The sequence below is a fragment of the Biomphalaria glabrata genome, chromosome 16 (genome assembly GCF_947242115.1).
Source record: "Biomphalaria glabrata chromosome 16, xgBioGlab47.1, whole genome shotgun sequence".
In the NCBI taxonomy this organism is placed as follows: domain Eukaryota; kingdom Metazoa; phylum Mollusca; class Gastropoda; family Planorbidae; genus Biomphalaria; species Biomphalaria glabrata.
The window spans coordinates 30,287,994-30,341,679 of NC_074726.1; the positions used below are offsets into that span (position 1 = coordinate 30,287,994).

At 38.2% G+C, this 53,686-nt stretch overlaps 3 protein-coding genes and 1 pseudogene across 3 annotated transcripts in view; 2 read left to right on the forward strand and 2 right to left on the reverse strand.

Annotated features, from left to right (window-relative positions):
- The window catches only part of LOC106067161 (angio-associated migratory cell protein-like), a 17,996-nt gene extending 17,874 nt beyond the window's left edge, over positions 1–122 (reverse strand). The window contains exon 1 of the mRNA XM_056014104.1: positions 1–122. This exon is cut by the window's left edge and continues 67 nt beyond it. Coding sequence (XP_055870079.1) covers positions 1–51 — 51 coding nt within the window. The 5' untranslated portion in view covers positions 52–122.
- Positions 123–3,136: 3,014 nt separating this feature from the next.
- LOC106067160 (uncharacterized) lies at positions 3,137–21,319 on the forward strand. Its single transcript, XM_056014102.1, has 4 exons — positions 3,137–3,269; positions 12,708–12,799; positions 13,610–13,652; positions 19,451–21,319. The coding sequence occupies exons 2-4, from the start codon at positions 12,716–12,718 to the stop codon at positions 20,950–20,952; spliced, it is 1,629 nt and encodes a 542-aa protein (XP_055870077.1). The 5' UTR covers positions 3,137–3,269; positions 12,708–12,715; the 3' UTR covers positions 20,953–21,319.
- A 3,190-nt stretch (positions 21,320–24,509) lies between these two features.
- Positions 24,510–28,589, reverse strand: LOC106067162 (complement C1q-like protein 3). Its single transcript, XM_013226304.2, has 4 exons — positions 28,494–28,589; positions 27,088–27,280; positions 26,355–26,470; positions 24,510–24,676 (listed from the first exon to the last, which is right to left on the reverse strand). The coding sequence occupies exons 1-4, from the start codon at positions 28,567–28,569 to the stop codon at positions 24,540–24,542; spliced, it is 522 nt and encodes a 173-aa protein (XP_013081758.2). The 5' UTR covers positions 28,570–28,589; the 3' UTR covers positions 24,510–24,539.
- Positions 28,590–30,704: 2,115 nt separating this feature from the next.
- LOC106075590 (uncharacterized) lies at positions 30,705–48,330 on the forward strand (annotated as a pseudogene).
- The last annotated feature ends 5,356 nt before the right edge of the window (positions 48,331–53,686 follow it).

Below are 53,686 nucleotides of genomic sequence, written 5' to 3' on the forward strand. Positions count from 1 at the left end.
ATCATTGGGATCAATGGTAAAGTCGTCATCTTCATCTGGTATATCAGACATTTTACGCAGTTGTACGTCTATCTAAAAAAAAAAGTCTAAATTAGATCAACAATGTGGGACTATGAACAAGGTTTAAAAGGAAATGAGAAAATGAAAGTACTTTTTTGTTTTCCTTTTCGCCAACACAAATTACCGAAAACTACCTGTTAACATAGAGCTCTACAATCACTGACCTATAAATATTTGTACGCTTAAAAATATTGAAGTTTTTTTTTTTTAAAGAGTATCTTTAAGACTTCGATCAAATCTTATAAGCTGCTAGATCTATAAAAAGCAGTTGTTGTTTTTTTTAGTTTGTATCTAGATCTAGCTTCAATTTCTAGTCTTAGTGTTTCTTATTAGTTTGTTTGTTGTTTTTTCTTTACTAACATTCTAGGCCCCAATAAGCTATAGATCTAAAAATCTAGATTCTAAACTGTAGCGTCTGCTGTAAAAGTTGACTCAGAGAACATCTGCAAACCTTATACACTTATAGATCTACGACGTTTAGTGGTCGAGTGCCCGTTCGGTAAAAGATTTCCATCTCTGTGACTTATTCCATCCATCTTAGCCATTATTGCTGAGCCTCCTTTTGATCTTAGCAGACGACTCGCAATCATTTGTTGCGTTGGTATGACGATTGTGTTAAATGGGTGTATCTTTGGCCCAACGCCAATAGCTTGGCTAGTACTGACATGCATAATCTTTTAAAAATGGCCTGTCTTTCTAGTGTAAATGTACATTTTTTTTTTATAGTTACTGTGTTTTGTTTGGTGTAATGCACAAATTGTAAGACACATTTCCTTACGGACAATAAAGATTACTAATCGACCGGCGGCGTAGCATACGCCGCTAATTTGCAGGGCCGGCCTTAGGCCACTGCAACCTATGCGACCGCAGTGGGCCCCGCACTTTCATAGGACCCGCGCTAATTCAAGGTGTATACATTATTAAATTATACCATTTTATAACTTAAAACAGATTGTCATTTTGGGGTGTCATTCAATATGAAAACGCCAATCTTACGCACGGCATTATGCATCAGCCGTAATTGTGTAATCTGGTGAAAGAAGCTTCTCGCGCATCAAACTAATGAAGAATTACTTCCAGTCAAACATTCTCAAAGATAAATTGAAACATTTGGTAATTTTTGCTATTGAGCGTGATCTATGTAGGAAATAGAATTTTTATGATGTACTGTATGACTTCGCTACACGCAAGGCTCGTAAAGTAATTCTGAATAAAATGCATAGAACAGTGATGCCCAAAATACGGCCCGCGGGCCAGATTCGGCCCGCGACCTGGTTCCATCCGGCCCGCCGAAGAGTCGACGTAAAGTGCAGAAATGTCTCTTGACCTACACTATGGCCCTCACTTTTTATCTGATTGGTTGCTATCATGTCAATTGTTCTTTTATGAAATGGGACTCTGTATGTAAGATCTACCAGAAAAGGTGAACTTCCCTTTTTTTTTTTTTCGGAACATGATAATACGCTTACATATTTGTTTTATACAAAAAGTTTAGCTATTTAAACTAACACCATAAAGTCGGCATTATGAAACAAATATTCCGGCATTCTTGTTAAAAAAAAAAAAGGGATAAACTTCAAATGTGCTATAGATGAATGTAAGTACTAGATATACTGGTTTCTAATCAAATAGTTTCAGGTCAATTTCATTTCTTTTTTTACTTTTTTTTTGTGGCCCGCGACGCGAGTGTCGGAAATAAAATGGCCCGCAGGTCCAATTAGGTTGGGCATCACTGGCATAGATGAATTTATTTTCTAATACAAACTCTTAAGTTTCATTTATTATCCGCTTCCTTACCCAAACTTGGCCCCGCTAAATCCGTTTCGCTTAGGGCCCCACAATGGTTAAGTCCGGCGCTGCAATTTAGTGTTTGTAAAATGTTTGTTTGACAGTCCAGCGCGCAGCCATCCGTAGCGAGCTGTGAAAACGTGTTCTCCCCCCCCCCCCTTTTTTTTCTTGTTTGTTTTCGTGGGATGACTATCCGCAGAAATAAGAGAGTGATCTTTCCTTTAATTCTCGTTTAAACTGTTAAGGGAAGAAGAGAATTATATATATATATGGATTATTATTATTATTATTTTGCGTACTACGTCACGATAGACATCCCCATAACTTGCAATGATGCTGTCTTGGCGTGCATCGATTTTATCTTTTCAAATTCTATCTGACGATTAGGTGACGTTCGGACGCAGCCGTTTTTGTGTGGGCCGTTTTAACGCGAACCTTTTTGGCGCGGGTCATTTTCGCGCGACAAGTTCTGATAAAACACAAAACTTTTTATAATAAATTTGTACAAACGCTCCTTCTTCCCTAGTGCTATTAGAGCATGGAATGGGTTGCCTGAGCTAGCCAGGAAAACCAGAGACTTTGCAGAATTTAAGTCATTGTTAAGTAGGCTACGCATGACTAGATTGACCTAGGATCGCGCGTAGGACGTAATTATCTTCTTTTTTTTTTATAACGTCTGTATTTTATAATCTAAGATAAGATAAACATCCATCTAAACACCGCTCTTCACAAAGGGAGCACAGATTAAGTTCTTGACACCTAAGAGAAGGAAAATTCTGAATTCAAACACCCGTTGCTGTCAAAAACATGGGAAAGGCTTCGGGAGCCTGCAGCTTTCAGAATGCAGTGCTACAACCTGGCAGAGTCTGCGACACTAATGATCCCAAACAGTATCGACACTTGCCGTACTTTTGGACACATCAGCATACGTAAATGGAGCGACTACATTCCGACTATAGCTAATTCCAGACTTAGATCTCATTTTTTTTAGATAATCAACATTCGTTTAGCGACTAGAAAAAAAAAATCCCGAAGTTCAAAATCCTAGTCTTCACAGAGATTGGAACCATAGACCCCTCGGCTCGTTAGCCAAAAACTATAACACTTGGCCACCCGCCCATAAATAACAGTCATGATAGCATGAAATGTACCCCCACCCCTTGCCGTTTATAAAGATATATTAAGTTAAACAAGGGATATAACTGTGTCAGTTTGTTTATCAGATAACAGCACAGAACTTTCTCACTTTATCTGTTGGAGTGTGTCGTTTGATGTTACGATACTACACTTGCAAAACAATGCGCATCTTCCCATACTACAGTGACAACAATTATGAAACGGCTATAGCGGCTTTACAGTAATATTTACTGATTGGCGTGTTCTGTTGTGAATCCATAACTATATTTTTATTAGTGGCCACGGTAAGATCAATGAAAATAATTTTAAATAATATATTCTTCCGTCTAATATTTAATACTCGCTTCACCTTGGTCGATATAAATTATATATTGTAGCCCTTCAACGCGACGAGAAATGATATTTATAAATAACATTTTTCATGCTACCTGACACAAAATGAGAATGGACGCATCTGGACAATAGTTTCTGAAACATAATTTGCTCCTATTTTAAAAGAAAATTTGACACTCCTTTCGGTTTGGTCAGTGGCGTAGCTAGGGCTTTGGGAACCCGGGGGGGGGGGGGCGGGGCTTGATCTTTCTAAGGGCCCCTGCATTTTGACATTCGACATCATGACATGAGATAATGTGATTAATAAATATAGGCCGATAAGTCTATATTCCAATTGTTGATGTGTGTTGATAAAGATTATAAATAAAGTTTAAAAAATCATTAAGACTATTCTAATGATTAATACCGTTGTTTATTGGCGAGATAAAGCACAAGTGACAAATCTCAATTCATATCGCCTCACGTCATACAGCAAAGGCATCTATAGCATCATCTATAACATCATTTATAACATCATCTATAACATCATCTATAACATCATCTATAACATCATCTATAACATCATCTATAACATCATCTATAACATCGTCTATAACATCATCTATAACATCATTTATAACATCATTTATAACATTATCTATAACATCGTCTATAACATCATCTATAAGATCATCTATAACATCATTTATAACATCATCTATAACATCGTCTATAACATCATCTATAACATCATCTATAACATCATTTATAACATCATCTATAACATCGTCTATAACATCGTCTATAACATCATCTATAACATCATTTATAACATCATCTATAACATCATCTATAACATCGTCTATAACATCATCTATAACATCATCTATAACATCATCTATAACATCATCTATAACATCATCTATATCATCATCTATAACATCGTCTATAACATCATCTATAACTTCATTCATAGCATCATCTATAACATCATCTATAACATCATCTATAACATCATCTATAGCATCATCTATAACATCATCTATAACATCATCTATATCATCATCTATAACATCATCTATAACATCATCTATAACATCATCTATAACATCATCTATAGCATCATCTATAACATCATCTATAACATCATCTATATCATCATCTATAACATCATCTATAACATCATCTATAACATCATCTATAGCATCATCTATATCATCATCTATAACATCATCTATATCATCATCTATAACATCATCTATAACATCATCTATATCATCATCTATAACATCATCTATAGCATCATCTATAGCATCATCTATAACATCATCTATAACATTATCTATAACATCATCTATATCATCATCTATAACATCGTCTATAACATCATCTATAACATCATCTATAACATCATCTATAACATCATCTATAACATCATCTATAGCATCATCTATAACATCATCTATAACATCATCTATATCATCATCTATAACATCATCTATAACATCATCTATAACAGTGGTTCCCAAACTTTCTTGTCTCATAGACCCCTTGCCAAGTTTTCTGGCTTTCGGTAGACCCCCTAATTAACTTGTATTGAATTTTTGCAAATAAAGTACATCAAAACATTTTTAAAACAAATAACTAACTGTAGTGAGTTAAAGAGTGAAAAACTAATTTACAGCTACACATAGGTTATAGAGATCTATTTTTTTAATTGATAAAATTCAAATTTAAACTAATTAAAATAAACATTTATATTTATTACTGGAATCACCAAACACATTGGAAATGTTAAGGTTTTTTTTTTTTGTTTTTTTTTTGCACATCTATTATCCGTTGCTACGGATATTATATTTCATGTAGCAATTTGTTGTTCTATGAAGTAGTCCTCAAACATTAAATAGTAATCAATCAATTAATTAATTAGCCATATGTATCATTGTAAAAGTTTTTCGCAAGTTTGTCATGTATTCTTTTATCTTTCACGTCTTGCACAAATATTGGGTGCGCAGAGCTGTTTTCAATAACAGGACAAGGGGTGAAGGTGACTACCTAGTAAGTACCCAAACCAGTAAGCTTTTGGCAGGAAGGGCTCATTAGACATGGCTTGCAGCCCACCAAGCAGAAGGAAAAGTAAATTCAAACTGTGCTGTCTTGCAGCTATACCCGAACATGGGAAAGGTTTCGTGGGTCAACCCTGTTAAAAATAAGGAGCCGGCGACCTTTAGGCAGTTTGCATCACACAGCGCTACACCCTGTCAGAGACTGTGACGCCGATGATCCGTGACAGTATATATGTCGTTTGGAAAGAATTACAAAAAAAAAAGCTTTTAATTTATAACTTATGCTACAGATGTGACCTTGACCTGTATTGTTGATAAAAGAAATTCGTTTAAAAATATCAGATGTAGGTTTGTGTAAAACAGTTATTTAAAACTACAACGGCGGGTAAAATCAATGTTTTACCTATAGTGTTTTCCGTATTTTGCTATATGTAAAGAGATTTTGTAAGACGCTCACAAAGTATTATCTTCTCTATATGATGTAGAAGAGAGATTGTGTGGGTCTATTCTGATCTTTGAGTGTTTAAACGTTTTTCAAATCTTTATCTATTTTGTCAGGGTGCAGGCATTGTCTCAAATGATCCTCCAACATAATTGATTTCATATCGGTATATAAAGGCACTTAGGCAACCGCTAGTATGACAAGGAAGGAATAAATACCAATTTAAAATAATCAACGCTGTACAGTCTCTATACTTTTTGTTAAACATTGATTGCATGTAGACAAAATGAAGCTATTTAAATAAGTATTTAAATAAGATATAACAATTTTTCGCTTGAATAGCAAGATAAATATTTAAAGGATTAACTCGGGTACAAATTATATATCAGTGTATGAAAGAATTACATTAATTTGATGTTAAAATTATTAAAGTCACGACCTGTTTAAATGAAATCTATTATCGTAGACCCCGTGGACATCTCATAGACCCCCAATTTATGTTTTCCCTTTCGTAGACCCCCTGAAAGTCTTCATAGACCCCTGGGGGTCTATATGGACCACTTTGGGAATCACTGATCTATAACATCATCTATAGCATCATCTATAACATCATCTATAACATCATCTATATCATCATCTATAACATCATCTATAACATCATCTATAACATCATCTATAGCATCATCTATATCATCATCTATAACATCATCTATAGCATCATCTATAACATCATCTATAACATAATCTATAACATCATGTATAACATCATCTATAGCATAATCTATAGCATAATCTATAACATCATATAACATCATCTATAACATCATCTATAACATCATCTATATCATAATCTATAACATCATCTATAACATCATTTATAACATCATCTATAGCATAATCTATAACATCATCTATAGCATAATCTATAACATCATCTATAGCATAATCTGTAACATCATCTATAGCATAATCTATAACATCATCTATAGCATAATCTATATCATCATCTATAACATCATCTATAACATCATTTATAGCATCATCTATAACATCATCTATAACATCATCTATAGCATAATCTATAACATCATCTATAGCATAATCTATAACATCATCTATAGCATAATCTATAACATCATCTATAGCATAATCTATAACATCATCTATAGCATAATCTATAACATCATCTATAACATCATCTATAACATCATCTATAACATCATCTATAACATCATCTAGCTCAATGCTATCTAGCATTTTCGACTCCATTAGAATAGCTAGACTACATGTCAGTGGCGTATTATTTAATATTTAATGTGAAAAAAAAAATAGGACATTCATTTGGGCGCTCCCCTCAAGTGGGGGCCCGGGGCGGGGAGGATTTTGAATTTGAACACACCCTCCCCACCCTAGCTAAGCCACTGGGTTTTGTGGATCTTAATTTAACATATCGATTTTCTATTTCGAATGTTAAAGATTGTTTACGCCTGATTTGAATAAACTACCTTGAATGGCAGACGCTACTTAATTTGGTTTATGGGGAGGGGGGGCTGTATTAGAATAGATTTACACCTTGTTATGGCACTGTAAGGTTAAATTCTGCAGGTTGTGACACATGGGATTGCATGTATTCTCTGTGCTAAATTTGAGATTTTGGATTTATCCTTAGGCAACCATAAGCCATAACTTAGCCCCACAGTACGTGAATAGTTTTTAGGAAGTAAAACTTAAGGGTATGTTTGTTATTGTAATGGTAGGGCTGAATGGATAGCCTCCTAACCTGTACCATGGCTTGCAAGAGATGATGAGATTGTGGTCAACAGGTCCACGTGAATGCCTGTAAGGGGAGATGAGGTGTGTGATTTTTTAGAGAGCTATGTACTGGAGTGTACGAGACTCTGAGTGTCTCTGAGTGAGTGAGAGAGAGAGAGAGAGAGTGAGAGAGAGTGAGAGAGAGAGAGAGTGAGAGAGAGAGAGAGTGAGAGAGAGTGAGAGAGAGAGTGTGAGAGAGAGAGAGAGAGAGAGAGAGAGTGAGAGAGAGAGAGAGAGAGTGAGAGAGAGAGAGTGAGAGAGAGAGAGTGAGAGAGAGAGAGAGAGAGTGAGAGAGAGAGAGAGTTGGTAACTGGAGATCCTAGGTTGAGTTAATCAAGATTTGTTTAGTAAGGGCCTGTAGTTAGTCCATGTTTAATATTTTATTTTCCTTTAATTTATTAGACGATCTACTAAGTACTCCATGTGTAAATAAATTATAGTTTAATAAAGTATTTGAATACAGTAATACATAGGCCCCTATGTGTCGAGTCTCTTTTGAGACCTTGCGATCTATGGGGCAGATGATGTAAAGGTCATCTGTTTCTGTGGCCCATGGTTAACGAGGGTGTCATGTGGCCAGCACAACGACCAACCGCATTTACTTTTACCCGACTAATGTCAGACGCCCATTAAAACTGGATGCGCTCAGAGGTGCCCAAGGATCTCAAAATTAAAAATCCCAGTCCTCACCAGGATTCGAACCCAAACGCTTTACCGCTCAGCCACTGCGCCTCCCAGAAGACGATATTGCTCTATTGGTAAGGTTAAGATGCCCTTTCGTCAAAAGCTTGAACTGGACCTTGGAGTCGCTTACCAGTTATCCAACCCCCTAGACATCGACCATCACCACTCCCATATATAGGCGGTTTGTGACAAAGCAATATATAAATTGCCATTTGTTGATTACAAGGGGTCCGATAACTCAAAAAGCTAAAGGCTTTATCAAGAGGATGAAATGAGTAACATGAGTCAGTCAGGAAAACCAACAACTTAACAGAATTTAAGTATTTGATTTAAATTTCATGACTAGATTGACCCATGAAATGCACAGGCCTTTTTTTTTGCTTTTTTTTTAAGTAACGTCTGAAGTCTATAAGAAAAAGATAAGTCTAAATCTGTTTCTCAAAAGTTGCGCTAAACTCGTAATTCTGAAACTAATGCAAGAAATTAAATTGAAAACCAAATTTTCGAATAAAATATAGACTCAAATCTAATGTATTCTTTTTATAAAGCTGATATCAACTCTGTCTGTCTGTCTGTCTGTCTGTCTCTCTGGTAAAAAAGTTTGTACACGTTGTTTATCCGACATCCAATCTTAGATAAGCGGAAATTTTGCATAATTATTTCTTTTACCTGACAACACAAGAATCAATAAAAACAAAAAATAACAAATTAGCTAATAACTAATTAACTATTGGTAAATAATTATTTTGTTTGGTATCTCAAACAAGGGAAAGAAATCGTACTTGACTGATGTGGTGGTATAAGCAGAATTTTATAGGTCGACGCTTTTTAAAGCTAACAAAAGATCACTATAAAACCATCCACTTTAACAAGCACTTCGCTAACACATTTTTATTTTTACAAATGCATTTAAAAAGTGATTACCCAGATACCCCCCCCCCCTCACTTTCTACCCCACCTCTTCAGCAACTAGTTCAGGCCAGTTAGGATTATGGCGTATTCAGAAAGTTAAAAACATGAAATAGCGCTACACAAAAACGTTTTGGTAAAAATATTTCTTTTCGCACTGATCTATTATTATTAGTCTAAATCAGCGGCGTAGCATCCATGGCGCGAAGGGGTTCAATGAACCCGGGCCCACGACCATTTAGGGGCCCACACCCGATGGTGTAAAATAAATGAGACCAGGGCCGGAATTACCTCTATGCAACATAAGCTCTAGCTTAGGGCCTCCAAGAAGTATTTAGTATTTGTATACAATATCTGGACTTATATGGGGCCCAAATCTCAAATAGCTTCAGGCTTTTTAAACTCTAAATACGGCACTGCAGGGCACGTAGGGGTTTCATATCGCCTAGTCTCATGACTAATGACCAATTGTGCCCTGCCCTACATTGCAATTTTGTAACAAATAGTTAAAAATGATAAAGTTCCCTTAAAATATCCTAAGCGCCATATAAGATAAAATAAGATAAGATAACTTTTATTGATCCAATCAAATGGAAATTCGGTTTGACTACAGTTGACAACCTCAGCGTAACTACTATACAATAGCAATATAGATGCACGATATAGATGCACATACGAACAACATTCACACACGAAATACACAGAGACTCATAACCAGCGCTTTATAAATAGACTTCTATAAATTCTCGATGACGACAGAATGTTAATTTTTAATGTTGGTCATCAGGGTTTATTATTACTGAATGTTTTAATTTTCTTCTTTGGTACAATCATGTTTTCACAAAACTGGATGTACAAATTAACAGTTGCTGTAAGTTCATCTGTCTGGGCAGTTGTTTACAAACATATCCCAATCTGTTTGCTCCAGACAACTTTGTGGTTGTAAAACGGCGTCGTCAGACCATGACTGGATGGACTGTACTTCGGGTTTTGTTGTTTTTAAAACCAGACTTGTACGTGGGTGTAAGATGGATCATTGTGTGGTCCGGCTCTCCGAGGGGAAATAACGATCGAGATGTGTAGGCCATTTTTATGTTGCTATAACACATGTCCAAGGTTTTATCGTGCCGTGTGGGACAATTAACATATTGAGTATATGTTGGCAATTGTTGAGCTAACGAAATATGATTGAAATCTCCCATAACTAGTCGGACAGCATCAGAACTTATAGTCCAGGGTATATGTACAATTTCTAGTAAATGTTTTGCTGCTTTCTGTGTTGGCTGTGGGTTTTATATACTCAAGTATGACGTAAAATTGTGTAAACTCTCTCGGCAGGTAGTATAGCCTGAGATTGTTACATAGTAATTCAATATCATTCGTACACACTTTAGTTGAAATATCAAACTTAATGGTAACTTCAAAACATTGACCCGTGTTTTCAGTGTAAGGAACTGCTTTCATCAGGTTTATTGTAATGTGGTGACCGTGCGTTGGTGGTGACGTGTGGGTCCCATTCTTCCTTTTTGTTTTTTTCCCTCTATGTTAATTAAACATTTGATAGTATTAAGCCTACCTTTTTCTTTCTGCCTTTTTTTTTTAAAGTAAGCATTTTGTTTCATTTTTCTTTTACCGGTACCAGAAACCAAGATTTAGACTTAAAATTAGATAATAACACTAGAAAAAGAAACATCCTCCTCTGTTACAAAAGATAATGTCGAAGATGTTGACGTTTTAGCTACTTGTCGTGACTGAATTTGGAAGGAGGTTTAAAACAAAAAAAAATGTAAAGATAGAACAGGGGTTTTCAGCCTATGGGTCGCGACCCATTGGGGGGGGGGGGGTCGATTAACCATTTGCCACCTAAGACCATCGAAACTATGGATTGTTATTATCTATTCTTCCATTGCTGTATGTGTGTGTGGGGGGGGGGGGGTCGCGACAGAGTGTGGGATTGTAAAAAGGGGTCGCCGAACTTAAAAGGTCGAGAACCGCTGAGATAGAACGATGTCTTTCGCTTGAATTGCTGCCTTGTCGTCTGGGATGTGTACTGGAAAGTCGTGCGGATGGTGTCGGAGGTCTCGGGTTTACACCCTGACATAGAACCGCTGTTGTTTGTTTCCAACCATTTTAGATAGGCCTACTAATGACTTAACTTCATCAACAAGCTTGCCAAACATACAGACAACATGAACGACTGTGTACGGTGGATGGTGTAAACGAGGAGCACACTGAAATAGTGGACAATTAGTGGCTGAAACTAATTATCTTATCTTATATAATACAGACGTTACTTCAAAAAATAAGATGATTACGTCCTACGCGTCATGCATTCAGTCATGCATATTAACCAATGACTTAAATTCGGCCAAGTCACTAGTTTTCCTGGCTAGCTCAGGCAACCCATTCCATGCTCTAATAGCACTAGGGAAGAAAGAGTATTTGTACAAATTTGTCCTAGCATATGGGTCGATGGATGTACCTTTATCTTTGTGTCTTTCTGAGTATTTTATTAAATTTTGTTTTTGTATTTGAAGATTATGGTTCAGTGTTTTATGTATAATTACTTTACTTTTGAGTCTTCTGTCCTGAAGGCTTTCTAAATTTAGTGATTTTACTAAAGGTGTTACTCTAGTCAAATGTGAATATTTGCATTGTGAATGTTAGTTTTATCATTTAGTGGTTATCGCGAAGAGTTACGTTTCGGAAAAAAAAAAACGACAATGTCTTAGCAGTACATAAATTCTTGAAAAAAAACAACACAACCCTTTACCTCGACCCAGATTCAAAATGAGATGAAAATTAACTAAAAACACTAAAAGAGATCCAATCCGCGCCAAATTTGTCTCAATTATGGTTGACAGAGCTCAGGAAGTATTAAAAGTTGATTAAATTAGCTTTTTTTTTCTCAAATTGTTTTGTGAGCTCCTATGTCGTGACCAGACGAGATAAACTTAAGAATTGCAATCAGAGAGTTATTTGTAGATTTTTATATTTGCGAGAACCAGGAGTCTTCAGAATTGACTTAAACAAATACTCTTAAGCAATTACTTACTATGCCAAGGCAATGACGGTTTTTCAATATGAGCGGACAGCGCAATAGCCTTTCGGTATTGTTTCAATAAAAGCGGCCGCTTGCGCGTAATGTTCTCTGTGCTAAACAGTACTCAAACACGGTCTTAAATGATTCTGTCAGTTGTGCTCATGAACTTGCATTGAATATCTATGTCTTTTTAGTAAAATACCGACACATAAAAACTACTGGATTTCTTTGTTACACAAAATATTTGTCATATGGGGGGGGGGGGGGGAGGGGCCTATCAACATATTCTTGAACCGGGGCCCACGGGTACCTTGCTACGCCACTGCTAAATCTATTGCAAATTTAATTAGATGACTGATCTAATCTAATTGATGAAACTACGCTTAGTGTAAGCTTTGTTTGTTTGTTTTAAATATTTTTTCAATTCTTGTTCATTTTATTCTTTCCATAAAAGCATACGAAATGAATCGAAAATCCAAGGGCAAAAAAGCCAATGTGGCAACAAGCTCAGAAACAGCTCCTCGGATGGCAGAAGGAGCATGCCAGGTAAGCAATGAGATTGTAATTCTAAATAACATTTGTCTGTAGCTAAACAAAATGTTGATGTCTCGTAAGGTCTGTGTTTAGATATTCTACCCTGGCCATCCCCATATCATATGGAGCATAGAGAATTAACTAAACTACGGGGAGTCGTCCTGTGGTTTAATAGGCACTTATCAGTGCCAATCTATATTAGGCCTACTTGTCTGGAGCAAGGAAAAAGATTAAATAGACTAATTAAAAAAGTATCGTATATCACTCGAACACAGCTACCATCTCTTGAAGACATTTTTCATAAAAGATACCTTTCCAAAACACGCACCATTCTCAAAAACAACTTGCACCCGTTAAACCACTGTTACATCAGATCTGAACGAAGTGGTCGTCTCCTTTCCATTAGGACTAAAACAGAAGGATTTAAAAACTCATTTAGCCCACTTTCGGTCAGAGTGTTACAAGGTCATCTGTCGTCATTGAGAAGTACATAGAAGTCATAAAGCGCTGGTTGTGAGTGTGTGTGTGTTTCGTGTGTGAATGTTGTTCGCATTTGCATCTATATTGTTACAGTACAGTAGTTACGCTGAGGTGGTCAATGGTAGTCAAACTGAATTTCCATTTGATTTGAGCAATAAAAATGATCTTATCTTATCTTATTTTATATTATCTTGACAAATAAGAGTTTACGGAATGCTATCTGATGTATACTAAACTTTACCAGTCTCTGCCTACTCCTCGACTCGAACTGCTTCCCTCTGAACTAACAGTAAACGGTCTGACTTCACTTTGGACTAACAGTTCTTACTTTCTTTATTTCAGGAGAACACATCACAAGCAGAAGGAGCCTTGCTATCAAATCTTGGTAAATATTGCTATATTTAGTATTTCACTTGCAAACTATTGTGGTGACTGCTGAGTTGCTCGACGATCAGAAGATTGTATGTGTCTGTCTGTGCCAGTAGCGGCCCTTGGTGGTGGCAAGTGGGGTAACCGCCCCCAGGCCCCGCGATCGTAGATTTCCTTGTCGCCTTCAGCTTCGCAATCCAGATCAGTTCTCATTAACTAGGACTTGTTACCAGTGGCGTAGCTAGCAATGTGCGGGTGGTGCGGGCCGCACGGGGCATCAAGTGGTGGGGGGGGGGCGTCAATCTGAGGACAAACTTTCTCAGTTAAACTACAAATTTTAATTACATAAATAAAAACAAACACATGTATTTGTTTGGTCATTTGTTATGCCCTCTTTTCTTTCTTATATTTAATGTAAGCTGTAGACCAGCTTGAATCAAATTTTACCAGATTTGTTTAAATCTCTAAAGGCAACGCACTTTAACACTTTTTTTTTAAGCCTTACAAGATATTACTTCATTGTTCAATACAATGGACACGTTTATAATGGAGTTGTTTTTTTTTTTTTTTTTTTTGTAAATTACTAATTAGTAATGGTCCAATCTCTTTTGTGGACCAGTGGAAGAGGTGATATTCAGGAGAAGGTTTCAACCGCTCAGCAAACACAACTCTGCTATTGTCGGGATTCGAACTCAAGCCCCCTTGTAAGGTGGCCAAGCCGTAACCAAGCGGTTTAGCCTCTCAGCCACACATCACTTGTTTGGAGGGAATTTGAAGTTTGTCTGTGACTAGGCAACAATAATGACACCAAGGGTCAAGATTTAAACAAGCAAGAGGGGAAAATGTGGAGAGATCATCTGTAGAGAATCTTGGACATCATGCGTTTTCTCTTAACTTTTCTCTCCGTAATTATTTTTCCACATTTTGAAGGAATTCTTCATTTGCTCATTACTATTTCACTACCCCTGTTATGATTGGGCTTCAACAGCTTTGTTGTTTCTTATCAGAAAATGTTGTATTTGGTCTAGAATTAAAGGGGAATATCATCTCTTTTTTTATAATTCAAAGTCAAGTTTAAAAAAATAAAAAATAATTTAATTTAATGAGGTCAAAATCAACGATGGTATCGTCGATTAGGAGAGAAAGAGTTAAAGCAGAATCTGGTACTCCGTGGGCATCGCGAACGAGTTGAGGAAGAATCTATTGAGCTTTAGAGTTTTGTAAAGAAAAATATGTCAGTCCCCGAGTATTTCCGATTTGATTCGCACATATTTATTTTTACTGTTGTGGTAAGTGTGGCAAGCAAGCGAAGTTTTTCCAAACTTACTTTGATGAAGAAATACTTATGATCAACGGTGACGAATTTACGACTCACTAATTTGGCAATTTCATCTATTGAATAAAACCTAGTGGAAAAAACTGATTACGATAAAATTATCGATTGTTTGCCAGCGAGAAAGCACGTGAGATTCACTTGTATCATCTTTTTATAAAATCAATTCTTTGCGAAATTGCAATGCTTCATGAATACATTTTATTTCAAAATTAGAAACTTTACGATGTTTTAAAACATTTTTTGGAGGGCATCATGAGGAACTGCCGCACAGGGCATCAAATACACTAGCTACGCCACTGCTTGTTACTCACTGTTTTAGAAGCCTTCCCGGAATTTTTATGATACCAATTACCACGCAAACTCTTAACATGACATTTTTGGTTTCAAATAGCGTTCAGTTTCGGTCGATTCATTGTTTAACAGTTCACCTTGACATCAATTAAAACAAGTAGCCGGAAGCGACAAATTAACATCTTTTATTTCGTAAATAAACGGCATCCAATCGGATTTGAATAGGAAAACACGTCACGATTAAGTTTGAACCAGCTGTAAGGCTATAGTAAGTTCTACATGAAAGAGTCATAGGTCATTAATATTAATTAATCCATTAATGGATGGCTGCCCTGTCGTGCGGTTTGCGCGCTGGACTGTCGTTCAGATTTATTGATGGTCCCTGGTTCAAACCCTGTCCGCTCCCATCCCCCGTCGTCCTGCGGGAGGTTTGGACTAGGAAGTAATTATCTTCAACTCTGAAGGAATATCCGAAACATGCAAAACAAACAAACATATTGTTGCAACTTTTGACAAATTGATTTCTTTAATGTGAAATTAATAAAGAAACATAGGCCAGTGTTTTCTTGACTTTCGAGGTATTTTATTTCATACACGTACGCTATTTTTGGATTCGAACAGTATCACAAGACATCCCCTAACACTTTCATCTCCTAAATAACCATTTCACATTGTATTAATAATAATTATAATAATAATAAGGCTTGTCTTCGAGTCCGAAGATTAGTGAGGAATACAGTATTTCCCGTGGATGCGCAGCCCTAGCTGTGACCTACATATTTTGCCACATCCATGGCAAGCATAACCATTGTTCGCAGGTGGTCGATTTAGATTTTCTTTTCGTCGTCTGCGTTTGTCCTCGGCAGCGGATCTTCTTTTGGTCTCAAATGTGTATCCCGCGACCTACAGCTGTCTCGTTCCGACGCCGCATGCCACCAGCTGCTCTCTTCTATGGCAGCCAAGGGAAAGCTGACGCCTAAGCTGGTCTTTGAAGCGTTTCCGTGGGGCACCTCTGTTACGTCGACCACCTTTTAGCTCACCAAAAAAACACTGCCTTTGGCATACTTTCGTGTCTTAATAATATACACGTCAACTGTTAATGACGTCACGACCTGTGACGGCGCAACAAGTTATTGGTCTACACAGGCGTACTATAACGCTCGGCCTCGATTGAACCAGTTAATGTGCTATACGGTTATTTCAGCCAATCAGCATCCAGAAAGTTTGGCGATGACGTATTCATTTTTTTCCCAATAGGCTGCTGTTCATATACATCGTATGGCCGTGTGAAAAACCGTGTTAAAATCAAAACAAAAACAAAAAAAAACGCGGGAGTATTTTTTTCATTCTTTAGTTTGAAAACCAGTGGTATGGCCCTTCCGCGAATGTGGGATCTGCAGACGTCAAGGGAAAACTGTACCTCCTATTGCACACCTTGTTCTAATCTTATCTTATATAATACTGACGTTACTTCAAAAAAGATGATGATTACGTCCTACGCGTCATGCATTTAGGCATGCATATTAACCAATGACCTAAATTCAGCCAAGTCAGGCAACCCATTCCAATTCATTTTCTTAAAGGGAAACTCCCATGGTTTTGACAATTTTTTTAAAATTTAATATGTGTTTCTGATTTACAGATAATGAATGTATTATTCTATATTTTTTTTTAATTTGAAATAACTTAGTAATTGGTGTTTTTCTGGAGTAATTTTCCTGCGCATCCAAAACGATCAGACGTCACACTAACCTATAAATTTAATCAATTAATTAACTTATTGTATAACGGGAGACCATACAGCAAAGTTTACATTCTCGTAAAAGAAATATATCTTCGTCTATGCAGTTAGATCTAGGATCTTGTAAGCAAAAAAAAAAAAAATGCGTATTGAAAGTAGATTTACATGCTTGACTAACCACGACAGTGTGTATTTTCTCGCCTGACCACTCAACACACAACAAACACTATCGCTTGGTTGTCTTGTCATGACCGACTACACGTAGTCTCGACTAGCCTTACACTGACCAGTTTGTTCGAATTAGTCAGACACACGATCTATTTACTTTTTAGGACAGGGATAGGCTTAGATGAAAATGTTACTTGAGTTGGTTATCCTAATGCTTTTAGATCACAATATATATATATAACTGTACCATAGCTCTGGACTAGGCCGTCATTAAGCCTAACAGCCTAACAGCTACTGTAAGAATGAAGCGATACGATTGGTCAAATGTAGTTTCTCTTTTAGTATTGTAACATTAAGTGACGTTTGACTGAGCTAAAAACAAAATCTTAAAGAACCCCCGTTGTATTATTTATTTATTTTTTTTAGATGTCAAGAATTTACTGACTAATTTATTAAATATACATGTTTCTATGCATTTAAATACAAAATAATAAAATGTTTACTACTACAACTTTTTACGCAGAATTTAAATATATCAATAACTCGAATTGGAAAAAAAACATCTGAGTTTTTCTTTAAAGAGCCTCAATTTGGCTTCGGCATTTTGGAAGAAAAGATGCATAATATTATTATTAGTGCAAAGTGACAATCCAGGAAAGTTCCGTGACTGAATCTGTCTGTGACCGTCTAAGCAACTATTTGGCTATTGCAAGAGTCAAGATATTAATAATTGGAAATAAAAAACAAAGAGGAAATGGCTGTGTTAAAGTGTTTTATAAATTGCTAGTATTATCCACCGGCTACGCCCGTTGATTTTTTCCCTTCTTCGTGTTGTTTAATTAGGCTGGAATTTTTCATTGAACTTCCGTATAAAGGGGGGCGCGGTGGTCGAATGGTAAAGCGCTTGGCTTCCGAACCTGAGGTCCTGGGTTTGAATCCCGATGAAGACAGGGATTTTGAATTTCAGGATTTTTAGGGCGCCCGTGAATCCACCCAACTCTAATGGGTACATGACTTTAGTCAGGTGAAGTAATGGAGGTTGGTCGTTGTGCTGGCCACATGACACCCTGCTCGTTAACCGTTGGCCAAAGAAACAGATGACCTTAACATCATCTGCCCCCATAGACCGCAAGGTCTGAAAGGGGAACTTTACTTTACTTCCGTATAAAAAACGATTGCATTTTAATTCTCCCCTCCCCCTCCTCTGACACACCTAAAGCCCGTGAATTCTACTAACTATTAAGTTGAGTTGGAAGGCCCATTGTTTAATGCTCTCCCCCCCCCCCCAAATACACATACGTTTGGCAACTTATTTTTAGTATAAACGTTTCTCTCCCCTAGCCAGCACCATCTCAAAAATAATTTGCACATATAAATATCTAACTCCTCACTCCTCTTTGGCCTTCTCAATTCCCTATAGAAATATTTTAAAGGCTCTATGATGCTTTAAAAAAAAATAACAAGTAAACATTTTGTGCTATTAAACATTAGTATGCAGCCTTTATAGAAGCGCACAGTTAACGAAACTGCGAATACACAAAAAAAAAATTGTTTTTGGATAAAATTAGCTGTTGCCGCTTTGATCATGAAAGGTGCTTAGTTGTTCTAGGCACAAGGTAATTAATAACAAGATAAATGTTCATAATTTATTGTCCAGCCTCATTAGTGATCAATGGTCAGTCATTTAGCCAGGGCTTTTGTAAATATATATAATTAATTTATTCTCTTACTTATTTAAGTAGTTGAAACAAAAGTGTCCCCTTTTAGACATTGCGATATATAGGGCAGAGAATGTTAAGGTTATTTTTGTTTTTTAAATTTGGCCAACGGTTAACGAGCAGGGTGTCATGTGGCCAGCACAACAGCCAACTGCTTTTACTCTCCACAACAAGAGTCGGGTAACCATTAGAGTTGGTGGACACAGTTCCCCTTTTAGACATTGCGATATATAGGGCAGAGGATGTTAAGATTTTCATGTTTTTTTAGCCAACGGTTGACGAGCATGGTGTCACGTGGCCTGACATCGACCAACTGCTTTTACTTTCCCAATCAAAAGTCAGGTACCCAATAGAGTTGGGTGAACTCAGGGGCGCCCTTAAAGCCCAGAAATTCAAAATCCAGTCTTGAACTACATTCAAACCAAGGATATCAGGTTCGGAAGCCAAGCGCCTAACCACCCAGCCACCTCGTTCATCTGTACTTTTTTAACTGTCTGTTTATTGCTCTCTTTTTTTCCCCCTCTTTCTTTGATAATATTAAAAGTCAAATTCTATTTCAGATATTCAACAGATGTGTCGCAGTGTTCTAGAACAGCAAAAGCAACAAGAACTGATGTATCAAGATCTGAAACTGATCTTTCAAGAATTGATACAGCAGAAACTGGAGCGTCAAGAGTTCCTGCAACGACAAGAAGCTGCGATTTCTGAAATGTACAGAAACCTGGAAGTGCTATTAGAGTCTGCAGTGCTGCATATTAAAGATGAGATGATGGAGATGCAGTGCGGCATTATCGAGAAGGTTGAGAGCAGCAGAAGCTACATCAGAGATGCTAAAGATCTGAAGGAAGCGATGCTGAACAAGATTGAAGAGGAGAAGAGCTACCTCAAAGGGAAGATCCGGGATGTTCAGAAGGAGCTCATGAGTAAAATTATTGACATGGCGCCGGGCAGTGACGATGGGGGGCGGAAGTCGCTGGGCAAACAGAAGGCTCACAAGTCAAGGCTGTCTTGGTTTTCAAAGCGCGGGGATTATAGGCGTGGGGCTGAGTATGAACAAAGCGAGGAGCCGTCGTTGGGGCAGAAGATCTCGGACTCTCGAAATGATCTTCCTGGAGATGTAGGTCAGAACAGTCTGACAAAACTGGATGAAACATGCCAGGAATCTTATCACAATGACGCTGAGCCGTCACAAAATAGTTCCACTGACTATGAGTTAAACACTAACGACCATACAGGAAATACTGATCTCAAAGATGAACCGAATGAAAAAAATGCTTGCCAGTCTGTATCTTCTAGTAAAGACATTGACGATAACTCAGATGTTCAAAGCGTAAACGATTTGAACGATGAAGGAACGCCTCAAGAGCAGATAAGTCAGTTTGACTCTCGGCAACATTCTTCCAGGTCGACAGAGTCACTGTCCTTAGTGGAAACACTTAGAGGCATGTTGAAAGATTCAGGTCAGCAGATGCAGCAGGAAATCGTTGATTCTCTAGACGACAAGCTTGAGAAGGTTGTGAAATCCTTGGATGCTTCGCTGACTGCCGTCAAGCATGAGCTGTTTGAGGTGGTAGAGAAAGAGGCGCAACTCGTGCGAGACAAAATGGCGCACAAGTCTGCACCGAGGTCTTTCTACGTCTGCGACTTTTACGTCAAGTACGTCCGCGACATGGTCAAAAACGGGGACAGTCAGATAGGTCCGCCTTGGCATATCGACCACCTGGGCTCCTGCGTCAAAGGTTACGTGGAGACCGTCGGGAACGGGGACATGTATGTCACTCTAATGTACGGGAGAAACCCTACAGGAGTCGGCATGCTCCCGCGCTCGGGAGTGAAACTAAAGGTCAAGGCTACGATCAAGGACGTCATGGGCGATCTCCCGGAAGTTCTTGTTGGCGAGGTCGTCTGGAACTGTGACGAGAACGGAATCAAAGACAACCGGATATGGGGCAAAAAGATAGGCGTGGTCTCGGGCAGAAATCTTCTGTACAAAGGCTACGGAGATAAAGAAGGCTACGGCCACTGTGCAATGCTGATTCGATATGAAATTATCGTCTGCTAGCAAAAAGGGAAACAATGTTCTCATTCTGGGTTGTAACGGTTGAATGCACAATTAATAATGTATATTCACAGAACATGGACTTACACACTTATAACAAGGAATCAGCAACAGGAAAGGCCAGGAAGCTTTCAGATACTTTGTTCTTCTGTCTAATGAAAGGAAAAAGTTTTGAGAAACTCTTATATTATTTCGTGTGCCCCTCAAAGAGCGGTGCGCTCAATGGACACGTGTCTCCCTCAAAACCTACGGTCTGCGGGCTTTTTCTGTGCACGGACCAATGGTTTGGAACTCCCCATGGATCTCAGACAGACAACATGCCATACTACATTCAAGAAGAACCTTAAGGCCTATCTATTTTAAACATTTTTAGATTATTTAGTCATTTTAGCTCTGGTGTTTGTGTTTGTAATGTTATCTTATCTTATATAATACAGACGTTACTTCAGAAAATAAGTTGATTACGTCCTACGCGTCATGCATTTAGTCATGCATATTTACCAATGACCTAAACTCCGCCAAGTCATTAGTTTTCCTGGCTAGCTCTGACAACCCATTCCGTGCTCTATAGCGCTAGGGAAGAAGGAGCTTTTGTACAAATTTGTCCTAGCATATGGGAACTATGTGCTTTTATCTTTGTGTCTTTCAGAGTATTTTATTATTTATTATTTTAGTAAGTTTTCGCCTTGAGCATACATTTTGTTTGTTAACAGCGCTTTATAAATAAAATTAAATAAATTATTATTATTATATTGCTTTCCCTATATATATATATATATATATATATATATTGCGCGCGGATAAATATTTCTTTCTTGCATAATAATCGCGTTTGTTGACATATGAACTAATCTGTATATTGCGTGATTTGTTTTCAAGAATATTGTGTGTGTTTGCTACTGTGGTGTGCTACTGTCACTTCGATCCCTACATTTCCTTGATATAATAATAGAGTACTGGTGTGAAAGAGGTGTGTTATTTTTGCATAATTATATTAATGTAACTAACGTATGAGAGTATTTTTGGCATTTGTAATTATTTTGTATGTTATCGCTCTTTACCTATTCACATTTTAGTTTTAAGTATCTGTTTTGGTAACGATCGTTGATTATTCATTTACATTTCGTCAACATGTACTTTGTGTTTGATGTTGTTATATAATCAAGACATTAGCCTGTCTCTAAAAGATATATCATCATTCACCTGACTTTAACTCTTTCCCTCCGTAACTATTTACCGTGTTCCAATTTTTCATTTTGCTCATTTGTGTTTCACTTCTTGTTGTGATTAAACTTCAATAACTTTCTTTTATGTAATCAGAACATGTTCAATTCGGTAAATAATTCTAATAAGAAGGTATACTCTTTTCATAAAACACAAAAGTGAAGTTTATAAAATCAAAAAAATAGTTGTGTTTAATGGTGTCGAATCAACGTTGGCATCGTCAGTTAGGAGAGAAAGAGTTAAATCTAGCGATGCATTCACTTAGTGGTGGGGGTTATTTCTAAGCCTCATCATTGTATGAGTTTATATAAATTTAAAATTGTGGTGTAACTGAGTTATTTTCTGCGTGTGTCCAGCGTGTCAAAAGGTCATGTCCAGTGTGTGTGTATATAGAACTTTATCAGTGTTATGCGTGACATGCTGGTTTCATTCACTGTTCATTGTAGTCTAATCTTGTTGAATAAAGCCATGTTATTGGTATACTAGTATTTGTTGTTTCATTACAAAAATACAGAATACAAAGTTATAAACATCAAATTTCACCAGAAGTTCGCAATACAATTTTTACATACAATTTCCTATCGATATGTCATTCTAACATGTTTGGTTTCTTAAAGATTAAACAATCTTAGACTTGCCAACGATTATCTTTAACCTGAACTCAATTTCTAACAGACTACATATAGATTTTTTAAAAAATCCTTAGTAATGCTACGAGAATGAATTCTCTAGCAATTTCTTGTAAGTGCCATAAAGATATATGCAAGCGCAAGTTTGTCCTTACTGGCATAAAGTAGAATATCTGGCAGATGGCCTCTGAAAGAGACAGTTGGAGAACTCTCACAAAGCCTGCGGGACAAACATTTGAGACTCAAAGAAAAGACATTATTGAAGACAGGCTCAGAAGTCGAAAAGAAAACTTAAATAGACCGCCGGCGGACAACGGCTTTGTCTGCACGAGATGCGGAAAAATATGCAGGTCGCAACTGGGTTTGCGTAGTCATGTGAAACACTGCACTCGTCCTTAATCTTTGGAGCTGAAGACATTGCCATTATTATTATATTATGAAATAAATTTAAATACAATTTAAGATACATACGTGAATGTTTCAACAACTATCTTTACCAAAACGGGGCTCCGCGAGGTCTAGAACCCCCAATACGAAAAATTGGACAAGACAAAGAAAATAATGTGGAAAAAAATTTCAATGGATGAGTCCCGCAGTTAAAAAGTTTGCAGACGATATTCCCGTTTCCTTGTTTAGAACAAATCAGAGCAGAAATTATTGTGAAGTTTACAATATTTGGGAGGGCCTTCATCTGACCTTCACCTGTCCCTTAGTCTGTTGAACCGTTGGGGCACCACAGGTGAGCTCTTCACCGTCTTTCTCCATTCCTCTCCGTCCTTAGGCTAGCTTAGAATCTCTATGAGTGACAAGACCGTCCATTGTTGTTTCCTCGTCGCCTTCTCTGTCTGCCTTTCCCCCCCCTTGTCCTTATCCCTGGTACTGTTCCCTGGTACTGTTCCCTGCTACTGTTCCCTGCTACTGTTCCCTTGTAATGTTCATTTGTACTGTTTCTTGGTACTGTTCCCTTGTAATGTTCATTTGTACTGTTTCTTGGTACTGTTCCCCTGGTTCTCTTCCCTTGTACTGTTCCTTGGTACTGTTCGCGGTATTGTTCCATGGTACTGTTTCCTTGTACTGTTTCTTGGTACTGTTTCCTGTTATTGTTCCCTGGTTCTGTTCCCTTGTACAGTTCCCTGGTCATTTCCCTCGAACTGTTCCCTGGTACTGTTCCTCTGTACTGTTACCTGGTACTGTTCCCCGGTACTGTTCCCTTGTACTGTTCCTTGGTACTGTTCCCTGGTACTGTTTCTTGGTACTGTTTCCTGGTACTGTTCCTTTTGTTCTGTTCCCTTGTACAGTTCCCTGGTCCTTTCCCCTAGAACTGTTCCTTGGTACTGTTCCCTTGTACTTTTCCTTGGTACTGTTCCCTGAAAGGAAGTTCTTTTGCAAGTTCTACTAGGACCTTGTGATATGACCATAAAGTTTAAGTTTGCGTTTATTGACATTGATCCTCGTTGGACCAAGTTTGGCTATTCTGATCCTGTTTCTAATCTCCGCGTTTGTGATAAGTTTTGCTATTGTGATCCTGTTTCTAATCTCCGCGTTTGTGATGCGGTCTCTGTATGTGACACCTAGAACCTTCTGTATCATCTCAATTCCATTACTAGTATCCTCCTCTAGATCTTTAGTTTCAGATTTTTTTTTCTAGGAAACATTTTTTTTTTTTAGTAAACTATTACAACACTAAACAAAACTAAAAAAGAATAATATTATGAACCCATGTGTTTAATTGTTAAATTAAGGAGCTGTGGTTGTAGCCGCAGCTGTGTTTGTGGTTGAAGGGAAAAGCAGGTAGCCAGAGAAAGTGGCGTACACGTCATCAGACAATCCGTACAGAATGCTCGTTCCATGACCAGTGATGTACATCTGGTCACCTGTGTGAAAGTAAAAATATAACATTGAGGTCAAGGATTAAATTAAAATAAATAAAATTCTTGACGTATACACCTCTATAAATACATTTGTCATAATGTATATATTCTCAAGTGAAATAACCTCCCTCGAGCTTATGGTATACTCTGAAATGTATGTAAAAAATGCACATATTAATGTGTTAACAATTAGAAGTAAAAATTGATCTTACAACTGAGTTCAAAGGTTGCCACACAAAAAACTATCATTGACACCAGCGGCGGATTGGGTGTCAAAATCGGCCCACAAATTGTAAATCATATGCTAGGCCTACTAGCACTAGTAGTGGACATCTTTTGAGAGAGGAGAACGATTTGAATACTAATGATCATGCCGCTGATAACTCCTGACGACCATCTTTCACTTTATTTTATTTTTCAATCTTGATAATGGGCGCGTCATTTTAAGCCTTAATATAAGGTTTTATTTGTTGTAATAAAGGCTGACTTCACCCATCCTCAGAATATCATGTCGCTTATAGAAGTTTTGTTTTAATTACTTGTTAACATTAAAGTCGTAAAAGAGAATTACAAACGTTGTTCAGCAATATGAATCGATGGATCGTCTTCTGTACTTACAAACGATAGCCAATCTATCTTATTGATGTAGATGAACACAAAAACACTTATTTTTTACATTAGCTCCCTGATATACATGTTAAATTGTTATAGTCTTTATTTAATTTAATTTTATTCGTATCTAATGTGTTACACTCACTTTTTGTCATTTAAATAAAAAATGAATATATTAAATAGTGCTTATTTCATGATTTTTACAATAACGGGATGAAATGACCAGGGGATGAAATGACCGGGGATGAAATGACCGGGGGCTGAAACGAACGAGGATGAAGTGACCGGGGATGAAATGGCCGGGTGATGAAATGGCCAGGAGATGAAATGAACGGGGATGAAGTGATCGAGGATGAAGTGACCTGGGATGAAATGGCAAGGAACCTATTTATGTTATATTGATGTGACATTGACGAGATATTGATGTGACATTGGTGTGGAATTGGTGTGACATTGGTAATGCTAAAGTTCTTTTTTCTTGCTGTTGTACAACTTTCGTCTAGTTAGTGGGGGAAAGGGAGAGTGGGGGAGAAGACAGGGTAGTATCTCTTGTAGGCGCACATGCAACACAGATCCGAGCGAGCCCCCATCTCGAGTCAAACACGCCCCTAACCAGTCATACCCGACCTAATTCGACCTCCGAGCAATTTTAATTTCCGACACTCGTGTCGCGGGCCACATGTTTGTTTGTTTGTAAAATGTTTTACATGTTTCGCATATTCCTTCAGAGCTGAAGATAGTTTACTTCCTAGACCAAACCTCCCGCAGGACAAAGGGGGATGGGAGCGGGCTGGGTTTGAACCCGGGACCATCGATAAATCCAAACGACAGTCCAGCGCGCAAACCACAAGACCAAGCAGACTAGCTTTAGGCATTCGCCAACGAATGCACAGACATACACACACTGATATGGATTATGAAACTTCAATGATTTAAACTCAAAATAAGTATCTAGTAGTAATACATGTATAGGGGCCTCCATTGATTAAGTTAATTCAGAGGTAGGGGCCTGTATTGAGTAAGTTAATTCAGATGTAGGGGTCTCCATTTCTTGTGTGTGTAATCTCACCTTTTTTTGCATTTAATGTGACGGAGTTACTTGTGGCGCCATATTGATTTTCAATGTGTGCATAGGCGGAGCTGATGTAATTAGAGTTTTGATAGAAGTCTAGCCACAACATTCCACTGAAACGGAAATAGAACATTTGATGAACATAGAAACTTGAATGTCAAGGGAAAATAAAATAAAAAGTTTTCGTTAGGCGCTCCACAACCAGAGCAAGGGAGGTAAGCATCTCAAAACATATGAAAAGTGATGCTGTGGAAGTTTGCAAGATAATGTCCCTTGACAAACTCGCCTTGATATTTCCAATAGCTAGGAGATGTAACAATTGAGGCGGAGTCTTCAATGAGACTTGTGGCCATTGATAGTTGCCCTTACTTGCCTTCCACTGAACACCTGAAATATGACAGACGTAACTTACTGAACACCTGAAATATGACAGACTTAACTTACTGAACACCTGAAATATGGCAGACGTAACTTACTGAACACCTGAAATATGACAGACGTATCTTACTGGACACCTGAAATATGACAGACGTAACTTACTGGACACCTGAAATATGACAGACGTAACTTACTGAACACCTGAAATATGACAGACGTAACTTACTGAACACCTGAAATATGACAGACGTAACTTACTGGACACCTGAAATATGACAGACGTGACTTACTGAACACCTGAAATATGACATGTAACTTTCTGAACACCTGAAATATGACAGACGTAACTTACTCAAACTCAGCCAGAGCGTGATAAAGGAAGGTGTAGGTGCCATCCACTGGCGCAGTGAACACGCCCGTGGTAGGGTCGTAGCCGTTGCCGACGTTGGTCCACACCCTGTCGTAGGTCACGTTGACATGGTCACTCACGTTGACGCCGTGGGTCAGTCCGGCGGAGAACGCAGGCCTGGGCAGCTGTGGAGGGTCTGAAAAACAAACAACTCACGAAACAGTAAACACTGTCTCTGGAACATCTCCATTGCCACTTATGGACATTAACGTAGACTAGTAGCGAATCTATAAATAGCAAGCTTTTTAAGGGTATCCGGTGTACAGAATATCGAATAATTGCTAAGTTAAGTATTTCACCGGCGAAAACCAAAAGGCCGGCGTCCATAAGACACACGAGTACGGTGGGAAGCGTGGTCGAGAGGCTAAGTGCGCTTGAACTTAGCTTGGCTTAACTACCGATGAAGGGGGCTCGAGGTTCGACTCGGGCACAGTTGTGTTTACGGAAAAACCTTCTCCTAGATACCCCACTGGTCCACAACTGAGTTTGGACCAACGCGCTCTGAGCATGCAATAAGCATGAAAGTAGCGCTATATAAAAGGTATATTTATTTATTTATTTCCGGTGGCTTTATGACGTGGAAGCAGATCCACAACCGCTTAAAGTCCAGGCCTGGAGACGTAAAGCCCAGGACAGATCAGAATGGAGAGATGATGCTTGAGAATGCCAGGGCCCTCTATGGGCTGTAGCGCCACAAGGATGGATGGATTTTAATGATTCGTGTAATCATTTAAAAAAAAATATGTTTAGCTCTCTTGAAGACTTTCATATATCGCGGAAAAAAAAAAACTACAAATAACCAGCTTCTGGTGTTTCCGGAGAACGAAATGGTGATAATCTATGTTTTTAAAAAAGTTTTTGTTTTGACCATGTTTAGACTTTTAAAACTCTGCTGATCCAACTAACGGACCTCATTCACCAATCGTAAACATACAACTTGCTTCTCTATCTCTTCCATACAAATTACGATCTAATTTTAATTAACAACAGTTATCACGTGACAGTTTTGTTTTCGTTGTATTATCAATAATATCACGTGACCGTTGGTTTTGGTTAATGAGGCCCATTGATACAGACAGATATGCTTAATAAAGCTTTGTTTTTTTGTTTTTTTTTGTTTGTTTTTTTAAAGTATTTTAAAAATATTTTCTTGGTCTTACTTTGCTTTAAAAAATGTAAGCTGAATCTCAGAAAATCGAAATTATATGCACAAAATAGACTACATTAATTAAATATTTATGATGAAAATCCCCAAGAAATGGCAATAGTTCTCAAATATATTTTACATAAAAACTAATTTACAAGCCTTCTGAATACCACACATTCCACACAGTTAGAATTAAGTTTACCTTGACTATAGACAGCCTGAACTAGCGCAATGGAGATAACCAAACATGCAATGTATTGTATTGACATCATTATCATCAAACTAAAGTCTTGCAGATCTAAATATTTATAAAGAAACGGAGATATTAAAGTAACATTAATATAACATATAACAAGTAATTATATTCACAACTTATTCCTCATTGTCGTCATGCTGAGGACAGACGTAGAGGCGAAAATAAAATGGGGCGGACAATGGCTATGCTTGCGCTAAATGTGGCAAAATATGTAGGTCACAGCCGGGGCTGTGTAACCACGGGAAATATTGCATTTCTCATTAATCTTCGAACTTGAAGACAAGCCTTATTACTATTATTGATTACTATCGTCAGTTATGTGGCAGAAGATTACAAAGTTCCTGTCAAGATTGAAATCTTATTATTATTAAAGCAATGCTAGGCCCATTAACGCTTCCATCCATTTGCCTGTCATTTACCATCTGGGAGAGATCCACGCAGATTTAATTTGTTTTACATCTATTACCGATAGCTTTTATCCCAGGATGCTCGGGTTAACGGTGAGGCCGAAGGCCGAGCATACCGGAGAAACTCCCCCATATTCCATTTAAGCCTTTGCGGGTGTCCGACATAAGCCTGAGAGCGGTGTGTGCATAATGACATTGTTGTTAGGCACCCCGATGAGTGTTCTGTGTTGCTTCTCTGAGGGCCTAATCGTCTCCGCTAACGACCGTTTCCATCTGGGCGCTGGCGCTACGTTGAAACTGAGAACTGAATGAGAAGCGACCCCCTGGTGACTACCTTTTTTATTACTGATATTTGCCAGGACATTTGGCTATTAACCATAAGGACCACATATCTTTAAAAGTACACATTTAATGATTTAATTAACCGTATAAAGAAAAAGATACTATCACGATTATTGGCTATTGACAATACGAATCATACATCTTTAAAATTAAATAATCTAAAGCTAAATTTCTTATTGGATTATAAAAACCCTTAATAACATCCAACAAATTAATCAGAATGAAACTTACTTAAATGATGACTTCGGAATATCTGATTTAAAAATTTACGCACAAAAAATAGTACGAATAGTAGGTAATCTCGAAACAAAATGGCTTCTTTGACACACAACAATTTAAAAAAAAACAACACAAACACACTTACATACTTACACACTAAGTATTGTTAAAATTGCGTTCACCTGGAGTTCGCCTGAAATCGCGTGATAGTAAACTAAAGATAAGAGAATCGTGAAAGATAAGAAAAAATCCACGTCTGGATGAATGGTAAAAGATTTATAGCGTGTTTTGATGTTTTGTATTGTTACACTGGCTGCTCGGAACATCAAGAAGACACACAAAATAACAAACTAATACATATATACAGAAAAATATAAATATATTAAAAATACTTTAATTTGTAATAAACTGACAAATACAAACTAGTTTGGATCAGTCCAGTGGCGTAGCTAGGGTGGGGGGAAGGAGAAGGAGAATTTGAAAATTCCACTGGGCCCCCATTTGAGGGTGGGCCCAAATGAGTGTTCGGAATTTATTTTTTTTTTACATTAAATATTACGCAAAATGCGGGGACCCCCAAAGAGGTCAAGCCCTCGGGGCTCAGTCATGTAATTAAATTGTGTAATAGATCTAGACTAACAAAAAAATTAACATGTTTGATTAGAAATGTTTTTACTGCTTGTTTTTGTTAAGCGCCATTTCAAGCCTTTTACCTTTCCCTACGCGTCATGCATTTAGCCCTGCCTGTTTACCAATGACTTAAATTCAGCGAAGTCACTGGTTTTCCTGGCTAGCTCAGGCAACCCATTCCATGCCCTAATAGCACTAGGGAAGAAGGAGCACAAATTTGTCCTAGCATATGGGACGGGGGATCTTTGTGTCTTTCTGAGTATTTTATTAAATTTTGTTTTTGTATTTGAAGATTATGGTTCAGTGTTTTATGCATAATTGCTACTTTACTTTTGAGTCTTCTCTCCTGAAGGCTTTCTAAATTTAGTGATTTGACTAAAGGTCAAATGTCAAGGAGAAGAAGAAAAAGAAAAACTTAAGTTTTGATAGTTTAAAAAAAAATGGCACATCCTTAAAAAAAACTACTACAATTAGACTATGGAACTTTTCATGTGTACTTGTGTGTGTCTGCGTGTATGTTTACGTGTGTGTGTGTGTGAGCTTGTGTGCTAGGAATCGGACGGTAGCACTAAAGTTTGAATCGCCTGCTCCTAGACCACAGACTTTTTTTTTAACTTCGACAATGAAGACTCTACTGACTCTGACATCAGTATACCTGCTTGCAGTTTGTAAGTAATTCAAAACTATTATCCAAGCTTTATTTACAGATCAATAGAAAATAAAATACTAGTTTATTTTTTAGATGACTTTTATCAACATTGAGGCTTGAATTGGTGACATTTCTAGTTTGCTTAAAGTAAAACAAATGTCAACAACAAAAACAACTTTTTTTTTTTAATAATTATAATTATTTTGTTAGATAAAATATTTTTATAGGCCCATAATACGTTTAGTTCCCCTTACAGACCTTACACTTAGGCCACTCCAACCAATGCGGCCCCAGTGGGCCCCGCTCTTTTATAGGCCCAGCGGTAATTCTAGGTGTTAATTATTAAATTAAACCATTACACCTTATAAAAGGGCTCTCGCGATTTTCCAGGAAATATTCTGGAAATTGAAAGATATACGAAGAAGTCCTGGAGATTTCCTGAAATTATTAAAATCTCCTGAAAACTCATAAAACTCTCCTGGAAAATAGAAAAAAATGTGGGGCATCATTCAATATGGAAAACGCCGATCCTACCCCCGAAAAAAAAAAGGGGGGGAGGGGGAATTGTCAACTTTTATAAAAGTGTAAAACAAAGATCATCTTCTTTTTTGAAGTAACGTCTGTATCAGATAAGATAAGATAAGATAAAGCCACTACCGAAGACAGACGAAGACGTCTAAAATGAAAAGAAAAACAACAAACAAACAAACAAACAAAAAACGAGCACCTGCGGAAGATGGTTACGTCTGCGCTGCATAAGGCTAAATATGTAGGTGGCAGCTGGGGCTCCAAGTGCTTCCTGCTTGCCTGAATCAGCCATTTAAACCATATACTTAGCAGAGTTACATCCTTTATAGACATGCACGAACGCTTAGGTAGTACTTATCTTGTCTTTTATCTTTAATTTATAGGATACTATAAGATAAGATAAGACTCTTGTATAAATATAAACACAAGATGTAAAATATTAAGAATTAGTCAACAAAATATGAATACTTAGTCGACAATATGAACCTAGACCAAATATGAACAGAAAGCTTGTTTATGTCCATAAGCATTTTTTAAAAATAGAATTTAGATCTAGCTAGTATTTTGATGCTGGAAGTAAGAAAAGGAATTGTATTAATGAATGTTTGTTTCGTTTTTATTGCTTAGAAATATGTTCCTTAATTTTTTAATGCGTCTAAAGGTACGTCTGCTGCTGACCCCCAAGAGGTGGCGTTCTCTGCAGGGCTCTCACATCACGAGACTCTCGTAGCCAATAAGAAAGTAGTTTACGACACCATCTTTACCAATGTGGGCGGAGCTTATAACTCCAACACCGGAATCTTCACCTGCCCTACTGTAAGTGTCTTAGTGTTCATTGCAGTAACTCTTTCTCTCCGTAATTATTTACCACATTCTGGTGGAATCAACGCTGGTATCGTCAGTTAGGAGAGAAAGAGTTAAAACATGTATTAGAGGTAATCCACTTGGTTTCTGAACCTAAGGGTTTGAGTTCGAATCCTGTTGGTATCTTTACTTTATCTTGACACGTGCAAATGTTGGTGTATTTAGCTGCACATCAAACTCGAAAGTATTTTACATTGCTCAACTTTGGATGGCTGCCTTGTGGCAAGCGATTCGCAGTTGTGATCACGACGGCCCAGACGTTGGACGCTGCATGCTGTCATCCTGGCCGGGATGTCCAAAACTTGTATTTAGGTTACTAAGTGACTCTGTTGGAGTCGCTGGCTGATCGTTAAATGGCTTGGCTTCTGAACGGAGGGTCCCGGGTTCGAATCCTGGTGAAGACTCGAATTTTTTATTTCGGGATCCTTGGGCGCCTCTGAGTCCAGCCAGTTCTAATGGCATACCTGACATTAGTTTGGGAATTGTAATGGCGGTTGGTCGTTATGCTGGCCATATGGCACCCTCGTTAATCGTAGGCCACAGAAAAAGTTGACCTTTACATCATCTTCCCCTATAGACCACAAGGTTTGAAAGTGACTCTGTTGGAAATGGCCTACTACCACATTCTGTGAAATTTGGATATAAAGAAATATTTACCCTTTCAATGAGCGTTTCATTATTACAGAAAGTTAGTCTGTGGTATAGGAGCATCACGGACACAAAATTTTAACATGTCTTACATTCATTGGTTTTTTAATATGTCTAAAAAAAAGTTTATAAAATATGCATATTATAAAATATTTGACTAGTGGGGAGATAATAGGCCACTACTAGTTCTTGCTATATTTGCAGTCTTATCTTATCTTATATAATACAGACGTGACTTGGTGTTATGTGTGTGTGTGTGTGATTATATGGTGACGGCGGAAAGAGGTTAGCGATTAGTTGTGAATGATGCAACATAGGTGGCGTTGTCGTCATTTGGTCTTAGTTAGGGGAGACGACTCCAGAACGTGAGACTGTAGTGTTGTAGTGAGCTAGATTTTTAACTCTTTCTCTCCGTAATTATTTACCACATTCGGGTGGAATCAACGCTGGTATCGTCAGTTAGGAGAGAAAGAGTTAAAGAAATATTATAACTATAAAGTCTAATGTCTACTACAGTTGTTTTAGTTAATTTTAACTTGATTCTGTTTGTATTATAAATAAAGTTATGTATAGTATTGTTCACATGGAAGTCATTCAAGCTTTTTGAAGTTTTATTAGTTAAGATAGCCTATATTGCGCCTACAAAAGGTTTAGTTGTCTACCAGCAGTTTGGTGCTACAAGTCAACGACCGGTAATAACACTAATAGAACTTGTTCCTTATATATTTCCAGGCTGGGCTCTACGTGTTCCAGTTCCACGCCCTGTCACACAGCAGCGGGAACATGTGGCTGGAACTTCACCACAACTACAACTATGTGGCGTCCATCTGGGGTCACATCGATAACGAATACTCTGCGGCTGGTGAGTTTCACACACACCACGGCGACCTAATTAACGAAAAGATAAAGTCACTAGTCACTAGCGTTCCGTGTCGAGTAAGAAGTGGATATTTAGCGAACCGTAGTCTGACCTTCCAGCACAGGTGTGGTGGAGTAAGTCCGCCGATTGGTCCGTTTGCTCTTTCCGATGGGGATAATGGCCTGCGACTTCTAGGGGTAAAGTCTTAGAGCCACAACGTGGTCAATATTTTGTTGGTATTGTATAGGCACATAGACAGGCACAAGCAAAACGCAAAGCTTATTGGTTTTGTGGAAGAACAAATATTTAATAAAGGATAATTAAGAAGAAATACAATCAGCGAGTAAGGGGGGGGGGTGTACAGAATGATTTAGGATTTTATGATACAGTCTAAGATAGTGTCATCACTGGGATGTTGCTCATAAAACTCGTGTATGGTTTGCTTATTCGGCTGTCTCTCACTTATCTGTTATTCAAGGTTCTCCTTCGGGATGGTGTAAGTTGAAGCTCCGTTGTGCTGGCAGCCAGATGCTGGTGCCCTGCGGGTAGGCAGGCACTAATGTGATGAGGATGAGGATGCCACACGGTGGGCTTACTCCTGCGGTAGTTGCAGACCGGTCCTGGGAGTCCAGCCTTAAATGCCTTCAGTTCTGGTCGAGGGTGATGAGTGACTCAACGGGAATGTGTGGAGAGCTGCTGAGGACTGCCTTCAGGCAACAAAACACGCCAGCCCTGGTGCAGGAGGCTATGAAATGAGACATGAGAGGAGCCTGAATTATTAAACCATACAGGCTGGTTGGCGAGGGGCGCATCCTTGATAGGAGCGTCTCCCTCAGACTAACTAAGATACATATTAACGACATTTCACTATGTACAAATGATATAATAACAATATTACGAATACACATATAAATGTACAAGGCAGGGGCATAAATGAGGAGGGAAATAGGGGGACCATCTTACAGGGTTGTAGCCCCTGTGACCTCATTGACCTACATTGTTAAGTCCGTGGTCGCTCGTGACCAGATGACCGTGACAAGAAGAAGGGAGGGGGGGTAGAAAAGGGCACATAACTATGCAGGCCGACAAGCCGAAAATAGTGGGGTTAGACGAGACTGATTCTCGGGCCTAAGGATGCATGGTAACAGCACAGTATGTGCTTAACAAAAACAAGCATAATTATAATGTATATATATGTGCACATATACAGGTATATATGCACAGGTATGGAAATAATCTAGACGCGAGTAGGTCCAGATGAATATGGATATGAATGAATAACAAATGCATAAATAGACAATAGGATTAACTAAGTTGTAGCGTGGATGTCCCCCGTTGGGGGTACAGTCAACATTGACGAGTAAATGAGGAACACATATTCATAGAGATTTACAAATGTAATATTTGGAAGCAAACAAGTGTTAACATGGTGATGATACATGAACATAAATGTTACAGGCGAAGACACACTAAATACTAATGATAAAGTTTTTCCAACTCACCCGCTTTGCCTCACACAAGTTTCCAAACGAAATCGTTGACTTGAGGGTTTTCTGACTTCTCAGTGATTCTGATCTAGAATGGCATTAATTAACCTGAAACTTTCGTCTCCGGCTTTTATAGGTTCCCGAGCGGTATGTTAAGAGTAGTGACGATTCAATCCCCAGCGAGTCTTTTGAGTTTAGAGTTATTAAATTGGACCAATCTTTTCATTTGGGGCTCACTCACCTGACTTCTTTATCTTGCGACCTGGGAGGGGGGTGACGAAGGAGGATGAAAGCGGAACCATGCAACAATTATCAGGTTTTAGAATACAGCACAGCGAAAGGCCTCCAATGTGACAGCTACAACTAATCGGCATTTTATGTTGTCCTCCCATCGCTTTCTGTCTGCCTCTTCTTCTTTTTCCTGGTACTGTTCCATGAAGGAAGGTCTTCGCGAGCCCCGAAGATCTTGTAATATGGCCATAGACATTTAGCTTACGCTTATTTACGATAGTTAGAAGGTCGTCATTGGGTTCAATCGCTGCAGTAACCCTGTCTCTAATCTCTTGATTTGTGATGCGGCCTTTAAATGTGATACATATGATCCTTCTGTAGCATCTCAATTCCATTGCTAGGATCCTCCTCTCTAGCTCTGCAGTCAGCGTCTAAGAATTGCAAGCATAAAAGAATGTGACCAAGACCAGGGAGCGCATCAGTCTGGTTTTGGTGCCGAGGGCTAAGTCTTTGTCTTTCCATATTGTTTTCAGTTTTGAAATAAATGCCAAAAAAAAAAAAACAACAAATTTTGACCGATAGCCAACAGGGCATTAAAAGGGGCATCAGTATTGGAGGTGAAAAGCTGACTAGTGTCAGAAGTGTCAAATACCTCGGGGCTATTGTCTCAGATGAGGGAACAAAACCTGAACTACTGGCCCGAATTGCAGTCCACAACAGCCCATTTTTTTTTGCCATACGATACATAAATTCATAGGATTATTTTTACACCTCCAGGTAATTCTGTGATCCTGAGATTGGCTAAAGATGATCAGGTCTTCGTGCAAGCCGCGGATCAAACTGACCTCTACGGCACCCCACAGGAGATCTACGGGACATTCTCTGGGTACCTCATCAGCAGTATCTACGAGGAGTTCCCAGCCGTCGTAGGGTGAGATGACCTGGTCATTGTAGATCAAACAATCTCTGCATGTGACGCCAACGTTCAGGGAATGTTCCACTCTGATAGAGAACACTTTCAAAATATAACGAAAGACCATCAAATATTCATTTAAAAATTAAACCTTTGTTTAAAATAAAATCTCGATGCTTCTGTTTTATTGCTTATGTTTGCATCTTTGTATCATTATGCTTACGTGGTCACCTTTTGTCAAACTGAATTTTCATTTATTTCGACCAATTAAATTATCTTATCTTATCTTATTTCACAGTCTTTTCAGTTCAATGTGATTTTCAGAACGTGACATATCAGAGAACGGTAATTAAAAACAATAATGAAAACGACAGAAAATCTATAATGAATATTAAAAAAAAACCCGGCTTATCTAAGGGGAAGAACGCCACATTTACACCACATCTCTAAATACTGTAAGATTTTTTCCCTTTTAAAATATCAGACAAAAATAATTAGTTAATTAGTTGGTTGAATTTTTTGATTGACTCATATGTGCGTGTAAAGTTTCATCTTGATCCAAAGAGTTAAGTGGGAGATATAACGTGTTCAAAAACCTGTACCTGACAGACGGAAGGACAGATTAAATCAATAAAAAATAAAGTCTATATTGGGAATGTCGTGTTCGTTGAAAAGAGAATATACTTTATAAATCTCTTTATTGATAATAGGTTATTAGCTTGTTATTAAGTGAACAGCAACTCCTAGTCGTCCGGTATGCGCTCTGGACTCTCGTTCGGTCATATCGATGGTCCCGGGTTCAAACCCTGCTCGCTGCCATCTCCCGTCATCCTGCGGGAGGTTTGGACTAGGAAGTAGATTATCTTCAATTTTGAAGAAAACATTTTACAAAAAAAAACACATTTTTTTTACAACTATAAATGAATCTATGAAATATTACTTTGGACAATCAAATCAAAATCATATCTCTTAAGTCCTGAACATTTCTTGCAAATAGGCGGATCCAATGGGGGCCAACTCTGAGTTTATGTAATTAATTGTTAATTAGTCTATTTAATGTCCTTGTGCCAGTGACGTATCACCAAAGCAGCAGGTGATGGCAAAGTTAATTGGACCGCTGATGGTTGCTGTGTAGAAACATGTAATTATAGTTTTATCGATTTTACATTTTGTAGACTTCGTTGATGAATTTTGGTATAAAGGTTTTGTAACTGCTCACTTGATTTCAGTTTGTTGTTGATGGTTGTACCAGGTATTTATTTTATTGCACTTTGTGTGTATCTTTGTTGTTTATCTGAATTTCTGCAACATGGCCTTTATGTTTCCTAAAATCTATTTTTATCAAGTCTTTTATTTTCTGAACATTTAAAATGACTTGTAATTTGTAATATTTATGATAAAAAAAATCTACACTAAATATAAGTGGATCTCAAATATATTTCACAAAAACAAATGATCACCAGCCTCTTAACTCAGACACATTAACAAAGCCTTAATGATGATTAAATTTACCTTGACTATAAACCTCAGAGCAAGGGAAATAATCACACAAGCGATGTATTGTATGGACATTATTATCATCGAAACCAAAGTCAGGCAGAACTAAACATTTTTAGAGGAACGGAGATAATAAAGTAAAATATAAATAGTACAGATGTTAAATATTCATTTATATTTACACCCGTTTTCTTACAATTGCCGCTTTCCTTATTCTGGCCAGAAAAAAAAAGTATGAGGGCATTAAACATACATAAACATTAAACAATTGATTGGAGATTTAGTACAATAACTCTGTCCATCAATCCATTCGTCTTTCTGGTAAAAATTTGAACACGTTCTCAGTAGCTTCACACCCACCAGGGGGTGACACCCAAGAGTTAAAATGCACTTTTCCAAAATGCAACTTCTAAAAATAAAAATTAATGCCTCAAATGTCTCTCTCAATATGTCCCAAACTTTCTTAATTTAATTTATTTGATGCGCAATCTTCCTACAATGAGAAAAATAATGCGCACTAGGATAAAGAGTTTCTAAAGATCAGAATTTAAGAAAAACGCTTGGCGCCCCGTGGCAACACCCGAACAACCCTAAAGGAGGTTTCAGCGCTCCCCAAAGCATCTTATCTGACCAGTTCAGTGGCAAATGTTACCTTTTTTGGATGCAAAATGTTGAGAAATACATAGATTTAAGCTCCCTTGCGCGTCATTCGACGCATAGGGTTGCAAGCTCTCTCCACAGATATCAGTCTAAGGCGGCTTTCACTTCTTCTTCCCAGCTAGTGCCCACAAAATTCAGGACTTCTAAAAAGATGTGAAGCCATGTAGAGGACGTGGACGGCCATGTTTTCGCGTTCATCTTTTCGGCTTTCGCGTTCATCTTTTCGGCTTTCGCGTTAAGGCTGACATTGGTAAACGTGTATCGTCTTGTCTAATGATATGTCTCACAAATGGCTTCCTGGTCGTGCGGTTTGCGCGCTGGACTGTCGTTCGGATTTATCAACGGTCGAGGGTTCAAACCCAGCCCCGCTCCCGTCGTCCCGCGGGAGGTTTGGACTAGGAAGTAAACTATCTTCATCTCTGAAGGAACATCCGAAACATGTACAAACATTTTTACCAACAAAAACAAACAAATGTCAATCGACGTTCAGTCGCCATTTCCCTTCGATGCCGAATGTCTGTGCGGGGGAAAAATAAATTCTCTATTGGTCACATTATCTCGGTATGAATAACATTTTCATGGGATCCTTCTCAGCCATCACTGGTCAGCAATGTTTAGCCACTTTTCAGCCTTCCACGTCTCGATGCGCAGAAGCCCGTTGGGACAATGATTGTAGTGAGTAAGTTGATTTTAATCTCTAGGCCAGGGTTTCTCAACCTGTGGGTCGCGACTCCCTTGGGGGTCGATTGACGATTTGCCAGGGGTCGCCTAAGACCATCAAAAAATAAGGATTGCTATTGTCTATTCTTCTATTGCTGAGTGTGTCTATTTGGGGGGGGGGGGGTCGTGGCAGAGTGGTATATCGTAAAAAGGGGTCGCCGAGCTTAAAAGGTTGAGAACCGCTGCTCTAAGCTAAAGGATTTGTTTGTTTAGATAGGGCGTACTTTTTGAAAGACGGCTCCTGCTTTACAATCCGACATTGGACATCGTGGTGCATCTACATCGCTTGAGATGACCCTGCCAAAATAGGTGAACTTGTCCATTTATTCAAGATCTGGATGACCAATGGTGAAAGAAAGGAGGGGGGGGTGTCACTGGCTGACCTGCACCCAATATGCATGGCTTTTGGGAGATGTCCCTTTATCTGGACACATTGCTTATTTTCTTGCTATTTTCCAGAGTGATTCCGATGGTCGCTATCAAAATATTGTTCAATCTACAAAACTGATCAACATCCTTTGTTAGTGTTCCAGTCTGGCTGCCTGGTCGCGCGGTTTGCACGCTGGACTGTCGTTCGGACTTATCGATGGTCCCGGGTTCAAACCCTGCCCGCTCCCATCCCCCGTCGTCCTGCGGGAGGTTTGGACTAGGAAGTAATTATCTTCAACTCTGAAGGAACATCCGAAACATTTAAAACATTTTACAAACATTTTACAAACATTTTACAAACATTTTACAAACATTTTACAAACATTTTACAAACATTTTACAAACATTTTACAAACATTTTTTTTACAGTCTATGCTCGACGAAGTTTCTTCGGACGAAAATCTGTTTTTGCTTGTGTAGTGTAACTGAGTTGATTTTCTGCGCCGTGCGTCCAGCGTGTCAGAAGGTCATGTCCAGTGTGTGTGTTTCATGTCCAGTGTGTGTGTGTGTGTGTATATGGTACTGCATCAGTGTTATGCGAGACGTGCTTGTTTCATTCACTGTTCACTGTAGTCTAATCTTGTTGAATAAAGCCATGGTATTGGTATAGCCTAGTATTTGCTGTTTCATTACAGCTTGCTTTGTCTTTTCGGAAGCAGTTGATAAACACTAGTATTGACAAGTATATTGTAAACCATTTTCGTAAGGAGCTCTTCAATTATTTAAAAAAAAAAATATGCTCAAGCTAATTCAATAGTTTCTTATAGTTATAATGTTTTTTGTTTGGTAATGCACAAATTGTAAGACAAATTTCCTTACGGATAATAAAGATTATTATTATTATTATTATTATTATTATTATTATGATTATTATAATGTTACATTTTAAATCTATGCAGTGAGCAGGGGCGGACTGGATGCCCAAATCGACCCAAGCATTTCTATACAGTACGGCCCATAAATTGTATATCATATGACTCCAATTATAGGCCTATCTGTTCTCAAAATCATTATGTTATTTTTTTTTTATAATGCATCGATAACAGTATGCATGCTCTATATCTTTATAAGAAATATAGCGCTTATGTTGCTTTTTAATCGCTATGTTTGTAGTCCCAAAAAATATGAAGCCAACTAATAGCATTGTCTACGGATGTAGGCGATTACATTTTTTGTGTGAAAATGTCTTAGATTCATTAAGTATTACACTGTAGTCTGTCAAAGATGTTATTAACATGAAACTCATATAGCCCCTTATATATGAAAATATTTAAAAAAACTTTAACAATTTAATGCGTGCCCTACTGGTATTCGTGAGGCTCTTTAGATGGCACTACCGGTCATTAGCCCAAATGCCCATATATTGTAAGTCCGCCCCTGGCAGTGAGTATGCAGGCTAATAACTACTGGTAGAATGTAAAAAATAAACAAAATCATTTTATACAAGTATCTAAAACCATTTTATCTGACAACATAAGAAAAACACTTAACCAATTAGTAAATGAACTATTCGTAATTTAGTACGAAACATCAAGTGAGGCAATATCTCTAGGGCGCGGGCTCATACTGTCACCCCAAAAGGTCGACGACTCTGCTTTTTGACTTACTAGTTGTTTTTTTATTTTTATTTTATCTATTTATCTATTTATCTATTTATCTATTTATCTATTTATCTATTTATCATCATTGGCCTCCTTCAGTCGTAGAACGACTATGGTTCATCTCGCACACTTCCTCTTGTGGCTGTGGAGCCCTATTTTGAATAAGTGAGATGAAAGCCTGGGCATTGTTTATGGTCGGAACGATGTCGCCCACACAGCAGTTCCGGCCTCTCCGCGCAGCTGATGTGACCAAAGGAACGGAGTATCCGATACAGTTTGGGATCAGTAGCGCCGCAGGCTCTGCCAGGCTGTAGCACGGTGTGCCACAATCTGCATAAGGGTCACCATCTCCGGATTTTTCCTTGTCTCCCGAAGCCTTTAACGCGTTTGGGTATAGCCGCAAGGCAGCGGAGATTATGATTCAGAGTTTTCCTTCTCCTAGATGGGTATAATAGCCAACCAAGGCTAACGATTCTCTCCTGCCCGAAGCTTACTGGTTTAGGCGCCAGTTGCCCCTTCTCCTGTCTGTGGTATCGGTTCCGCCATCTATTTATAGGCCTAAAATATAACTTTATTACATTGAAGTTTAGGAGCTGAACGCTCGTGTCGCGATATACTTGGCTTCAGTTTTGATAGTTACTAAACATACATTCTAAATAATTATGACTAAACTATAGAACTGAATATATGTACCACGTATGTATATTGTGTGTGCCTGTATGTGTGTTTGTATGTGTGCCTGTATGTGTGTTTGTATCATGTTTTTGTGTTTTGTGTTCGGCCAGTAACACTACTATTTGAATCGTCTGCTCACAGAAACTTCGATAATGAAGACTCTATTGATTCTGACATCATTATGCCTGCTTGCAGTTTGTAAGTGATACAGTTTTAAAATACAAATCTAATCAGAGCTTAACATCATTTATAGATCACATACAGATTAACAGAACATGAAATATTTGTTTATTTATTATATGACTATTACCTCCGAGATCAGCATTGAAATGTGAATTAAGGAAATTGCTATATTGTAAAGTTATTTTCAACAACAAGAGACAGCTTATATTGTAATTATTTTGTAGGAGGCGCGGTGGCTGAGCGGTAGAGCGCTTGGCTTCTGAACAAGGGGTTCCGTGTTCGCATCCTGGTAAAGTCTGGGATTTTTAATTCGGGATCCTTGGGCGCCTCTGAGTCCAGCCAGCTCTATAGGGTTCCTGACTTAAGTTGGGGAAAAGAAAAGGCGGTCGGTCATTGTGCTGGCCACACGAAACCCTCGTTAACCGTAGGCCACAGAATCAGATGGTCTTTACATCATCTTCCCCATAGATCACAAGGTCAGAAAGGAGACTTTATTTTACTAGTTAATAAAAATGAATAATTTGTCTAAAATATGAACAAATACAAACATATGTCATATTCATAAACATGTTCAAATGAATTGAGATCTAGCTAGTTTTTTTTTTGCTTGAAGTAAGATGAGCATTGCATCAATAGATATTTGTTTCGTTTTTCGTTACTTAGAAATATGTTCTTAACTTTTTAATGCGTCTAAAGGTACGTCTGCTGCTGACCCCCAAGTGGTGGCGTTCTCTGCAGGGCTCTCACAACAATTGTCTCTTGCAGCCAAGAAGAAAGTCATCTACGACACCATCTTTACCAACGTGGGCGGAGGTTATAACACCGGAATCTTCACCTGCCCAACTGTAAGTGTCTTATTGTTCATTACACTAAAACATGTAATCCACTTGGTTTCTGAACTTTATGGTTTGAGTTTAAATGACTTTATCTTGACACATGGAAATGATGGTGTATTAAGCTGGGCATCAAACCCGCGAGTGTTTTACATTGTTTAATTTTGAATGGCTGCCTTGTGTGGATACGGTGTGGTATGAGCTTCGGAATGTTAGAATGTTATTACGATGGTCCAGATTTAAGGTCAATCTCTTCATGCTGTCCCCCTGACATCCTGGGAGAGGTTTGCTCCGAAACTTGTAATGCGTAAATATATTGTAACGTTTCTCACTATTCAGGCTCTCTGAAAACTGCCCCACACGACACCACCAACAAAAGAAACTTGACAACTCTGGTCTCCAAATCGACGTGAAAGTTTAATGTCCAATAAATCCGAGCCAATACTGTACACTTTGCAGCACGGAGACATTGACTGTACAATGTTCTGGATATCTGAACCGCCGTATCAACTCTGGATTGTAGCAAGAACTCTACTGGCTTCGTTGCACCTTGTCGAACTTAACCTCTAGACCATCGGAATGTCCAAAAAAAAAACATTCTTCTGATCCAGATGGGGAGGGGCTAGCTAGGGCTTGTGACCTTTGACCACTGGGATGGTAATTTGCATACGGGCGAAATGACTCTGGATCAGAAGAATGTTTTTCTTTTGGACATTCCGATGGTCTAGAGGTTAAGTTCGCTTAGTGCGTTATCGCGTTATCGCTAGGCAGTGGTGTCGAATCCAGGGTCACTGGTTCGAGCCCCGGTCAGCGCAGTCCCTTATTTTCGTAGCAATTAATTCACTACTTTCTCTCTTAAAAACTTGGTCCCTGGTGGCTGCTATATGTATGTATCACATTTTTTGAGGAACAGGGTGAAGTTTTTACTTAGTGACGATGACGTAATATAACTTTAAAAAATAAGAACACCCTAGGTTTAAGAAGTATTTTACGAAACAAAGATGACATTCGACGGTTCCCTTCTTGAGTATTAAAAGTGTTTGTTGTTTCAACACTAGCGTCGACTAACTATATTGATTGTTTCGGTCTTTCGCAGGTGTTACTGAATTACTGTTCCTCCCTAATATTGGACACCGCGGAAGAGCCATAACAACATACATACATACATTTATACATACATACATAGGCCTACATACATACTTCTTACGTTAGGATTTAGAGTATATATATCTTATCTAATCTAATTCAGACGTTACTTCAGAAAAGAAGATATACATACAAACAAGAGTTGCTCGCTTAAGAGTATAGGTTGTAGAGTAGGACGTAATCATCTTCTTTTTGGAAGTAACGTCTGTATTATATAAGATAAGATAAGATATAGTCTAAATTCTTTGGCTAGTGTTTAAGCCCTTAGAGATAACAGGCCGCTACTTGTTTTCGCTACACCTGTATTTGCAGTCTGGGCTCTAGAGCTAATATAACTTGTTCCTGATGTGTTTCCAGGCTGGGCTCTACGTGTTCCAGTTCCACGCCCTGTCACAGAGCAGCGGGAAGATGTGGTTGGAACTTCGCCACAACGACAAGTATGTGGCGTCCACCTGGGGTCACATAGATAACCAGTACTCTACTGCTGGTGAGTTTCACACCTCGGTGACCTAATGGACCTCATTCACCAATCGTAAACAAACAACATTTAGCCACTTGATTCTCTATCTCTTCTATACAAATTACGATCTAATTTTAATACACGGTGGCTATCACGTGACAGTTTTTTTCGTTGTTTTATCAATATTATCATGTGACTAAATGTTGTTTGTTTACGATTGGTAAATAAGGTCCGTTAACAAAGGGATTAAGTCACTAGTCACTTGCCTTTCGTATCGAGTAGGAATGGGATTGTTCCGTTGTTCTTCCATGTCACGTGGTAATGTTGCTTACATTAATTGCCTCATTGATTTCAGTGTAATTTAAATATGAAAGTAGTCTAGATCCAGACATCTTTAAGTAATCACACGTAGGTTACGATAATCCACCATTGGACCTCATTCACCAATCGTAAACAAACAACATTTAGCCACGTGATTCTATATATCTTCTATACAAATTATGTAATCCATAAAGGCTCTCACGTGATACGTATTTTTCATTGTTTTATCAATATTATGACGTGGCTAAATGTGTTTATTTACGATTGGTGAATGAGGTCCATTGATATGATTATTAAGGACATCTACTAGATCTAGCCTAGTACAAGATTTAGATCTACATCTTAAGATGACATTGTTTGTAAAAATGTTTGTTTTACATGTTTCGGATGTTCCTTCAGAGTTGAAGCTAATTACTTCCTAGTCCAAACCTCCCGCTGGACGACGGGGGATGGGAGCGGGCAGGGTTTGAACCCTGGACCATCGATAAATCTGAACGACAGTCCAGCGCGCAAACCGCACGACCAGGCAGCCATCCTGGACATTATTGTCAAGTATATGTTTATAAGAACGTGACTTATTTTAAAGTAGGTCAGAGATTCGGAACAATCCCATTGAATGGCTAGCCAACTGAAGTTTGACCTTCCAGCAGCGGAAAGTTGTGAGACTCCACGGCTAGAGTATTGTTTCTAATCCCAACTATTACCGGTTTAACTTTTCCCAAACTTATATAAAGTACCCGTTAGAGTTGTGTGGACTCAGTGGCGTCCTAAGAATCCCAAAATTCAAAATCCCAGTCCTCATCGAGATTCGAAATCTAGACAAATCGGTTTGGAAGCCAAGTGCTTTACCGCTCAGCCACCAAGCCCCAAGCGATAGTTGTGCTCGCCACGTGACACCCTTTGGCTATAGAAACAGATGACCTTTATTTACACCATCTGCCTAATAGATGGCAAGGAGTGAAAGAGTTTATTTATTTTGTTTATTCCCACTATTAGCTTTCACTGGCATCTTACAGTTCAAGTCTCGAATTAATATTTTTGTAAAATGTTTGACAGATTTCAGATTATTTACATATTTCGGATAATTTACATATTTCGAATGTTTTACCTATTCGAATGTTTTACCTATTTCGAATGTTCCTTCAAGAGTTGTAAATAAAATTACCTCCTAATCCAAATCTCCCGCAGAACGATGGGGGATGGCAGAGGGCATGGTATGATGCCCTGGCAGTGGCGGCCTTAGGGGATGGTCAGTGGGACAACCGCCCCAGGCCCCGCCGCGCCTAAAAGGGGGGGGGGCCGCGATAGGAGATTTTATTGTCACCAAGCAAATCAGTTCTCATATACAAGGACTTGTTACTCAATATTTTCCTGAAATCTTCATGATATTAATTACCATTTAAACTCTGAACATAAATATTCCAATTTCGAAATATCGTTCAGTTTCGGTAAAGACAGCATTTAATGACCTGAAGATTCTAAGAGTTTATGATCGTCACCTTGGCATTAACAGAAACACCTAGGTGGAAGCAACCAAACCAAATTCGTTTAATTCGTATATAACCATCGACGTCCAATCGGATTTTATTAGGACAATGCGTAGTGACAAAGTTTGAACTACTCTTTGCATTATGAAAAATTGTTTATGAAAGATAACATTATTAGCAACTTAAATCCAAATTTTGACCGATATTTTTTTTATGAAAATAACTAAACTAACTAACTAACTTGACTTTTGCTGGTGATACGTTCCAAGACCGCAGGTGAAGGTCAGATTTTGGCGGTATTTAATTTCATACACGTATTAATATTATTATAGCTTTTATATAGCGCTACTTTCATGCTTATAGCATGCTCAGAGCGCTTTGGTCCAATCTCATTTGTGGACCAGTTGGGGGGGGGGGGGAAGGGGTATCTAGGAGTTGTTTTTTCCGTGCTGCCTTTAGGCGCTCAGTAAACACAACTCTGCCCGAGTAGGGGTGTCGAACCTCGAGCCCCCTTCTAGGTAGCCAAGACAAGCCAAGTTCAAGCGCACTTAGCCTCTCGACCACGCTTCCCACGTATACTATGTTCAGATATAAACAGTACCACAGGACATCGCCAAACACTTAAAACCACTAGATAACCATTTCCCAATTTCATTAATAACTTTTACATACTGTTCCTTTTAGAAACTCATTAAATGTTGAGTAATTTTTAAAAGTGTCATACAGCACTGTTATGTCGCATCTGTTTAAAGGCACATTCCTCGTCCCATATGCTAGGACAAATTAGCACAAATACTCCTTCTTCCCTAGTGCTATTAGAGCATGGAATGGGTTGCCTGAGCCAGCCAGGAAAACCAGTGACTTGGCAGAATTTATGTTATTGATTAATATGCATGACTAAATGTATGACGCGTAGGACGTAATCATCTTCTTTTTTGAAGTAACGTCTGTATTATATAAGATAAGAAGATAAGATTACAGTGTAAAACGAATCAGTACGTATACATTGAATGTACTGTGACTTTAGTCTGAAATAGAAAAAAAAAAAGGATCGAGGGTGTATGAGAAGGAATCCTTATTTCGTACTGTAACCTAGCCTGTATTGAACCAGTTAATGTGCTTGTACATCTATTTCGGTCAATCAACTTCCAGAAAGTTTGGCAATGACGTATTAAGTTTTTTCCCAATAGGCTACTATGCATGTACATCGTACGGCCGTAGAAAAATCCGTGTCAAAAAACAACAATGGGGAATAAGTTTCAAAACTTTGGTTCGTGCACAGAAAAAGCCCGCTGACCGTAGCTTTTGAGGGAGAAACGTGGCACGGCTAGAAGCGTTGAGTCCATTGAGAGCAGGGCCGTCTGAGGGACATATGGAGTGATCAGTTCCCTAAGGTACAAGGGCATTTCTTTATTACAGATACACTGGTGACAAAGTATGGCCACCTTATAGCCATTTCATGCTTTCTATAATAATAGTCAATACAAGGTCCTAGCCATATTATTCCTAGCATTTACACCCTTAAAGCGATTATACACTGCACGGTTTCGCCCCAAAGAATAAAGAATAGCTAGATACAGCATAGCGAAATGCCGTCCAATGTGACAGCTACAACGATACGGCATTTGCTGTGTAGTGTGCAAGCGACCTTAAACAGATGAAGCCATTTAATTGTTTGCCATACGATACATAAATTCATAGGAAAATTTTACACCTCCAGGTAATTCTGTAATCCTGAAACTGGCTAAAGATGACAAGGTCCTCGTGCAAACCGCGGATCAAACTGACCTCTACGGCACCCCTGAACAGATCTACGGGACATTCTCTGGGTACCTCATCAGCAGTATCTACTAGGAGTTCCCAGCATCGTAGGGTTGAGATGACCCGGGTCATTGTAGATCAAACAATCTCTGCATAGGACGTTTTCCACTCTGATATAAAACGAAACACTGCCAAATATTAATTTAGTAATAAAACTTCATTAAATAATATAATCTGTGTGCTTCTGTTTATTGTTTGTGTTTGCATCTTTATATCATTATGCTTAGGTGGACACATGTAGTCCAACTGAATTTCCATTTATTGGGACCAATAAAATTATCTTATCTTATCTTATCTTATTCCACAGTCTTTTCATTTCAATATCATGCTCATAACGCGCACATAAGAGAACGGTAATTAATACAATAATGAAATCGACAGGAAAATCTATAATAAATATTTTAAAAGGGCTTATCTAAGGGGAAGAACGCCACATTTACACCCACACCTCTAAATACTCTAAGCTTTATTTCCTTTTTTAAAACATTAGACAAAAAATTAATAAGTTGGTTTGATATTTTTATTATCTTCTTATCTTATATAGCCTAATACAGAAGTTATTTAAAAAAGAAGATGATTACGTCCTACGCTTGACGCTAAGTCACTGTTTTTTTTCTTCTGGCTAGCTCAGGCAACCCATTCCATGCTCTAATAGCACTAGGGAAGAAGGAGCTTTTGTACAAATTTGTCCTAGCATATGGGACGAGGAATGTGCCTTTATCTTTGTGTCTGAGTATTTTATTAAATTTTGTTTTTGTATTTGAAGATTATGGTTCAGTGTTTTATGTATGATTGCTACTTTACTTTTGAGTCTTCTATCCTGAAGGCTTTCTAAATTTAGTGATTTTACTAAAGGTGTTACTCTAGTCAAATGTGAATATTCGTTTGTTATGAGTCTCACTGCTCTATTTTGTGTCTGTTCCAGTTATTTAATGTTTTCTTGAGTTAGGGGTCCCAAAGGATGATATTCTGTTATTGGTCTAACCAAGGTTAAATGACATTCTAGTTTTATGTTCTTATTTGATTTATATAAATTTCTTTAAATAAACACTAATGCTTTGTTAGATTTTTTGAAATTTTCATCAATATGGGGATTCCATGACAGTTTTTCATTTATTATAACGCCTAAGTATTTTCGTTTTTAGTCTGTGTTACTGGTCTAAGTGAAATTAATTTGTTTTAGTTTTTTTGTTACTCTTAATGTCTGACATTTTTCTGAATGGAAAGACATGTTCCAATTTGATTCCCATTTCTGTAATTCATCTAATTCTCTTTGTAAAATTTCTGTATCTTATGTTGTTTTTATTGTTCTATATATTATGCAATCGTCTGCAAATAATCTGACTTTTTCTGAACTTCTTATCTTCTTATATAAAACAGACGTTACTTCAAAAAAGATGATTACGTCCTACGCGTCATGCATTTGGTCATGCAATTGGGTAAATCATTTATGTAAATTAAAAATAGTAGTGGACCTAAGACTGTTCCTTGAGGTACACCTGAGTTTACTGTTATTGGTGTTGATTTAGAGCCATTTATTATTACAGTTTGTTCTCTCCCTATCAGAAAGTCTTTAATCCACTGATGCCGAAGTATTTTAATTTTTTAAGCAAACTATGGTGGTGAACTTTGTCAAAAGCCTTAGAAAAATCTAATAAGATAGCATCTATTTGCTTATTATCTAAACCTTTTGAAAAATCATCAATAAGTCCTATTAGTTGTGTTTCACATGATCTATATTTCCTTAAGCCATGTTGGAGTAAGGACATTCTGTATGTCAAAGTGGTTTATGATGTTGCTACATATTATGTGTTATAGGATTTTACGTGTGAAGCTGATTAGTTATACTGGTCTGTAGTTTCCTGAGTCAGATTTTTATCCTTTTTTAAATGGGGGTGGGGGGGGGGGTGACAGCTTCTTTCCAGTCCCTTGGTACTCTGCCCTAGTTAGGCGATGCCCTAAAAAAGTATTTTGAACACTGGTGCTAGCTCATTGCTTAGTTCTTTGAGTAATCAACTGGAATACCATCAGGTCCAGACGCTTTTTTCGGTTTAATGTTCGCTAATAGTTTTTATATCTGCTATGTTGTCTACTTGGTTCAAATTAAGTAATATGTCTTTGTCTCCTGGGGCTGAGAATGCTGATAAAATTTATTAATTTAGCATGTTAGCTTTAGTTTCATTATCATTACGTGTTGTCCTGTCCTTTTAATGTTGCTATGCCTGTTGTTTCCATTTTCTTAGACTTAATGTATGACCATAGGTTTTTGTTGTTATCTTTAGATATTACATTGTTTATGTATTCACTCTGCAGCTGTCTGCTTACTTTTTGGGTTAAGTGTTTAATTTTTATATACTTTTTGTAAACTCTTTCTGCCTTGGTTTCTTTAAATTTACTATATAGGTTTTCCTTCTGTTTACAAAGCTTCTTTCATCTATTATTAAACCAACATTTATTTATTTTGTTTGATGTGTATTTAGTTGGTATATGATTTTCTATAATGTTTTTAAGATAGTTTTTAATGAAATTTTAGAGGTCAATGACATGGTTTGTTAAAGTCTTTTTTTTCTGATAAAACATGTTTGTTGAAAGTTTAATGCAGCTTGGTGTAGTTGTGTTAGGTTGCATTTGTTCCAGAGTAAGATTTTTCTTAATCGTGATACCATGATTGACTCATGTGTGCTTGTGCTTTTGCGTGTGTGCAAAGTTTCATCTTGATCCGAAGAGTTAACTGAGAGATATAATTTTTTCAAAACTTGTACCTGACAGACAAATAGACAGACAAAATCATAAAAACAACAACATATATATATATATATATATATATATATATATATATATATTTAGACTGTCATGTTCTTTTAAAAGAGAATATAAGTACGTCCTAAGCGTGGGTATAATTATGATATATCTTCATAATCTGCAAAGCTTTGTATGCCTTGTAGGCAATTAGTTCTATGTTTTTAATGGCACAAGGGAAGAATGAGCACTTGTATGAATTTGTCCTAGCATATGGAATAAGAAATAAGCCATTATCCTTTTCTTTTCTTCTAAATATTTCATTAAGGTGCATTTTCATATTTGTGAAGTATTGTTTATTACTTAATAATAATAATAATAATAATTTTATTTATAAAGCGCTGTTAACAAACAAAATGTAGGCTCAAGGCGCTGTAACAACATTACAAACATAAACACAACTGCTAATATAACAGTTAATCTAAATAAGTTTTAAACAAGTAGGTCTTAATGTTCTTCTTAAAAGTGGTATAGCATGTTGTCTGTCTGAGATCAATGGGGAGTGAGTTCCAAACCTTTGGTCCGTGAACTGAAAAAGCACGCAGACCGTAGCTTTTGAGGGAGAAACGTGGCACTACTAAAAGCGTTGAGTCCATTGAGCGCAGGGTCCTCTGGGGGACATATGGAGTAATCAGTTCGCTAAGGTACAAGGGCATCTCATTGTTATATATACACTGATGACAAAGTGTGGCGACCTTGTAATCGATTCTCGCTTTCACGGGAAGCCAATGGAGCGTGCGCAAGAGCGTAGTAGCAGAATCTTGTCTAGTTTTTTTAAGGACTATTCGAGCGGCGTTGTTCTGTATACGTTGCAGCTTGGCTATTTTGTCATCAGGTATACCTGCTAGCACGGCGTTGCAGTAGTCAAGGCGGGAGAGTATGAATGCCACAGCTAGCGTTTTTGTTGACTCCGTTGTTAAATATGGTCGGATCTGGCCTAATCTGCGCAGCTGCAGATAAAGACCTTTGCAGAGCTGATTTATGTGTGGGTCGAAAGATAGTGTTGAGTCGAAGAAAACTCCAAGATTCCGCACTACATGGACAAAAGGAACATGGCAGTTCGTGATAAAGAGAGAATCTGTGCTTTCAACTTTTGAGACATTGTTCCTAGTGCCAATCTTAATTATTTCTGTCTTGTCTTCGTTCATGTTGAGTTTATTTTCAACCATCCAATCGCTCACCCTTGCAACGGTACTACTGATTTTCTCTGCCAGATGCGACACCTCTGAGGGTACTGATGAATCGTATAACTGTGAGTCATCGGCAAAGAAATGGTATAAGATGCCGGTTGGCCGTATGACACCGCTGAGTGGATATGTGTACATAGTGAACAGTACTGGGCCTAGAACTGATCCTTGGGGTACTCCGTACTTCAAAAGTAAGCTTGTTGATTCCGTCCCGCTAACAACGACACTTTGGGTGCGTTCCGTCAGGTAGGATCCAAGCCACTTTAGGACGACTCATGCTAAACCAAAAGTTGCAGAGAATCTGGCCATCATAATTTCATGGTCTAGCGTATCAAAGGCTGCGGACAAGTCCAGCATAGAAAGAATTGATATGTGGCCTTTGTCGGAATTGTGAAGTAAGTCGTTTAGTACCCTGACCACTGCTGTCTCTGTGCTACGGCACTTCCTATATGCAGATTGAAATTCTTCCAAGAGACAGTACTGTTCAAGATGAGAAAGAATTTGCACTAACACGATGCGCTCCAGAAGCTTTGACAGGAAGGGAAGATTTGAAACCGGGCGATAGTTTTTTAGACATTCCGGGTCAAGACTGGATTTCTTTAATAAGGGCCTGACAAGTGCATGCTTAAATTGCTGTCGTACAATGCCTGAAGTCAGTGAAGAGTTCACAATGTTGGTAATTGTAGGTACAAGCTCATCTAAACATTCAAGGAGCAAGGAGGTTGGAATGGGATCAAGGTCACATGACTTATTTGGCATCTTCAAAATAGTACTTTTGACATAATCTTCAGATACACGCTGAAACTCGCAAAAAGGAGTATTTTGAAAAATTGGAGAGTGGTCAAGCTGTGATGAGAGGGATGGCATGTCATTTCTGATCTGCTCAATCTTCCCAATGAAGAATCTATTGAAGGAATCAGGAAGTTCAGATAATGGGATAGATGACGGCAAACGTTCGTTATTTATATAGTTACTTTACTTTTTTTTAGTCTTTTGTCCTAAAGTGTCTTTATCAGATCATCAGGCCTCCTTCAGTCGAAGAACGACTATGGTTCATCTTGGGGAGCATGTGCTTTGTTTATTGTCGGAACGATGTCGCCCACACTGCAGTTCCCCCCCCTCTCCACGCAGCTGATGTGACCAAGGGAACGGAATATCCGATACAGTTTGAGATCAGAGTTTTCCTTCTTCTAGATGGGTAGCCAACCAAGGCTAACGAGCCCCGCTTGACGGAAGCTTACTGGTTTAGTTTAGTTTAGTGTGCCACAATCTGCCTAAGGGTCATCAACTCCTGTTTTTTCCTCAGGGTTATCTCCCGAAGCCGTTTACGTTTTGGGTCTAGCCGCAAGGCAGCGGATGTTTGCATTCAGAGTTTTCCTTCTTCTAGATGGGTAACAAACCAAGGCTAACGAGCCCCTCCTGCCGGAAGCTTACTGGTTTAGGCTCCAGTTGCTCGCCCCTTCTCCTGTCAGTGGTAACAGTTCCGCCGTGATCAATATCTGAGCCACACGTGAAGGCCAGGAGTTGGACTGGTTGTCAGAGG

Excerpts from the sequence above, each read along its gene's own strand:
- LOC106067160 (XM_056014102.1), top strand. The coding sequence starts at position 12,716 with ATGAATCGAAAATCCAAGGGCAAAAAAGCCAATGTGGCAACAAGCTCA. Across the intron at positions 12,800-13,609 it reads TGGCAGAAGGAGCATGCCAG|GAGAACACATCACAAGCAGA; the intron begins GTAAGCAATGAG and ends TCTTTATTTCAG. Across the intron at positions 13,653-19,450 it reads AGCCTTGCTATCAAATCTTG|ATATTCAACAGATGTGTCGC; the intron begins GTAAATATTGCT and ends ATTCTATTTCAG.
- LOC106067162 (XM_013226304.2), bottom strand. The coding sequence starts at position 28,569 with ATGATAATGATGTCAATACAATACATTGCATGTTTGGTTATCTCCATT. Across the intron at positions 26,471-27,087 it reads CACGCTCTGGCTGAGTTTGA|TGGAATGTTGTGGCTAGACT; the intron begins GTAAGTTACGTC and ends TTTCCGTTTCAG. Across the intron at positions 24,677-26,354 it reads CACATTAAATGCAAAAAAAG|GTGACCAGATGTACATCACT; the intron begins GTGAGATTACAC and ends ACTTTCACACAG.